The sequence below is a fragment of the Talpa europaea genome (assembly GCF_964194135.1).
Source record: "Talpa europaea genome assembly, chromosome: 9".
In the NCBI taxonomy this organism is placed as follows: domain Eukaryota; kingdom Metazoa; phylum Chordata; class Mammalia; order Eulipotyphla; family Talpidae; genus Talpa; species Talpa europaea.
In genome coordinates, this window is record NC_140076.1 from 75,662,239 (window position 1) to 75,734,327 (window position 72,089).

Here is a 72,089-nt window from a genome sequence, read left to right on the forward strand (position 1 = left end):
GGATAAAAAAGCAAGTGCAGCTTCTTCACATGTCTCTCTGCTCCATGTGCTTCCTCCCAGTGTCCTGGCTCTCCATCCTTCTTCCTTCTTTCTCCAGTCTCCTCTCCAGCTTCTTCCTTGCTGAGAGCCACCCTTCCTTGGGGGTGGAAGGGAACCTAGAATCTCCCCTTTCCCTGGGGACCACCCTGTTTCAATCCCCCCTTTTAATTTTTATTCCACCATATCTATGGTGATGAAGATCTCGGGGTATAGACATAAGAGAGTCTTTTTCAGGATTTCAGTGTGTGGAAGAGAAACAAGTCAGTCACCAGTGTGGCGAAAGTTCTCCATTCCTAGAAAATAGTCCATCAGTCCAAAGCAAAATAAAAAAAAATCTGGAGGCATTAGCCAAAACAAAACAGAAACATATCAAAATTACAGCAAGAAAAATCTTAAAACTTGTTCAACTTATCTAAAATCAAGTTCTCTCCACCTTGATACCAATTTTATCCACCAGTACAGAAAAACACTTGCAAACCAAATATATCTTCAGTCCATTTTACCTATTTTTGAATAAAGTCACAGGGCAGAATACCAAACAACAATTTTAGTTGGCTTTGTTGAAATAATCCATATAGGAAAAGAGAGAGCTTTTGACATCTGGTCCATGCAGACTTCAGGATCAAGGTCAGTCTTACCAGACTCCAACCGGGTTTCCTCTTCTTGAGGTTACCAGGTCCAGTCCTGCCAATGGAGGCAAGCTTCCCCACCTTAATTGGAGGTCTCCGGAATCCTACAAAGTAGTAGGTTCTCCTCTTTTTGGCTCAGCTCAAATTCAACTTCCTGGAAGAATTGCAATCAAAGCCACATAATGAAACATGTTTCCAATGTCTTAGTTCAAGAAGACAAGATTTCCTATTGAAATTTTGCAAAAACAGACCCATTGCCATGAGTAGCAAAAATTACCACCACTTTTTTTTTCCATATTACATTGGTATCAAGGAGAGAGAAAATGCAAACACAAATTAGCTGTTTTTTTTTATTAATATGTTTTTTTTAAGATTTATTTATTTATACAAGAACCGGGTTACAGGCCAGATGCGCGGGAGGGTGAGAGGATTCACTAGAGACAGAGGGGGGAACAGAACAGGCAGACTGATGAAATACACTGCTGAAGGGAGCAACAGGCGAGGCAGGAGAGGTCTGCCATGCCATGTGGGTTTCTCACCAGCCAGCTGGGATGGAACCAGCGCTGTAGAGGCTGCGGACAGCTTCACAGCAAGGCGCTCAACTGCCTGCACCACCAGGGGAGGCCCCACGAGTTAGCTCTGTTTACAAAAAATGCAACATTGCTGCAGATTCTGGACAGCCAAAACAAGAAAATTTTCTTTGCATCACAACAAAATGCAAAAAACGTTTCCTACATAGAATACCAATATTAACATTTTTGTACTGCCAAAATGATACATTTTTCCCAAGTGACAAGCTTCCCTTCCAGTTTCACTTTACCAGGCAAATACCAAAGAGGTCAAATTCATCTAATGCCTTTCCCATGAGGACAGGGAGAAGCTTTATGGAGTGTCTCAGGAGTTCTACTGAGGTGCCACAAAATTTCCTCTGATCAACTAAATAAGAGACTACTGAGTTTCAATTTAGATTTCTGGGAAGCTTTGCCATAAATGTCAAAAAAACAGCAGCAACAACAATATTCCATTTCTATGAAAGCTCCGGCTCATTTCATTAGTACAGTGTTGACAAACCATAACCTTCAGTTTCTCTCTCAAAACTTGAGTGTTTTTTTTTCAAAGAAAATCCTTAAATTTTCCAAACTCCCATTTTTCCCCGACATTTAAAAGACATTGTGTACTCAACATCAATAACCCAGATAAGAAAAAATATTATACCCCGTACAACCTTATAAGTACATGTTTTTAAAAAAACATTAAATTACAAGTTACTATTAACCAAAAATTATTCCAAATTATGTTTCCTAGAAGTACATATGTCAGTTTCCATTACATTTCTTATCTCAAAATGTCTACCACTCACAAACTCCAAAAGCACATCCGGTCAGGGGCATAGCCAGGGCCGGCTGCCACCGTGGCTGCGGCTGTGGGGTTGTGCTGAGCTCTGCCCTGCCCCTCTGCCCACTATCTGGCTCCATTTTCCATCCGAATAGCACACTTGCCAAGTCCACAGCCAGAGACGTCACCGCCCCAGACCTGGGCTAGGTGCTGCCCTTCCTGCTTCCATGAAAGGGTAGGGGAGGCAGAGCCAGAGGGGACATGGGACCTTCCCTCAGGGTAGCTGCCATGTCCACGACCCAACTGTCCTTACAGAGCACAGGAAAAAAATGCTAAATATACAAATGGGATTAGGATCATCTCTGAGGAATCATTACATGTACTATTATGTCCTTGTTTATAGGGTACTTTTTTAAAAAAATTGTAGTGCCTCCCTGGTGGCACAGGTGGTTGAGCGCAGTGCTGTGAAGCTGTCTGCAGTCTCTGCAGTGCCGGATTGATCCCTGCCGGCCTCGGAGCAACCCACAAGGTGTGACAGACCTCTCCTGTCTCGCCCCCTGCTCCCCTCAGCAGTGTATTTCGTCAGTCTGCCTGTTCTGTTCCCCGCTCTATCTCCGGTGAATCCTCTCACCTTCCCACGTATCTGGCTGGCTTGTACCCTGGCTCTTGTATAAATAAAATTTAAAAAAAAATTTTTTTTTTAATTGTAATATGATTTGTTATAGCATCAAAACAAAATAAAAGCTGCTGCAGAGTTCCATTTGAGACAGGATTGAAACATCTCCATCCTGTCAGGCTGGGCACCCTGAAACCCTATTCTGGGGTGAGGCCCCATGTGAGGTAGGGAGCTCTGTGCTCAGGTCACTGGAAGTCCCTGTACCCACAGCGGGGAGGGGTGCCCAGCCCTGGGCTGAGGACTAGGGGGTTAGGGTCTGGGTCTACCCAGAGATGACAGGGATGCTTCATCTGCTCCTGCTGACTCTGCTGACACACACTCCTTGGGCTCCAGTCCTCAGGCAGCAGAGAGCTGAGGCTGCACCAGCTCCTCGACCGTCACACCCCCAATTACAGAGCACGGTCACCTGGGAGAGGTGGGGGGTATTGTGACCACCTCTCATTTCACAGATGAGGACACTGGGGCTCAGAAAGGTTAGTGGTTAAGTCCAAAGTGTGGGAGCCAGAACATGGCAGAGCCAGGCCTAGGACAGGTCTCCCCCCTTTCAGACCAGCAGTGTTTCAAGATCAATCCCTCACAGACCCTGAATCTCCCACCCCAAGAGGGCCTCAGGCACTGAGAAGCCACACTGAGGAGGAGGAGGGCTGGGTCTTTCCCAGGGCAACCTCTTGCCTCCCTCACAAACCCCACACAAGAAGGCCTGTGGCTGCTTCTCTGAGCCTCTGAGAACCCAAGAGGCCCATGGCCAACCACAGCCTCCTCCCCTCACTTAGGGCCTCACACTGGGCCTGCACCCCAGCCCGGCCCTGATCTGCAAAGTCTGCTGCCTGGGAAGCCTCAGCAGGTCCCCAGCAGGGCCCGGAACCTCACTGTGTGCAGGGGAGGCTGGGACCTGCCCTCCTCCCTGGACTGTAACTCGGTTCTCCTAGGGCTCTCGAGGTCCGACTTACACAGGGTCTCTCACCTCAGACTTCTCCAGCCTCAGTCACACCACCCACTTTGTCTTCAAACTGCCCACTGGGGGGAGGCTGTTCTGCCCCTGCTCCTGCCCAGCTCCCTGCAGACTCCTGCCCAGGTCAGTGTCTATGTCTCTCACCCCAACCACAACCATTTCTGCCTGACTTCCTCTCTCACCATGTTTCCCTTGTGGTTCTTGGTATCTGTCTTCTGTTAATGAAAATACCTCCCCATTTATGGGGTTTATTCCTCATCCTTGCGGACCTAAGAAGGGCCCCCGTCATCTCCAGCCTGTGACCTGCTCCCACTCCCTGGAGTAAGACTCTCCTTCCTGTCCCCTGTCAATGTCTGCAGGCCCTTCCAGATGCCACTCAAATGGTCCACCCAAAAACCTATCTGTCTTCCCACAGGGAATCAGGCACTCTCTGCACTGGGCTCTCACAATTCTGGAGCAAGTTCTCCATCATTTGTGACACAACCAGGTGTCTCTGACTCTCCCCTCAGCTGCCCACAGCCCAAGGGACAGGAGATTCATGAACAGGAAGGCAAGAAGGCCACTCTCAGGCTGTGCAAGGGCAGGGCAGCCCCCTCAGAGTGGACTTTGGTGCTCACGCTGGCCCCTACCCTGCCTGGGGGGACCCTAGGTGTCACACAGACTCAGAATAAGCAGCTGTCAGCCAAACTACAGGTGGCAGCCATGACTGTTTCCATTCAGCAAATATTTACAGAGCTCACCTGAGCTCAGCCCTGCCTGACACCCCTCCAGTCCTGGTCTCCATCCGCTGCTGCCACTGAGCTCGGAGGTGGCAACACGGGAAGCAGGACTCACAAGGGTCCTCCTCTGAGTGACACGTGACCCAAGGCCACACCACAGTTTCTGCTGAAACAAGGAAGTGCCTCCAGGCCACACTCCCAACCCTGCCCTTAGGGGAGCTGATAATTTACCCCAAGACCCTGCACCCTCAGAGGGAACATCTCAAAGCCACAGCCCTATCCTCAGTAACCCTTTCCAAACACTAAATTCTGACATGTTCTAACATGTCAGACTTTCATTGAAGTCATATTGGTTTACAATGCTGTATATGTTTTAGGGTAATATTTTTAATATTTTGAGAAAACGCAACACTGTTTTCCATAAGGACAGGAGCTGTCTACAGACCCCACTGGTGTATGAGGCTCCTTTTTCTCCACACCCTCGGCAGCATTTATTGTTGCTGGTTTTCTTTGACACAGGCCATTCCCAGTGCAGTGAGGTGTATCTCACTGGGTTTAGGAGACGCTTGTCATGAATGCCTTGACATTCCTACCAACCAGATTGTCGGGAGCGCCCCCTGGAGGCATCACATTTTCCTGGTTTTCTTTAAATAAAACTGTCACTGGGAATAGGAGCACCTGAGCATGGATTCTCACTACTTCCTTCAGCCAACTCATTTCTACACTTCAAAACATGAGCCATGGAAATTCATCACGTGATAGAACAATATAAATGTGTATCTATAACATACATGTTCATACACACAGTGAATTTTTCATACATCAGAAAGAAGTGCCATTAATCCTAGGAAAATGGGTAAGCAACGAGAATTATATATTTATAGCCAGAGGGAAGGAAAAAATAAGTCACAATCAAGAAAAGAGATTACTTCATATCAACAGTACAAGAAAAAAAGACGCCTGAGTTAACTGAATAAATGTGTGTCTGGGGTTACAGTTTCTGGCTCCCACCACCTCCATCTGAAAGGGCATCAGAGACCAGACAGACTGATAATGAGACTGAGACCCCCTCCATCCCACAGAGAGCAAGTCCTGACCTTACCTCCATGATTATCATAGAAATACCAGCTCCATCACAATGGATATTTTCTCCCCAGCTGGCTTTCATGAAACAATGGGACCCCACAGATGATACTGGCATTTGGTACCAAACTCCTCAAAACTGATGGAGAGCAGGAATAGAAAACTAAAAAGGAGGTGCCACAAGACCAGAAACCTGGCTCACACAAGTAGGTGGGGGCAGAAGGGATTAGCATAACCATCCACACAGTCATGAAACTTGTAACTAGTATATGGGTGGACACTAGTATCCTTAGGCACAGTCTAAAGATATGGAGATTGAGCCCAACAGACTCCAAAGATAAAGATATGGAGATTGAGCCCATTGTAGAATCTCCTGTCCCTTTCAAATTCTACATAGTTATCCAAAATTAGCAACCAACTGACAGCTCACAAGGAGTGAGCCCCTCCCAAACAGAAGAGGACTTTATCAGTGCAGTCTCTGCACAGGCTCCGGGCAGCACTCCCACTGCCTGTGCCTATGCAGGTGCCTCTTTTCACCAACTCTCTCCCTCTGCAGGACAGCAGCCTTCCCTTCCTGACCGTGACCTGTCAAGGCCACCTGGCTGCAGCCATGAAAGCCTCTCTTAGGAAACCTCTCCCTTCTGGAGCAGCTCTTCCTGCCCACTTGTGTTTATGCAAGTGTCTTTTACTCTTTTGTCCCTTTCCCTAACAAATCTGCCCTTTAAAAATAACTAATGCCTCTGTCTTGTGAAGAAACTCACCTGGGAAACTCTCCACGTGTTGCTGAAATGGGAGCTCTAGTGAAACCTTTCCCAAGGACCCAGCACTCCAAACCCACAGACCCCAAAAACGACAACAAAAACCTCCTACAAGGCTGGAGGAAGAGCCTTGAAAGGATCTGCATGGTAAAGAAAAGGAGAGCCAGGCCAACTTTCTCACAGGCGGGAAACTTTATTGCACCCCTGGGCGAGATTCACGGACCCAAGGTGGGGGTCAGTGAAGTCACCCACGTTGCCAGGGGAGACAGGCCTTATAGGGTGAGGAGAAGTCAGGTGGGAAACTGGGTTCGCAAGGCAGGAAGGAAAAGGTTTGTAGGGTGTGAAAAGATTTGAAGGGCGGGAAGAGGTTTATTGTCTGATTTTTTCTAGGTGGGCTTCCGCATTCCTGTCCCCCTGGTGGGCTTCCTTTCCCTGGTGGGCTTTTGCATTCCAGCCCCGTGCATGGACCTTTCAAGCCGCTCCCTCCCAGTCAGTGTCCTGGGGGCTCAGCCCCGCTTCTGCTTAGACCTGCCTCTGAGTCTCACCAGCCTGGGTGAGAGCTGCTTCTGCCCTCCCATTGATGCATATCCTGCTGCTCTGTCCACCTTCACCCCTGGGACCTGGGGTAGGGGGTTTGGATCCCCCAGTCCTCCTTGTTTTTGGGATGTAGTCTTGGTGCCCAAATTTGCTGCTGGTCAATCTAAAATGTAAAGTCAGGCAAGGGGCCTCTCACCAGGACAAAAGTCTTGGTAGGAGGAACATACTGGGAAAACAGTATCTGCTGACAACAGCAGGCAGCAATTATGGCCAGATTAGCATAACCAGCTAGACCACCATGACAGGAAGTCAAACAGGGACTAGAGATAGGATGTTTTGATCAACAGCAACAATGGAGCCCCCAGGCAACAGGCTCTTTTCACTCCCCCCTAGCTTATGCCAGACTATTATGCATCCCTAACACACATCCCCACCACACACATTCCTTCACAAACTTGCCCACCTTCCCTGAATCTGACTCCAAATAAATGTGAGACTGGCCTAGAGGAAGGCTCTGCATCTCCAGAGAGGTGAGCCCCTCTAGGCCTCTCTCTTTCTCTCTGTCTCTCTCTCTCTCTCTCTCCCCTTGGACTTTGAGTTTTCTTTCCTCTGTCCCACGCTGCTCCCAATGCTGCCATCCCATGAAGCAACAAGGGGGAGGCAAGTCATGTCCCCTTTCTCATTCAGGAGCAGAAAGGGGAGCCCACATTCAGGATTTGGGCCACACAGCAACCCACCTCCCTGGGGGAAATGTCTGCCACCAACTTCTCTGCCTAGCTGTCACTATATTTTGGGCCTTGAAATAGTTTTGACTCATTTCCTATAACTGTCCTTATATAAGCAACAAAGTCTGCTATTCTAACATTTATTTGCAGGTGTCTGAATAGGCTGTGGGTCTTGGGTGTCTCCTCCACGCGTCTCCCCTGGCCAGGTGCTTCCCAGCCCATCTCAGACTGTTGACATTTAATGAGAGATTCATGTGCCAGGCACAGAGGCTGAGCACCAGATATGCATTAGCTCATTAAGTGGCATTTCCCCAAATATGTGAGGATTCAGAAGACTAAATTAACAGGACCTCAGTAGGGCTTTTTCTTGAAAAAAAGAAAGAAGGCATGTGGAATCTCATATCATATATCTGTGAAATGCCAGCTTAAAGATTTTGAACTGCTGTCCACTGGATTACAAACTATGAATAGCTCAGAAGGAATCTGGTCTATAGAATTTCCCAAATTTATCAAACTTTGAGCTCCTTCTCCTTTTGGGGCAGCATCTCAGAACCAATATCCCTGAGATCACACTGAGAACTTCTGATGTAAAAAATTGGGTGCCACAGTGGGTGACAGGAGCTGAGCTGTGTGCCCCCTACGCTTTCACTTATTTCTGCTTTCCCCACCTGAAAGGTCCATGCAGGAGGCCTGAATGCAAAAACCCACCAGGTAGCCCACCTGGGAACAGGAATGCGGAAGCCTGCCTAGAGGAGTGAGACAATGAACCTTCCCCCTCCCCACAAATCTTTTCTCAGACAAAGAAACTTCCCGCCCTACAAACTCCCCCCCCACCCCGCTATAGGAACCCAGTCTCCCACCTGACATCTCCTCACCCTATAAAAAAAGCCTGCCTCCCCGGCAACGTGCAAGGCTTCACTGACCCCCACCTTGGGTCCGTGAGGTCCGCCCAGGGCGCAATAAATTTTCCCTTCCTTTGAGAAATTTAGCCTGGCTCTCCACACCGAACCTTTCAGGTAGGAGGCACAGGAATAAAACTTGGGTCCTGGAGAGTCTTTCTCAAATCAGCTGTTACTAGAGCGTCCCACCCAGGCCCTATGGGGGTCGTGGCCTCCACCCTCCGCAGGCACTGCGCACATGGTGCTGGATTGTCTGTGACCTCCTTCATCTATTAATGTGTGTTTACATAAGTGGGTGCCCTAATGTTGGTGCATGAATATTTACGATTATTATGTCATCTTGATGAACTAAACCCTTTATTACAAGATAGTGAATTTTTCAGGCATCCATTCTCCTGGCCTGGGCCTGGCGCTGTTATGTTCACTGTCTCCCTCACTGGTGTGCTGCTTCCCTCCAGGGCAGACGTGCCTTTTGCCAGCGTTTGTGTGCATCCTTGGGGCTTCCTCACGAGGGAGCTCATTGGAGACTGTGTGGCCTTGATCTTCAGGAACCAGACCACTGACTTTTGAATGAACATTCAAAAAGGAATTGAGAACTACTGTAAAGAGTAGACTCCCCAACTGCTGTGGGTTTTGTTGAGAAGGAATTTAAGTGCTACGGTAGGGAAGACTAGATTGGAGCAAAAACCAGCACTATGACTAGTCTGAGGAGTCCCCTCACCTGCCACTTCAGAATCACAACAGAAGGGGCCTCCTGGGGGTGCTGCAGACACTCCTACCTCACAGAGTGGAGGACACGATCATGGAGCACTGTCACTGACCGGTTCCTGGGGCCCGGGACATAGCCGGGGGGAAAGGGTGGGGAGCAGCAGGCACAGGAGGCTGCATGTGCCTCCTCGGCCTAGGGCCGCAGCTCCAGCAGGATTATGCTAGGACAGCAGCGCCCAGGCCACATCATGGGTGGGGTGGGACAGTGATCCTCTCCCATGCGTGGCCCTGACCAAGCCCCAGCTGTGTTTGCTCTGGTGGCCTGCTCAGGGGTCCTACTGCCACTGCCTCCCTGAGAAGCAGCACCCACGTCCCTCCTAGCTATGCTGAGCTCAGCTCAGGGTGTCCTTTCTCCAGGCCTGGGGTTCTGGAAGCAGAAGCTCAGGACTCAGCTCAGGGTACATTTCACTCCTGGTGGTCTCCTCTCCCCCCACTTGCCTGGAGACTGTGTGGCCTTGATCTTCAGGAACCAGACCACAGACTTTCTGAACGAACATTCGAAGAGGAATTGAGAGCTACTGTGATAAGTGGACTCCCACCTATGGTGGGTTTTGTTGAGAAGTTTAAGTTTTGCAGTAGGAAAGACTACATTGGAGCAAAAACCAACACTATGACTGATGGGAGGCCCCAGACCCCTGAATGCGGGAGCCCCAAGAAAGTGCACAAATGCTGGCAGAAGGCACTGCTATCCTGGAGGGAAGCAGCACACCAGTGAGGGTGACAGTGTGTTAGGAATTGGCGCCTCAACTCCGTCCAGGGTTCCCAAAGACCACACAGAGCCAGAATGCAAAAGCAAAAAGTCTTTATTGCTAGCTTAAGCTAGGGTCCAACTCTGCCTGGAGTACTGACACAGCAGTCTCATCAGGTTGAGAGAGGGACCCCCTCCCAGAGCAACCAGCTGTTTTTGTACTTTGTTGACAAGATGCGGGGACTTTTCACACCTGGGGAAGGGTCCACCCTGATTGAATAGCTCTCATGGTGCCAGCTAGGTTTCGTTTACCCTTGGCTTGTGGTTTTTGCCCCGAAACGAAACTAGCCGTGCCCTTTTGAGATGACAGTTATCTCTCAAAATGGCTGCAGTCTTGCTCATCTTACAAGTGGACATATCAGCCTCCAAGAGGATGAGGACAATGGCCGGGGTCAGAGAAGCACTTTCAAGGGTTTTTTATTTGTGACATTCAGCCTCCACATAGATTCACCCACAGGCCCAGGGCCCTGATCAGCCAGAGCACCATGGAATAAAGATGAGCCAGAGGCAGGAGAAGCAAGTGCAGTCCCAGCAGGGCATTCTGGGCACTGGGCACGCAGGTTCTAGGACTCCAGGACAGATCCCTAATTGCTGACAGGTCCACCCCAACCTTGTTTTTTGTTTGTTTGTTTTTTTAAAAAAGATTTTATTTTTATTTATACAAAACTGGGGTACAGGTAAGAGGTGCAGAAGCGTGAGAGAATTCACCAGAGACAGAGCTGGGGTGCCACACCGTGAAGCTGTCTGCAGCCTCTTCAGCGCGGGTTCGATTCCCAGCAGGCCAGAGAGAAACCCACACGGCATGGCGGACCTCTCCTGCCTCTACTGCTGCTCCCGTCAGCAGTGTATTTCGGTGGTCTGCTTGTTTGTTTATTTTTAACACATTCAGTTACTTTTTTATCTCTTGGTTGGAGATTTTAATCTATTTACCTTTAATATAACTATTGATAGACAACACTGCCATTTTGTTAATTCTGTTCCTGACAGGTTTGGTTAGTTCCTTTCTTCTTTCCTAATGCCCTCTTTGTCATATTTTTCCTAATGGTGTGGTTTAATTCCTTTATTTCATGTAACTTAAAGGTGTTTTGTTTGCATGACCATTAGACTTACATAAAACCTTCATTTCAACTTCAAGAGTTCCCTTTAACATTTCACCCATGTCATATCTAGTGGTGATGAATACTCTTAAGTCTTGTTTGTCTCCCTCCTTTCTAAAGGAGAATTTTACTGGGTATTGTATTCTTGGTTGGCAGTTCTTTTCTTACAACACTTTGACTATATCATCCTGCTCCCTCTGGCCTACAAGGTTCTAGCTTTAGAGGAATAGCTGGTGTAGGGTGAGTGGTTTTCCTCTTCCTGTTTTAAGATTTGTCATCTTATCTTTGAATTCTTGCATTTGATAATAATGTTTCTCAGATTAATCATTTTGGGGTTGATCTCACTAGTACTTTGAGCTTACTGTACCTGAATGTCTATATCTCTCCCTACATTAAGGCCATTATCAACTCTTCTTCCATTTTCTTTCTAATTGAGTTTATTTTCTTGCATCATTGCTAATTTTTGTACAATATTTGATTTCTCACCACAGGTGTACTCCCTTCTCCTGAAGCAGAAAGTTGCTAAGTCTGCTGGTGTAGTCTGCTGCTTGGACTCTGCTCCTTGCTGGAGTGGAAAGTTCCTGAGGTGTGCTGCTTGCTATGGCTACCTTGACCCCCTTCCCAAACAATAAACGATGTGTATGCTATGATAGATGGGGTGACAAGTTTCCTCATACAAACTGTGTAAAACCTTTCCATTCTTGCAATTCAGGGCTCAGACTTTTGGGAGCTATCCCACTGACCTGTTGGTGTGACAATTAAGTCTCTCTCTCCCCCTTTCTGAGTGCCATCTGATTTCTCTGGGAAATAGTCCTAATACTCCCACCACAATAGCACCCAAGAGCCATTACCATGGTCCCTGTGCTCTTCCCTCCCCTCTTTAGACCCCTCTCTGTCTCCCTCACCTGCTATATGCCTCAGAACTATGTTCAGCTTCCAAGTTTTGTCTTTTTCCTAACCCTTCGCTTGGTTTCCCTAAAAGTGAAACCATCAGATATTTATCTTTTTCCTTCAAACTTATTTCGAATAACATAATCCCTTCCAGCTCCATCCATGCTGCTGCAAATGGCATGAGTTTATATTTTTTGTTTATCTTTGAGTAATATTCCATTGTGTATATATACCACATCTTCTTGATCTATGTGTCTATTTTGGGGCATTTGGGTTGCTTCCTTATCCAGGTATTGTAAATAATGCTGCAATAAACATAGTAGTGCCAGTTTCCTTCTGAATTAGTGTTTTTGTGTCCTTTGGGAAGATTCCTGGCAGTTTAATTGCTGGATCATATGGTAGCTCTATATGATGTTTTGAGAATCCTCCGCACAGCTTTCCGTAGTGGCTGGGTCAGTTCACATTCCCACCAGCAAGTGTAAGAGGGTTCCTTTTTCTCCACATCCTTGCCAGAACATGTTGTTTCCAGTTTTTATAATATTGGATCATTCTCACTTGTATGAAGTGGTATCTCATTGTGGTTTTGATTTGCATTTCCCTGACAATAAGTGATGTTGAACATTTTTCATATACCTGTTGACCATTTGCATTTCTTCTTTGAAGAAGTGTCTTTTTAGTTCTTTTACCCATTTTTTGACTGGATTGTTTGCTTTGTTTTTGTTGAGTTGTATAAGCTCTTTGTAGATATTTGAAATCAGTTGTATGGTATGCAAATAATTTCTTCCATTCAGTAAGCTGTCTCTTCATTTTAGTTCATGTCTCTCTTGGAGTACAAAAGCTTTTTAGTTTGATGTAGTTCCAGCTGTTTATCTTCTCCTTCATTTTCCTTGCTTTGGGAGATGAGTCCTCAAAGATGTTTCTGAGGTGTGTGTCATGGAATGTTTTGCCTGTTTTCTATCTTTTATGGTTTCAGGTCTTAAATTCAATTATTTTATCCATTTTGAGTTGATTTTTGGGTGAGATAGTATGATTATGGTGTGAGATATTTGTCTAGTTTCATTCTTTTACATGTGGTGTTCTAGTTTTCCTAAGACCATTAATTGAAGAGGTTATTCTTGTTCTAGTGGATAGTCTTTGCTCCTTTATTATAGTTTACTTGACCATTACATGTGTGGTTTTATTTCTGAGCTTTTAATTTGATTCCATTTGTCTGTGTGTCTGTGTTTGTGTACTGTTTTTTATTATTATAGCTTTGCAGCATAGTTTGAAGTTTAAGTGTATAATACCTCCATTAATCCCTCTTTTATTCAGAAGGGCTTTGGCTTTTCAAGGTATTTTGATTCCATATGAATTTCAACAATATTTTTTCCATTTCTTTGAAGAATGTCATTGAGATTTTTATGGGAATTGCATTGAATCTATAAATTGCTTTTGGTAGAATGGCCATTTTGATAATATTAATTTGTTCATTCCATGAGCAAGGAATATCTTACCATTTCATTGGCTTCTATTTCTTTGTGTTCTTTTTGTTAGGTTCATTCCCAGGTATTTAGCTATTTTAGTACAATTGTAAATGAGATGGGTTTTTTTATGATTTTATTTATTTATACAAGGACTGGGGTACAGGTCAGAGGCATAGGAAGGTGAGAGAATTCACCAGAGATGAGTGGGGAGCAGAACAGGCAGACCAACAAAGCGGGCAAGGCAGGAGAGGCCTGCTGTGCCATGTGGGAATCTCCCTGGCCAGCCTGGAATCGAACCCACACTGCAGAGGCTGCAGACAGCCTCACAGAACTGTGCTCAACCTGCTGCACCACCAGGAGGTCCTGGGATAGTTTTCTTAATTTCTTCCTCTTTAGGCTAATTTTTTACATATAGGAAGGCTGCTGATTTTTGTGTATCATGTAACCTGCTGCTTTACTAGACTGGTTCATTGTTTTCATTAGTTTTTCCACAGATATTTTTAGGGTTCTCTCTATACATTATCATATCTTCTGCATATAATGATATTTTTACTTCTTCTTTCCCTATTTGGATTCCTTTCATGTCTTTCTCTTACCTAATTGCTCTAGCTAGGACTTGCAGTACTATATTGAAAGGCAGTGGCAAGAGTGGACATCCTTGTCTTGTTCCAGAGCTTAGTGAGAATGTTTTCAGTTTTTCACTTAAGAATATTAGCTGTGGGCCTCCGCTGGTGGCACAGCGGGTTGCATGCAGCACTGTGAGCTCTCCGCAGCCTCTGCAGCATCAGTTCGATCCCGGCAGGCCAGTAAGGGTCCCACATGGTGTGGCAGACCTCTCCTGTCTCACCCGCTGCTCCCCTCAGCAGTGTATTTCATCAGTCTGCCTGTTCTGTTCCCCGCTCTGTCTCTGGTGAATCCTCTCACCCTCCTGTGAATCTGGCCTGTACCCTGGTTCTTGTATAAATAAATAAATAAATCTTTAAAAAAAGAAAAAATAATATTAGATGTGCTTATTTCACTGAGCATAATTCCTTCTATTTCCATCCATGTTGCTGCAAATGGCATGAGTTTATCTTTTTTGATTGCTGAGTAATAATTCCATTGTGTATTTATGCCACATCTTCTTGATCCAGTCATCTATTTTGGGGCATTTGGGTTGTTTCCAGGTTTCACCTATTGTAAATAGTGTTTCAATAAACATAGGTGTACAGGTGTTCTTTTGAATCAATGTTTTTGTGTCCTTTGGGTAGATCCCTAGGAGTGTAATTGCTGGGTCATATGGTAGCTCCATTTTTAGTAGACTGAGGAACCTCTAGAAAGCTTTCCATAGCAGGAATATAGGGGAACCAAATAAGACAGCAGTGTAAAAAAATAATAACAGTACAAAGCACAACAAAGCAAAAACAGATAATTATAAATCAGAGACATACTGCAGGGGAGGAGGAGGGAGAGGGATCAGAGGCAGGGAGGGAGGAGCACATGGGACTGAGGTGATGGTGCATGGGTGCATTGGGGAAGGCAACTCTATGCAGACTACACCTGAGGGGGTGAGGGGAAGCAAATATTGTTTAAAAATGAACAATGGTGTAAAAAAATTAATATAAAAAAACAAAAACAAACAAAAAAATATTAGCTGTGGATTTACATATGTGACTTTTATTATTTTAAGATATGTTCCTTTTTCAAGGGTCTTCATGAAAAAAGATGTTGAACTTTGAATACTTTGAATGCTTTCTCAGTATCTATTGATATGGTATATGGCTTTTATTTTCCTTTTTGGTGATATAGTGAATTATATTAACTGATTTTCAGATATTGAAACATCCTTGTATCCCTGGAAAAAAATCCCACCTTGTCACAGTGTATGATCCTCTTTTGATGCATTGTTGGATTCGGTTTGCTAAGGTTTCATTGAGGATCTCTGTGTCTGTGTTCTTTAGGGAGATTGTTCTATAGTTTTCTTTATTGTGTACTGTTTTTGTTTGGTTTTGGTACTAGCGTAATGTTAGCTCATAAAATGTATTTGTTAGTATTCCTTCCGTCTCAATTTTTTGAGTTCTTGTGGGATGGACATTTGTTTGCATGTGAAACCATCGCATCCTGGGCTTTGTTTGACTTTTCTCCCTTTTTCTGTTTGTGACCCTAGCTAGAGGTTTGTTTTATTTATTTTTTCAAAGACCCAGCTTTTGGTTTCATTGATATTTTGGATTGTCTTTTTCATTTCTATTTCATTTTTTCTGCTTTAATTTTCATTGTTTTCTTTCTTCTACTGGCTTTTAGTGTTTTTTTGTTGTTCTTTCTTTAGTTCCTCAAGATGGGAAATTAGGTTGCTTATTTAGGTTATTCCTTATTTCTTGATGTTGGCCTGTATTGCTATACCCTTCCTCTTATTATTGCTTTTGCTATGTCTCAAGCAGTTTGGGTGTGTTCTCATTGTCTTTCATGTCAAGTTATTCTTTTTTAAAGATTTATTTATTTATGCATTCAAGAGCTGAGGTACAGGCCAGAGATGCGGTGGGTGTGAAGGGAGGGAATGAGAAGATTCACCAGGAAGAGCGGGGAACAGAACAAACTGACTGACTGAAATGCACTGTTGAGGGGAGCAGCAGGCGAGACAGGAGAGGTCTGCTTTGCCATGTGGGTTGCCCCCTGGCTGGCCCGGGGTCAAACTTGTGTTGCAGAGGCTGTGGATTGCTTCATAGTGCGGTGATTAACCCCTTGCACACCACCAGGGAGGAATCTCAAGCTATTTTTTAATTTCTTCTTTGATTTTCACATTAACCCAGTGGTCTTTCAATAGTTTGCTGTTCAGACTCCATGTAATCAGAGGGGTCTACTAATGTGTTTGGTGGGTGTGGGTCTTGCTAGGGCACGTGTGCTGGTCACTGGCTGCTGGAAAAGACTTTCCTGGACCATGTTGAGAGGGGCTGCACTTGAGATGCAAGGCTGCTGCAGGTTCCACAGCCACACTGGAAATCTTTTATGGCTCTGGGTGGGTGGATCTCTTGCCAAGTCCATGCAGGGGTTGGTTTGGCTCCTGTCTATGGCCAAAGGGAATGGAGCATTCCATTCTTTCAAGATCTGTTAAGGGACAGATGTGGCATAAGCATTTGCCTTGTAGTCCCTATGGCAACAGGATTCTCCTGGACTGCAACTGGAAAGTCTAGACCTGTGTATAGAATCCTCTCAGAATCTCCAGGGGCACAGACAGGAGAGTCTACCACCAGTTTCCTGGGTCCACAGAACTGTTCAAGAATTGTGACTGGAGGACTGGAACCCAACGTAGGGCTCCTTCAAGGTCTGCAGGTCCCTGGGATGACAAGTCTGCAAAGGAACTGTGATTATGGTTGGAACCTACTCTAGCGCCCACACCTATTCATGGGGTGCTATTGGGAGGGGCTGAAACTAAATATAGGAACTTCTTAATGTCTCTGGGTTGCAGATGGAAGTGTCTCTTAAAGAATTCCAGAACCTCGGGTCTGTTGATTGCTGTGGATATGAGGAAGCTGAGCTACATATTGGGCCTTTCAAGCTCTCTGGCTGTATGGTCAGGGGTTTTTCCCATGGGACCCTGTGACAGCAGAACTACTCTCTGAATGTGTATGACAATTGCAACTCATTACAAGGTCATTTCATAAGCTACAGTCCAACTGAGTTGTCAAGCTTATTTCAAGTGCTCCTTTATGTTCCACAACTGAGAGTGGCTGAGCTGAACCAAGGGTCACTTTAGAGTCCAAATAAGGACTGAGGTCTGTGTGTCTATTACCTAAAGCACAGGTGTGACTCCTGGATCCTATGAACACAGAGCTGGTGACAGACACACAGGCAGACAGGGTTCTAGCTATGTTCCAGAGGTAGAAAACCAAGAGGTTTCTTATACCAGGGGTGTAAGTCCTGTATCCAGGACTATCCAGCAAGTGAGCAGACCCTCTTAAAACAGCTCTTATTGGTCTTTGATTACAGTAGACAATTAAAATATCCTGTCTGGATCCAAATCCCAGGAGGGCACTTTCTCTGCAGATGGATGCTAACATATTATTGGGCCCTATATATGGCTCAGCTTCCTCACATTCATAACTGCCGACATATTATTTTATAAAGGACTTCTTATTCAGATTTTGGTGACATGCTTACTCCCAGTAAGGTTTTAACATTATTTATCACCAATGTTAAGTCCTTACAACCAATACATTTTGTTGAAATATCCTTCTACAACAAAAATGCCAAATTTATATCTCCAGCCCAGTCTTTGTTTAAGCTTTACAGACCTATGAGCGCTAAGCTTTTTAACTCAGCTGGTGACTTAATAGCTCCCTGTGCATGTCTCTAAGATATCTCACACCTAATATGGTTATCATGGAGCATGTAAGCCTGGTCTTCCTCCAGAATTCCCTACTCTAGTGAATGAAGCCACCATCCAGAGTCATACTTGACACATTTTATCCCTCACCCCATAGTCAACCAAACAGCAAATTGTTTCATTATTTTCTAAAATGTCTCTTAAATACATCCATTTCTTTCCAATTCCATCACTCTCACCTAGTTCGAACACATTTCTCAGCATCTTCTCATTAGTAACAATAGTCAACTAATTTAGGTTTCCCAAATTATATATGATATATCCCATATGCTGATGTCAGTGTGATTATTTTTTAAAAGCATCATGTTATTATTCCATCACTTCTTAGTGAGTCCATGTTGCTTCCTTTACATGTACAGCAAGGTACTGCAAAAATAGGTAATGTTTCCTATTGCAACTATAGAGACCATGTTGAAGAGTCTCAAACATATGTTTTTTTTCACTACTTTGTCTTTGCACATATTGTTTCCTATCCCTACAAATTTCCTCTTGTATGTTTTACCTGATTAATTTACTCAACCTTTTAAAGCTCAGCTCCAGCATCCCTATCTCAGAGAACCCATCCTACTCATTATCTCAAAGTAAGAGCCCGATGACCAAAGCTCTCGTACAATTGAATTTTCCTCCAGAGCATTTATTTATGTTTGTAATCACTTATTCATTTGTGTTGTTTTAACATATGTGAAACAGGACTCTCAAACTCTTTTGAAATAAGAACCTCAGTGGAGTCGTGAGTTTCTTTTTGTGCTATGAATGCAGCAAAAGTACAGCGATATTATATTAGAAGATGTTCAAGTATCTATTCCTTTCAGAAAACAGAGAAACCAATTTAAATATTGTTAGAAAGCTAAAAATTATTAAATAAGAAAATTAACCAAAAGTAGAAGTTGTTTTTCAGAGATTAAGGGCTATTTTCACAGGATACTTAGTAACACTACTTAAGCCCAGCATTATAGGTCATTGTCTGGAATCCCTCATTTCCTCTCTCCAAAATTACCCTTTGTTCAGTTTCCTTTTATTCCACCTATAAGTGGAAAATGGAGAACTTTCCCATGAATACTCCAAGATTCCAAGGTCTTCAATGGCCATGTAGGTATAATCATCTGTGCTGGAGTTAGGTCTTTGGTCTGCCACCAATCATTTTGGGGACAGTGGTTACTTATCCTGTGAAATGGAGTATGTAATATTACCTTTAAATAGTTTCTGAAAGGATTAGAAAAAAAGAATACTTGAAAAGTGTCCAGATTAAATTTGGTCCATTATAGGTTCCAAAAGTCCGGTTCCTTCTTGAACTGAAGTTGCAAGGTCAGAGTAACACAGACCAGGGGCTGCTGGGGCCAGTCCAGAGTTGGGAGAGGGGATATCTGTGGGAATGAGGCTTAGAGAGGAGGTATCCAGGATGGCAGTTTCATGGTCTGACTGGGGACATGGACCTCACTGTAGTTAGTATTCAGATGACACTTTTCTCACAGACACTGTTCACCAGCACATTTATGACATAAGACAGAAGGTTCCTGGAGCAGCTGAGGGAAAGAGAGGGACCCACATAAATTGACGCTGCAACAGTCCAGACCAACAGCACTGAAAGGCCCGGAAATTGTGCTTAGTAAATAAAATTTGCTGCCCCAAAACAGGCAATAAAGCATCTGGCAAGATACAGAAGGTCAGTAGGTTTGACAAGCCCAGACCCAGGCAGGATAATTGAGATGGCCCAGGTTAGACACAGCTCCCACCTCTCTTTTTACTGGATCTCCCAAGACTCAGTTATGCACAACCAATGCCACCACCATGATCTCCAGCCTCCTGTGATTGTTTCTGTGTACCTGAGTCATGCACAAGAGGATCTTTAACCTGGACGGGGAAACCCCTATCCTCCCTCCCCCGGCTATGAGCCCTAAGGTGATGGCCACACCACCCCTTACTCCACAGACATTCCCTAAAGAACAAATTGCAGAAGAAATAGAGTGGGGGTGGGGGGGAAGGCCTCTTCCTGGAAAGAGAAGAGTCACCTGCCTCTTCCCATTTCCATCTTCTCCTTCTTCTTCCCACATGTCTTATGCAGGACCAGGATAGTACACAGGATCCAGGGCACAAATGTGATAATCCTAAGGATGGCTTGCAGGGAGACACCAGTGACTTGTCCATAAAAACCTGTTACCATCACATGGAGAGAGTATAGAGTGAAAAGGGGCCAAGAAGAACTTGAGTTTCCCATTGCCAAGGACAGGTGGGGAGACAGAAGGCGGAGAGGTTGGAGGGTCCTGACACAGAAGCTAAAGAGGGACGAGCATGGGAGTTTCATTCATTGAACCATTTCCTCAGCTCCTGCCTGGGGCCAAGGATGCCAAGATGAGCAATATGTGAGGAGCCCATCATCTGGGGAAAGTCTGAGCAAAATCCAAAATCTACCAGCAATAAGGATGAATTGTATAAATGTTATTACCCTGTACACAGGTCTTCAAAGAGCACTTCTTGGAGATGGTGATGGGAAACAGAGTCTTGAGGGGCTCAGGATATGTAGGGAATGTAGGGAACTACATATGCAGGGAGGGTACAGCATTCCGGGAAAGAAGATCACCATGTTCAGGGAATGAATGTATCAAATCACCATCCTCAAATAGCTGCCAGCACCTATTGTAGCAGGCAGGAGAGGGACAGGGCAGGGAGGAGCAGGTCATGAGGATTGAGGAGACAGGGATCTATTTTCAGAGGATTTTGTGGGCCATGATGTGTATGAAATTTATGAGACTCCTGGATAAAGTAAGGCGGTGGAGGGAAAATTGGATTTGATATGACACAGACACAGCAGGTCCCTCCAGCGGCTCATGAAGATGGGTGAGGGGGAGGCTGCACACAGGGCTCCAGGTCAGTCATTCACTCAGGAGACATGACTGTGAATTCACTGCCGGTTCTACTTGGCAAAGGGATTCAAAGGAGAACCTGAGACAACCCTGCTCTCATGGTGTTCCAGGCTACACAGGAGACAAATTCATAAAGAGAGCATTGCTCCTAGGTGTGGGGTGCCTGTGTCAGCTCCCTAAAGACTGTGGTGTCTGAGTCAGGACAGCTACAGCACCTGAGGTCCCTGTACAGGTAAGAACACAGAGTCCTTCTCAAGCTTGTTGAACATGTGGAGATACGGTGTGGAGCTCTAAGCCCCGTGCAGGCCTGTAGGAGGCCCCAGCACATTCCCGGGAGCTGACACCCCAAGGGGATGCTCCAGTAGCAGCAGGTCAGGAAATGAAGGGCCAGTGGGGAAGAATGGTGGGAGAGACATGAGTTCACAGTAATGGACACATCAGGGAGCTCCAAGCAAGCAGTGTGCTGTGCTGTGTGTGGAGACAGAAACATGGTCACAGGAGCATCTGAGCCCTGAATCCAATAGGTGACAGGATTCCCCCAAATGACAAAATCCAACATCCTTTCTAAAAGGGCAGGAGGCTGCACTGGATGTGGACAGGGTGGGGAGGGTACTGGAAAGCTACTGCTGTGGACCTAGTGCTGAGAGAAGGGCATGGTTGTGAGAGACATTTAAACCTGAATCAAGTTGATTGTGCCTGAAACCAGGTTCCCGTGTAAGAAAACCTGTTGGGAGGTGGTGCTAATAGATATGCAGGGAGAAAATCCAGAACCCATAGACCCCCAAAGCAGCCTCTACTCTGAGAGCACCCCTCCCCCAGGCAGGTCACACTCACCAGGGACACACACCTCCCCAAGGGCTTTGGTATGAGTCTTCTGGTCCACCGGATTGCTGACCACACAGGTGAGTCTGGCATTGGGCTGGCTCAGGGGCAGGCTCACAGCCAGGGTCCAGGAGCTGGGAGCTGGTCCTGGTGGGGTCCTTCTCTCTAGACCCCCGAGGAGGCCCTGGCTCTCCCAGGTCACACTCAGGCTCTCTCTGTCCCCCGTGGTCCTGCACTCCAGGGTGACGTTACACCAGCCTGGTGTGATGAATAGTGACTGGATCAGTATCTGGGTAAGGGGCACAGCTTCTGGGGAAGGAGGGGGCAAAAGAATGGAGCTCAGTGAGTAGAGAACAGTACAGTTCACATTCTCATCCATCATCTCATTCAACCCTCGGCATCCTTCCTGTGTAGAATGTGAGAGTATTTTTCAGATAAAATATAATTTACCTAAAGTTAAACATATAGCAAGTAACCATAAGTAAGGGATTAAGTAAGGCAAGCCTATGTCATTTTAGCATATGGAGAAAACATTTTTAAAAAGTATTCATAAGAAAACTTTAAGAAAATAAAGCTCCATAAGAAAATAAAGCTTAGGGCCCTACCTGGAGCCAGAAAGATATGTTCTTCTCTGGCACCCTTGATTTTCCTGTTCAGACAAAGCCTAAACAGTTCATGGTGGAAAGGATATTTGGTAGCTCTGGGTGACTTAAAGGCCCCATGAATCCCAAATAATAGATATGTCTGGGGGATGCAGTGACAGCAACAAGAAATGACAACTTTGATTGTGGTCAGAAAGCACCACTGAATATGAGGTGCACACAGGAATGGGAGTGACAGATTGATAATGTGGTCATAAAAAACAGTTGGGGATCCAAAGGTGTAAAGCTATTCTCTCTGTCGCAAGGTGTTTCTCTGTGCAGAAAGGAATGTTAAGGGAAGAAAGTGGTGACTAATACAATTATTAGAATGTATCAAAATTAATTATTCTCCAACATCTATAGAGGTTATTAGAGCTGGATTTGGGGATTTCGTAATTGCAGCTGTCCAGCTAAATAAGAGGACAGAGTCCAAAGATCATGAACTGCATGTGGATTTCCAAAATATCCTAGAGAGAACGTGACCTCCTGTGGAAATCTTAAGCTATAGGGCAAGGAAATTAAGTTAGCATTTAGAACAAGATTGCTAAATAGTACATCATAAAATAGATGGTGGCAAATAATGACATTACTAAAATAGCAACATAGGATATTTTATGTTTTGCTCAATCATAGGAGAGAAATAACTAACTACTCAGAAACAAGATACCACCAAGAGAGTCCTACAGCATAACTGTGAGGTTAAGCACCCCTGCACTCCACAGAGCAACACAGGCTGCATGAAAAGACACTGGGGAGAATCGAGGTTCTGTGTGATGAGAGTGGTGGAGAGGAATGTGTGGGGGCAGTGATCTGGCTGGGCACTAAGATGGCAGGGCTGGCAGCCCACCAAAGGCCTGGGGAGGAGATAGTAGAGATGGCCTGGGGGCACTGGCTCTTGTCCCAGGTCAAGCTCAAAGCAAAGCAGTTGAGGCGCTCCACATGGGCCAGGATCCAGGCAAGGAAGTGAACGGAGAACGGTCTCTACACTCACTGTCCTCCACCCTCAAGATCTGTAATGGTGCTGTGAAGTGTACCAACAATTAATAGAAAGCCAAGTCTCAGAATGGAACCACAAAGTAAGGAGATAATAATATTGGGGACCACACAAGCAAACTAGACCCCCCACAGAAGCATGTATCCTTCTCATATCTTCTCTCTCTGACAAGCCACAGCCCACCCACCATCCTCACTTGACTGTGGCACATTCAGCAGCCAGTAGTAAAAATCACAATGACAGTAAAACCCAAACAGCACCTGCAGGAAAAGAAAAAGAAAAGCAGCTCAGTTCTAAGTTGATGATCTTGAAACTACATTAAAGAAAATGGAAGAAATTGTTTCAAAGATAGTAGACAAACAAAACGGGCAGAGAGAAGAATATAGCACCAGGAAACTTGAGATGTAAAGGTGATATGACATCTCAAGGACAGAAACCAAACTTGAAGACTTGGAAATTATGGCCTAACAAAGAAAATTCAAACAGCTATATGAAGAAACTCAAAGAGATACTAAAAACAATATCATGAGCCCAGGATTAAAACAACAAGCAGAAGGCAGATATTGAAGCTATAAAAGAAACTAACAGACATTCAGAATGTGAAGAATTTAATAAAGAATATCAAGTGTGCTGTGGAAAGCAATGGTAATAGAATAGCCCTAACGGAGGAACAAACTTGCCCTTAAGGGAGAAGCAAATTCAGTTCAGCAAATTAGAAATTATTCAGGTGAAAGAAGACATAGAAATGAGATAATTTTTAAGTGAAGAAATTCTCTGAGAGCTGTCTGACTACATTAGGAAAGCAACATAAGACAATGGGTATCCCAGAAGGTCAAGAGAGGGAGAAGGGATCAGAGAGCTCATTCAAAAAAATGATAATGAGAAGGAACTGAATAGCCAAGGCCAAAAAGTTCACAGAACACACGATTATCTATATGTAAAGAGACCGACACCTAAACACATAGGAGTGAGACTATCAAAAGTATAAGGAAAAAAAGAATAGTAAAAGCAGCTAAGGAAAAAAAAAAAGCAGGCAACCTATGAAGGTACTTCCATCCATCCATCATCAGATTTCTCATCAAAAATGCTATATAAAAGGAGAGAGTGAAATAACATATTCAAAATACTCAAAGATAACAACCACCAGAAGAAAGCTGGATCCTGTGAAACTCCCTTTCAAATATGAAAGCAAAATAAAAGCTTTCGAGACAAGCAAGAGTTGAAGGAATTCACTCCCATGAGACCTCTCCTACAAGAAATGTTGAAAGGAGCTCTTTGCATAACATGAAAGACACAAACCACCAAAAAAAAAAAAATTAAGGTGATAAATAAGCGCAATCAAAAAAAAAATAATAAAACGGCAGAGGCACGCCATCCTATATCAATGATCACCCTTAACATAAATAGGCTGAAATCAACATCTAAAAGACACAGAGTAGTTCTATGAATTAAAAAGCAAAACTGAGTTACACACTGCCTAAAAAGCCTCACTTAATGTATAGAGATAAACACAGACTAGAAGTGAAGGTGTCAGAAATGGTATTCTAAGGCAAAGGAATATTTTTAAATTTTTAAATAAGCACTATGCTTATTTCAGATAAAATAGACTTCTAGTCAGAAATGGTAACATGAGACAAAAAATGGATATTATCTAGGGCCTCCCCGGTGGCGCAGCGGTTGAGCGCTGGGTTGCGAAGCTGCCCGCAGCCTCTGCAGCACCCGTTCGATCCCCGGCTGCTCCCCGGCCACCCTGAAGAGGGTCCCACATGGCGCGCAGACCTCTCCTGCCGCCCGCTGCTCCCCTCAGCAGTGTACTTGGTCCTTCTGCCTGCTCTGCTCCCCGCTCGGCTCTAGTGAATTCTGTCACCCTCCCGCGCTTCTGACTGTACCCAGTGCTTGTATAAATAAATAAATAAAAATAAATCTTTAAAAAAAATGGATATTATCTAATTATAAATCAATGGAGCAAGAAGATACAATATTAATTTATATATGTGATATATACATATATGTATGTGTGAATATGTATGTGTGTGTGTATATATGTACGTGTATCCAATAAAATACATAAAGCAGATATTAACAAACTTCAAGGGAGACATAGATGGTAACAAAATAATGGTAGGGAACTTTAATACCCAATTTATAGCAGTGGACAGTCATCTAGACAAGCAACTACCAAGGAAATATTGGCCATAAATGACAAATTAGATGATATGGCCTCAATCAGCATTTATAGAACATTCTACCAAACATAACAAAAATACATATCTTCTCAAGTGCATTGGCATATTCTCAAGGCTAGATAATATGTCGGGACAAATAACAAGTCTCAATGAATGTATGAAAACTGAGGTCATATCAAGCATCTTTTTTGGATCACAATGTATGACACTAGAAATCAACCAAAACAAGAAACAGGGAACAAATAAATATGCAGAGACTAAACAACATGCTAATTGAACAATTACTGGGTAAACAAGGAAATCAGAGGGAAAATAAAAAAATATCTGGAAACAAGTGAAAAATTAAGACACCACTTATCAGGACCTATAGGATTCAGAAAAAGTGGCACTAAGAAAAAGTTGATACTAACACAGACCTACCTCAGCAATCACAAAAAGTCACAAATAAAAACTACAAGGTTATGTGTAAAAAAACTAGAAAAAGAAGAAAAAATGAATCCAAAATCAATCAGAAAAGAAGGAGTAATTTGACTGGAATATAAACTGGTGCAATCATTATGAAAAGCAGAAGCCAAGAGTTCAAAACAACCAAAGTGCCCATCAACAAATGATTGGCTGAAGATGTGGTGATATATACAGAGTAGAATACTACTCAGCTGTATTAAAAGGTGAAATCTTGCCATAGCCAACAACATGGATGCACCTAGAGCGTATTATGATTAATGAAATAAGTCAGATGGAGAAAGAGAAACACCAAATTATTTTACTCATATGTGGGTCATAAACAAATAAGACAAATGAATGAACTAAACAAAACAAAGATAAATTTTAAACTGTAAGACCATATTAGTGGTTACCAGAAAAGAAGAGGAAAAGAAGGTGAGTAAATCACTTGTATGATGAAGGATAGAATTAGACTTTTAGTAGTAAACATAATGTAATACACAGATGTTGGTTTATAATGATGAACACCTCAAACCTATAACAGGTTATTATCCACATCACTTCAATAAAAACATTTTTAATATAAGTAAATACACAGATTATTCCCAGTTACCTGAAGACCAGTGTAATTTCATTGTAAGGACAAGGATCTTTAAAATTGGAGGAAAATGCCAGAACATGAAGTCAGGAGTATATAGTGTGAGGACTCCACTATTTCTGCCATTAAGATGGAGCAGAGAGGCAGGTGCCATTACAACATGGAAAAGGAAAGAAAAGGGAATCTCCCCTGGAGCCTCCAGAGAGGAAGGCAGTCCTGCCAGCACCTTCACTCTCACACTCTGAGACTCTGGTCTGACTGTGACCTCCAGAAAAGACAAAAAATACGTGGTGTTTTACAAACTAAATTCATGGTCTTTTGTTACAAAAGTAAAAGAAAACTAAAACTAAATTTCATCCTATAAAAATTAATAAATGTTACTGTAAAAATCTGTTTTCCAAAATTTCCATTTTCCTCTCCTAAAGCACTGAGATGATTTTCAGCCTGGTGTGAATCTCAGTTCTTCGCTCCATTTCTGGTGAACAAACCCTGATTCCAAAGGAGAAAACAGAGACTCAAGACTGGGGTTTAGAAAGAATCCTGCAAAGTGGGGCCCATGTGACACTCTTAGGACAGGAAGGAGGTCAGCCGTGTGTGGGGGTGGGGGTCACGCACCATAGACAGTGAGCTGGAAACCTTGGGTACTTCCTCTGCCTCCTGTTAACTGAGCTCCAGCCTGGTACCGCCCACTGTCCTCAGGGGTCAGGTTCTCGATCCTCAGGGACGTCATGTTGGCCACGTGGACCCTCTGCTCATACTTGTCCCGGAGGCTGACCCAGGTAGGAGCATCTTCTTTCCCACGACGGACTCGCAAGAAGACTCTCAAGTCTGACTCAGGACCAATGCCCCACTCCGTCTGCTCCAGCTCAGCTGCCCGGACCTTGCTCACGTGAAACAAGACAGAACCTCCTCGGATCCCCTTCAGAGGAAGGTCGGCTCCAGGGTCTTTCACTCCAAAACTCTGGGCCCCAGGACTGCAGGTGCCTAGGGCAGTGGAAACAGGAACCCTGAGGATTATTTTCATTTCAAGGATAACTGAGAACCTCACCACCCATATTTTTAGTGAAATCCATGCAATATTCTCCTTTGATTATCAGAAGGCACCTTGTGGAGTAGAACCTGCACAAGTTCCTTAAATTTCAGTTCCCTCACCTGCCTCATCATGATCGTATAAATGAGAACATGGACAAGAGCACCAACCAGAGTCAGGTACATTCCAAGTGCATAACATAGGAGGAGCTTCTAAGTGTCCACAAAGGTCTCTGTGCTCCTAACCTCTGTCACTCCTCCCTGGAGTGGAGGTGTACCTAGTGACCCCCTCTAAGGAACAGAATACAGTATAGTTAGGGGGAGCCACTTAGCAATTCTAGATTAAAAAGACTGTGAATCAGTCTTCCTCACACTCTCTCCTTTCCTCACTCTGATGAAACAGCCAGCCATGTAATCAGCTGCCCTGTGCAGATGCGCACATAAAAAAGCAACTGAGCGCAACTACAGTCCACATCCAGTGAGGAACTGGGGCCCCGAGTCAAACAGCCACAGGAGCTGCATCCTGTCGGCAAGCCCAGCAGTGCGCTTAGAAGGAGATCCTTCCCAGCACATCCTGAGGCCACTGACCTCTGGTTTAGTGGCCTAAGCCAGACAGAAGTTCCTCCTCACCTAAGCCAGACATACACTGACCCACAGACAGTGTATGCACTTGGAGCTCTTTAAGGCACTAGATTTTAGGGTGACCACTCACACGACAGAGACTAACATAACAAAGGTTGCTCTCCTTCCGACTCCTTTGGGCTATGCAGTCGTCAGGATGTCAGGATGGGTGAGGCTGGGCTGGGCTGCGTAAGACAAACAATATGATTGGTCCTTTGGGTCTCAGAAGAAGGTCAGTTCTCATCCCATACAATATGTCCATGAAAGGGAGAGGGTCCTATCACACATGGTGGGGGGTGGGGGCTCCGCACCTGTAGCTGCACCCCATGGACCCCAGTGTCCTCATGGTCTGTCAGTACCACTCAATATATGTTCTTTAGTCGCTCCTGTTCATTCTTAACATTCATACTTTCAATGTTTCTGTTTAAACTTTTGACCTTCAAGCAATTTACTGAGATGTCACACTAGGTGACCTGGTGCCTCAGGAGGTCAAAAGCTTGACTTTAGTCTGTGAGTTCAGGTCTCCATTTTCAGGCTCTGTGAGCATATTCAACCTGTGAGTTATTCAACCTGATGCCTTCAGCTGTCTCACCTGTGAAATGGAAATAATAGCACTGCTGACCTCACAGAATTAGTGTGGAGATTTAAAATAATAAAAACTTCTGCTCAGTGTTCCATAACTATTGCAGACATGGCGCCGCTCTCACTGTGATGATGGTCTGACCCAGCATTCCTGGATCAGAGCCAGAATGTCCAGGTCCAGGGGTGAGCCATTTTTCTCCACCAGCTGCCCCCTGAGGTGTCTCCTCCTGGGTACAGGGATGGGCCCCAGGAGTCAGACACCCCAATCCCGTAGGTGTCGTTAGGGAGTCACAGTCCTGCCAGGGCTTCCTGTTTACCAGGCCTGAGGCAGAAAGGACACGTGTGGCTGTGCGGGGACAGCTGGCGTCTACTGCACGGTCACCCCCGGGTCATCAGGCACAGGAGCACAGCTGTGTTGCTGGGAGAGTGGTGCAGATGGTGGGAAGGGTGGCTGACATGGAAAAAATATATATTATTGACTGTATTTGGTGTGTTCATTTTTCTCTTTCTTTAATGGGATGTTCTGTAATTATGAAACTACTATATGTTCAAAAAATATTATATAGATTAGGGGATTGATGCAAGTCTAAGGTCCACAGGCGCCTCCTCCCTAGGTAAGCACTGCTGCCGATGTGTCCCCGCCAGGCCTTCATGGTGTTCCCGCAGCACCTGAATCCTGTCAACACGGGACACGCCCTGGTCAATTCACAGCAGCGTTCCCAGTGGCCCACGGGTGCGTGTGACCCTTCCTCTGAACAGATGTCAGCATCCTACTGCTTCCCTCATCAATAAATGGGCAAAATTAAAGTAGTCTTTAAAACCTAAAGTCTCTATCAGAGTCAGTGTTATCTAATGTTGAAACATCGAGTTTTAGATGCAACCAATAACACAAATTATTTCATCCAAGAAACAGCTCTTTGGGCCACGTGCTGAGGGAGGATGTGCACGTGGACTTAACTCGCAAACAGCATTTCCATTGATTATGGAGACTTCTGAGGGACTGTCACCAGTAATTCTGCGTCTTAGCTCCACTCCCCACCCCAAGCTTTGGCAAGCACCAGGGGAACAAAGAGAAACAAGGAAAAATTCTGCTAAACAGACAGGAACTGAAGAGCTCTGGTCTTGGGGCATCTGCCCGTCACAGCGGAAGCTGCTCCCCTGGTGCTTTGCAGCCCAAGTCCCCAGCGGGGGAAGGAGAGATGTCCTCAACAGGGATCTTAGGACACTGTTCCCTGAGAGACACTCAGGAGCTGAGACAAGAAAATAGGACAGGCCGGATGCCAAAGGGGGGCTTGAAGAGGAGGCTCCTCCCTCCTAGGAAGCCTGAGGAGGTGACACAGGGATGGCCCGGGTCTGCCCTCTGAGGGTATCCCACACAGGCCCCCTAGTGTCCGTCCTGTCAGGACATGGGAACAGGACAGTCAGGAAAAAGAGACAGAGCCCAGGAGGGTCCTGTCTGGTGAAGGCACAGAAGCCCAGAATGTCACAGCTGGGGGAACCCAAAGTACCTACCCTGCCCCTCCTTTCACAGAGGAGGAGGTGCCCCAGGTTTGAGCCTGTCCTGGGTAGAGCAGGACAGGGTAGAGCAGCCTGGACCATCTTCCTCTCTCAGCCCAGTCTCTCCCCTGCAGAGGCTGCCCCTCAGCTCCCCCTCCTCTGCCCCTAGGGCTCCTCCTCCAGCACAGTGTCTGACCCCCAGGAGCTCTTCACACCCTGAGTCACCCTCCAGAGCCCCTTCCTGGGAAAGGGGAGCGGGGTTCAGTGGGGTGAGCAGAGCAGAGACTCCTGACAGCTGAGGCCAAACAGCAGCCCCGCCAGATGGCCCCTTCCTGTAACAGGGACCAGAGAGAGGGGCTCAGCCTCAGGGGCAGGGAGGACCCCTGGATGGAGAGATGGATGGATGGGGAGAACCAGATGTGAGGAAATGGAGGAGACAAGAGAGAAGGAGCAGCAGGGCTCTGTCCTCCATAAGGTGACCCCTCAAGGAGATAATGCCAGGGAGGGTTTGCAGGTAAATGAGACAGAGTAAAAGTTGATTTTGAAAGGTGGATGCAGGGGACAGGAATGCAAAAGCCCACCAAGAAGCTCACCCGGGGGCAGGAATGCCAAAACCCGCCTAGAAAATTCAGACAATGAACTTCTTCCCGCCCTGCAAATCTTTTCCTGCCATACAAACCCAGTTTCCCACCTGACCTCTCCTCACCCTATGAAAGCCTGCCTCCCCCTGGCAACGTGCAGGACTTCACCAACCCCCAACTTGGGTCCATGAATCTTGCCCCGGGGGTGCAATAAATTTTCCCTGCTTTTGAGAAACTTGGCCTGGCTCTTCTTCAACCCCCATTGCACCTGGTTCTGGGCTGAGATTGTGGCAGAGAAGGACGGCAGAGGAGGAGGTCAGCAGCACACTGGAGGAGAGAGCTGGGTGGAGTATGACATGACGAGAGATCACTAACTTATGCCTGACCAAACAAATGAGGGCTGTCCTGGAACCCCTGAGGTAGGACAGTCCAGGCCGGTTGCTGGGAGTTGTGTGTCCCAGCAATTTGGGGATGCCCGTCCAGACCAGGTGTCCCAGTCCAGGTGACAACCGAACAGTGGAGTCGTTCCTCTCGCTTGTCTGCCCCTATTCCAAAGGCCAGGACCAGGTCGTGGGATGCCGCCATTTGGGGTCTGTGCCCCCATAGGTCAGATCAGGTCATGGGATGCTGCGTTCCCGACCCTGTACCCCCATTAGTTGGGTAGAGGAGCCAACTTAGCCATGGTGTCCACAAATTCTAAGCCGAGCCCAGCCACCCTATTGGGATGCCTTCTCTCAAATCGCTTCCGTTGGGACTTGGGCCAGATATACGCTCTAAGCATCTCGTCTTTTACTGCAACACTGTTTGGCCCCAATATCAACTGGACAATGGCTCTCACTGGCCGGAACACAGCACTTTCCATTTCACGGTCCTCACAGACCTAAACAATTTTGTCACCGCAATGGAAAATGGTCAGAGATCCCTTATGTCCAGGCCTTCTTTCTCTTGCGCTCCCATCCCTCCCTTCTGTCGCTCCCTCCTTCCTGAAAACCTGCCATGGTTTCCAAGTCTCAAGACTCCTCTCACTTTTCGCCCTTTCCGGACCCCTCTTCAGCATTTTCTGATCCTCTAGATTCTCTGTCTTCACCTCCTTCGGCTCCCCAGTCCAGCCCCCGCCCCCGCCTTTTTTTTACACCTCTTAGCCACCACACCCGCTTGCGATAGTCTGATCGCTCCCAGATACAATCCCTCTGCCTACACCAAAGAATTTCGTTATCTTACCCAAGCCTATGACCTTACTCATGATTTACAGTGTTATCTTCTCTTCCACCCTGACCTCTGACAAAAGGGAACATGTTTACCGGTCAGCCCAAGACCATGCAGATCAGGTCCACTTAACTGACACAACCATGCCCCCAGGCTCTGAAGCAGTTCCCTGCCAGGAGCCGGGGTGGGACTAACAGACTGACACAGACACAGTCCCCCGGGGCAGGGTTCACTGAGACCATTTTATTACCTGTCTCCTAGCTGGTCTCCAAGCAGCAGCACATAAAGCTATACAATTTGATAAGCTCAGGGAGATTAGCCAGTCTGTCTCAGAAAACCCCGCTGCCTCCCTTAGGCACCTCACTGAGGCACTCTAGCACCATACCAGGCTTGACACTGACTCGCCTGGAGGCGCTACAGTTCTGGCTACCCATTTTATATCTCAGTCAGCCCCTGACATTAGAAAAAGTTTAAGAAGGTTGAGGACAGTCCTCAAGCCTCTATCCAGGATCTGCTGAATATGGCCTTTAAAGTATTTAATAACTGGGAAGAACAGGACAAGGCAGAGAGGGAACTCCGTAGTCGCTAGAAGGCTAAACTCCAGGCATAGGTCCTGGTGGCTGCCTTGAGACTGTCAGGCCCTGCTCCTCCAACCACTGGATCAATGGGGACATGTCCCTCCGTTTGGGAGACCAGCCCCAGGACCCTGCTTCAAATGTGCCCGAGAAGGCCATTGGTCCAGACAATGCCCCAGCCCCCGCCCTCCGCCTGGACCGTGCCCCATCTGACTGTCCCTCCATGCCTGGCTGTGGTGAGCCAGTCCTTCCAGCCCCTGCAACTCTGCCACCAGCAGTCTTGGATTTGGCAGCTGAGGACTGAAGGGGCCCAGACTCATTGACCCCAATAACCCTCAAGGAGCCCAGGGTAACGGTCAAGGGAGCAGGTAAGTCCATCTCCTTTCTGGTTGACACGGGGGCTACATTTTCTGTCCTCCCCTCCTATTCTGGTCAAACTTATCCTTCTCAGGTCTCGGTTACGGGTGTTGACAGCCTTCCTCCTCAGCCAGGACCACTGGAACCCTTCAATGTCAGCTTAATAACAAACCAATGGTCCACTCTTTCCTAGTCATGCCCAAGTGCCTCACCCCTATATTAGGACAGGATCTGCTGGCCAAACTGGGAGCTATGATCTCATGGTCTCCTGACCTGGCAGAAGATTTCATCCTCCCCTTGCTACCTGACTGCGATCCCCAAACCCAAGACACCCCTCTACCACCAGACCTAGTTAACCCGCAAGTATGGGATGTCTCTACCCCAGCTGTTGCCACCCATCATGCCCCAATCCTCATTCGCCTTAAGGATCCCTCTTTTTTTCCCTCTCACCCCCAGTTTCCAATTTCCCTCACTCACCGTCAGGGTCTCAAACCCATCGTCCAACAACTCCTGGGAAAGGGACCCCTTACTCCTATCAACTCACCCTGTAATACTCCCATCCTCCCCGTTAAAAAGCCTGATGGTTCATGTCGCCTCGTTCAAGACCTTTGCCTCATCAATGAGGCTGTGGTTGCCTATCCATCCCATAGTGCCAAACCCCTACATCCTTCTATCTCATATACCATCTTCTACCACACACTTCTCCATTCTTGACCTCAAAGATGCTTTCTTTACCATCCCTCTGGATCCTCAATGTTATTTCCTATTTGCTTTTACTTGGGAAGATCTGGACACACAACTCCCAGCAACCGGCCTGGACTGGCCTACCTCAGGGGTTCCGGGACAGCCCTCATTTGTTTGGTCAAGCATAAGTTAGTGATCTCTCGTCATGTCATACTCCACCCAGCTCTCTCCTCCAGTGTGTTGCTGGCCTCCTTCTCTGCCACAATCCCAGCAACACACTGCACAACTCACCTTCCTGTGCTCAAGAGGATACCGTGTCTCCCCATCCAAAGTCCAACTCTCAGTTCCCACAGTCGACTATCTGGGTCTTCCACTAACTCCTTCCTCCAAACAGCTGACAGTGGACCGCAAACAGGCCATCCGGGCCCTTCCCTCCGCTGAATCGACAGAACAAATCCTTTCCTTCCTAGGTTTGGTCGGATTCTTCGGTCATTGGATCCCTGATTTTGCTTTCCCAGCCAAGGCACTGTACGGCGCAGCAAAAGCCTCCCCGAAGGACGTCTCCAATCCCCCGGGGAGGTGCCAGGGCCTTCCTTTTACTCAGAAATACCCTTCTCAAGGCACCTGCCCTTGCCCTTCCCGACCCAGAAAAGCCTTTCCTCCTGCTCACAGCCGAACGTCGGGGCATTGTGGCCGGTGGCCTTTCCCAGCCTCTCGGGCCGGCCCCGCGTCCTGTCGCTTATCTCTCCACGCAGACGGGTCCCACCATCAGGGGCTGGCAACCTTGCCTTCGAGCCCTGGCAGCGGCTCACCCGGGAACCCCTCAAACTTACTCTGGGAAGACACGTCCAAGTACCGTCCCCGCACCCACCGCCTCCAGCACCTCCTGTCTCTCCCTTGCTCTCCACTCTCGCTCCTTCCCGCTCACAGGATTTCCACACGCTCTTTACCTAAAACCCTCGGGTGAGTCTCACTCAGTCTAATTCCTCAACCCGGCCACTCTTCTGCCTGTCTCCGGGCCCCCTTCTGCCGCTCATTTGTGTCCTGAAGTCCTGGACGAAATGCAATTCTCCAGACTGGGTTTGGCTGACCCCCCTTCGCCAGATGCCTACTGGACACTGTTTGTAGACGGCAGCTCTTGTGAAGGTGCGCGGTCAGCGGAGGGCTGCCTAGGCCGTTGTTTCCGTTGATCGGGTAATCGAGGCAGGAAAGCTGCCCGGAGGAATCCCCTGCCGAAAGGCAAAGCTCATAGCACTCACCAGGGCCCTCACCCTCGGCAAACATAAGAAAGTCAACAACTGTACGGATTCAAAATATGCCTTCCTCATCGCTCACAGTCAGGCTGCGATTTGGCAGGAAAGAGGGTTCCTTTCCACCAGGGGGTCCCCCATCATGAACGCTAAACTTATCCTTAAGCTTTTCGTGGCCTTGCAGCTTCCAACTGAAGTCGCCATTATCCACTGTAAAGGACACCAAACTGACGATTCTTACGTGACCACAGGTAATAACAAGGCGGATGCAGCGGCAAGGGCTCTGCAGACCCTGTCCCTATTCTCTTTCTAGCAGGTGGGCTTGCTCATTCAACAAGTCCATGATACCCTCCACACCGGGCCACACCCACTTACCCAATTCCTGAGTCCGCTCTTCCACCCCTCCTTGAGTGCAAAAGTCTGGCAGATATGTTCCTGTTGTCAAACTTGTGCTCATATGTCACCCCAAGGGGGAGTTCGCCCACCTTCTTCTTTTGCAGCTCACCAACTGCATGGACACTTACCTGGACAGGATTGACCTCTCCCTACTCAGGCAACTGCTCCAGGAACACGCAGACCATGTTCTTATCCAGGTACTTATCCAGTCCTGCCTCAGACCTCAATCTTCTCAACCAACCTTCCCCACCACTGCATCCAGGAGACCAAGTCCTGCTCAAATCGCTTCAACCAAAGTCACTGTAGCCTCGGTGGACTGGACAGCACACGGTCATTCTCACCACACCTACAGCGGTAACACTTCTGGGAGACCCCTCCTGGCACCATCTATCATGGGTCAAACGTGCCCCTGAAGACAAACAGTATGTATGTCATAACCTGGGTCCTACTAGGACGCATATTTCTTGTCAAAATCTCCCCTAGCCCAGTGTCCTGTGTATGGAAATGACTCTTTTGGGACTAATACCTCCTCTTGTTTCCTCTGCGCTTCCCTTCAGAGGCCTCTACTGGCGGCAGTTCCAATTGATCTCAACACCACTATGACCAGGAGAACAGATGCTGCTTGCCAGACTCCGCAGCTCTCTGTGTCCCGATGGGACTCCAAGCACAGCTACCCCTGCTAGCAAACTGATGCCCTTTTCAGCTTTCATTCCTGCACTTCTAATATTTCAGTTACTTCTGCGCTCCAAACAACAAGGGGAAACTTTTTCTGGTGCAATGTCTCTCTCTCTCAATATATTAATTCTTCCACTCCAGGCCCATGTTTCCAGGTTCTGGTGGCCCCACAGTTTAACTCTGTGTGGATGGTCTGAGCTAGGGTGGCTACTCTCACCACACTGGACTAAGCGGGCGGCCTTTGTTCCAATCATGGTTGGAATCAGCCTGGTATCGTCGATTGCAGCCACCGGTGTTGCAGGTGGGGCCCTGGGACACAGCCTTTTCTCTGCCCAGGATTTTTATAAATGAATAGATATCTCCTTAGAAAAAACCTCTGTGTCTTTAGCATCATTACAAAGACAGCTCACCTCACTGGCACGGGCCACTCTCCAAAACCAGCGGTCTCTAGACTGATAACAGCTGATAAGGGGGGTACCTGCCTGCTCCTCAGGGAAGAACGCTGTTACTACATTAATGAATCAGGCATTGTAGAACAAAATGTGGAAGCCTTAAACAAATTACACAAAGACTAACAAAGGGAAAGAGGGGGCTCCAACTCTCCACTAACATGGCTACAAAATCCCATAATCTCATGGCTCCTCCCACTCTTGGGGCCAATACTAATGATAACCTTATTTTTACTTTTTGCTCCTTACCTCCTAAAATTCATACAGGCTGACATTCAGGAAATGTCCCATACAACCTTCAGCCAACTCCTTCTCCACCCATACTCTCACATACCTGCAGAAGACCCTCATAACCAGGCCTGAGCGTGTCCCAGGGACTATATACCTTCTTTCCCTCATTATTCTAAAGCTCCACCAGTCTCTTTGTGATTGGTTAGTTCTTGGCTGTCTCACTTAATTTGCTACTGAGTGGGGGATCTTCACATTCCTTATCTAACAGCTTTCTCTTTCCCCATTTGTTGCATCTTTATCTTTATGGCCCAGTCCTCTGGATGGGCAACCCTGCATTGAAGTTAAACAGCTGCCCTTCTAAGTTGTCCATAAATTAAACCACTCTCCATTTCTCAATCTCTGCCTCCCTTTACCACCTGAAGGAAACCAGGACCAGTGTTAATAATGTCCTTTGGTCCTGAGATGTTTGTTTTTCCTAGTGGAATTGGTTACATTCCCTTGGTTGTCCTTATCTCTGAAGCCTCCCTAAATTCTTCAGAGGTCCCCTCCTGCACTGTCCCTGAAACTGCCTAATAACCCTAGCTTGCCCTGTGTCTCAATAGCAGAATGTAGAATTCATAAACAATTTTAAGTTAAACCTATACTTTGTGATGATCTGCTTGGAACTGATCCCCACCCAGGTGGGAGCACATGGTCACTCCTCTTTTAGTGGAGAAGCCTAAGACCCAGAATGCCAAGATCCCTCCGGATCAGACTTGGGGTTCCAGGTAGGCCCCTTATCCACATAACTGCAGAGACTCTCTGGTACTTCTTCAGCCCCCACCCCCAGGAGCAACCTTCTTTTCCTCCATCCCCTCCCGAGAGAGCTCCAGGCCCCCTGCCTCCCTGGTATCTCAGCAAAGTGGCCTCACCTCCTGAAGACTTCCCTGGACACAGTCCGGGCTGTCCCGGCATAGTATTGGGGAGGCCCCCTCCGGTGAAGCTTGGTGCACACCCCTGCCCCCACCCTTTCCACCATACCCTCTCCAGACCCTTACCTGCTTTCCGGGGCGAGCAGCACTGCCATGCTCAGGCACAGAAGTCACACTCAACAGAAAGTCTGGGCTTCACCCTCCTGGTACCTGTCCTCAGTCCTATATTATTAAATGAGTCAAATTCCCTTTTTGATTTTCCATAAACTTCAACTATCACGGACCTAATCAAGCAGCTGTTGAGCAAAGTGACAAAGCTCTTGGTGGAGATGTCAACTCCCCCCACCCCCAATGCAAATTGTAACTGACCTATTGCTTATGCTTATGGGGCTCCTCAGCAACCCTGAGGGCTGGTTCTCCTCCCGAAGCAAAAGGCAAAGCCAAACCCCTCAGAGGCTGCCTCACACCCAGCACTTCCCTTTGAGCCCCTGCCAGCCCTGCTCCTGCCCTCACAACTGGGCGGGGACAGGGGCCTGCACTGCCTTCTGCCCAGGTTCCAGCTGCCTCAGACATGCCCCTGTCAAGGACCACAGCCCAGTGGACACCCCACAACATCCCTGAGAGCTCTCAGCTCCCACACCCTGGGGAGCAGTACCTCTCTTTGACCCCGCAGGGCCTCTGTCGCTGCCCACTGGGGTCCCCCTCAGCTGCCCAGGAGAGCATCACCAGGCTGGGTCCACAGGACGGGCCCCACCACCTGCACTCAAGGGGGTCAGGGATGGCAAAGTAAACCCACTTATGGATGAGATCCCAAGCCCCAAAGGGGCTGTGAGTCTGCAAAAGATCACACAGCAAGTCACAGGCAGTGTGTGCCTCCCAACAGCAAATTGGACAATCCCATGTGCATCACACCCTCTCCTGTGGCTCAAACAAGTCACCCGAGGCCATCCTTGTCTGCCCCATAACTGCCCTGCAGTATCCCAGACAAGAGAATATCCCACACTCCCCCCAACCCCACCTGGCAGTGGGGACCTTCTCTCAGTGGGCATCCAGGAGCCCTGAGGTCAGAAGTTTTTGCACCGTCAGAACCCGGCAGCTCTGCCCCTGCTCTCTCCTGCGATGGGAGCAAGTGTCTATGTGTCCTCACACCCCTGTGAGTGCCTGTGGGACACTGTTCACCTGGAAAACCATTTGCTGAAGGGGGTGGGGAGGGGAGCTAGAGAGAGGGACACACAGTGTGGCTGCAGGTCAGGGACTCTGGGGGGGGGCAGGTGACAGACACTCACATGCTGACAGAACAGCAGGGACTTGTACAGCACAGACACCTAACCTCATTTCATCATCCCTGTCAGCGGTGCTGAGAAACAGCACACATGTAAGTACACACACACACTCACACATACACATTTGTTGTCATTTTTGGAGTCTGTGGGTTTGGAGTGCGGGGTCCTTGGGTTCGCTCTGGGAAAGATTTCACCAGAACTCCCATTTCAGGGACATGTGGTGAGTTCCCCAGGTGAGTTTCTCCACGAGACAGAGACATTAGTTATATTTAAAGGGCAGGTTTATTAGGGAAGGGATAAAACAGTAAAAGACACTTGCATAGACACAAGCGGGGAGGAAGAGCTCCCCCAGAAGGGACAGGTTTGCTGACAGGCCTGCATGGTTGCAGGTGGGCAGCCTTGACAGGTCACAGGCAGACAGGAAGCTGCTGCCCTACAGAGGGAGAGAGTTGGTGAAAAGAGGCACCTGCGTAGGCACAGGCAGGCAGTGGGAGTGCTGCCCCGAGCCTGTGCAGAGCTGCACTGATAGGATGGATGAGAGGAGAGTGCATGTTCCTGGTGCCCTCTCAGGCCTCTGGCCTGTGACAGCCCCCTGGAGGGAGCTGATCTGTTCCCTGATGTGGGAGGAAACTGTAGCCCTGGGGGAGGGGCCAGTGCTCAGGTAAAGGAGGGTAGGGAGTTGATCTGAGGGATGTCTGTCCCCTGATCCCCTGCCTGGGAGAGAGAAGCAGGATATGGGGAGATCTCAAAATGGTGCTCGCCTGCTCTCAATCCCACAGAAATTCTGCCCCCCCCCCCCCAGTAACTGGTTAAGGTTAGCAAATGGATCTCCTTTACCTGTGGCCTGAGCTCTTTCTAAGCTGCTGCTCTTAGTGTGAATGAGCGTGTCCTCAGGCCCCTAAGAGAGGAATCTCTGTTCCTTAAGCCTTAGGGTTCTCCTTGGTGCACACTATTTTTTCCAAAGTCAGACTTTTAGGGAGCATGTCTTCTAGTTCAGGCCCTAAGGGTTGGGGTAACTCATGAGGGGCACAAACCCCTTGTTTCTCAGGAAAAGGCTCTGTAAGATATCCTTCTTGATTGGGGGTCCTACTACTGAGGGTGGGATTCAGGTGAGACTGACTTTTGACTCCTCTACCCTTGTCAACATGGCCCTTCATCACTCTATGTAGAGGTGCTATTCAGCAACTTTTCAGTTACCGCAGAATAAATTTCTCCATATTTAGCGTTAAATTTGTTGTTTCTATAGGAAGAAGTGAGTTCAATACCTGTCTACATGCCATTTTGAACCAGCTTCCCACTCTCAAGGTTTTTGGAGCTTGTTTTTTGGCCTAACATATTGTTTTCTGGGGAGAATATTGCATGTACACTTGAGAAGAATGTGAAAACGGAGCGTTAGCAGCAATAGACAGAGAATGGAGCATTCAACAGGGTCTGTTAGATATTGATCCTTTTCTGCTCTATTCTCTTCCATTACCTTAATGATCTCTACATTATCTACCAATTACTACTATTGGCTTACTGAGGTCTATTCTACTTTCTATTCCATCATTTTTTTGCGCATATATCTGAAGCTCTTTTCTTATGTTCACATCTTTATAAATGCTATATCTTTCTGATGAGTAGTTCATATTGTCTTTATAAAAACAATTTTTGTCTCTTAACATTTTTTATCCTAAAGTCTATTTTGTCTAACATTAACATTGTCACTCCTGCTCTTTTTCATATTGTTTGAATAACTCATCTTTTTCCACACTGTTTTTTCCCAGTCCTGTAGAATCTAAAGTGTCTCCATATAGGTAGCATATACATCAATCATACTTCTTATTCCCCATGACTTTTATTTGGAGTACTTAATCCTTTTACATGTGACGTAATTATTGATGAGGTAATATATGTGTCTGCCATTTTCCTATTATTGTCTTTGTCTTTCATGGTTTTTATTTCTCTATCTGTCCTTGCTATCTTTTCAATATTTAACATAAATTTCTTTCAGCATTTAAATTCCATAGTCACATGTCTTACATATACTTCCATTATTTCAAACTGTCTGTCCTGGGAAATATAATTGACATATTGATTTATAAACATTTAGTTTTATTAAATAAAATTTACATAAAGATTAATATTATTATAACAATATTTATACAGAAAAATTGAACTGTAAGTAGGCTGAATTTAAAATAAACATATCAAAATGTATAGGGCAGGCCTCCCCTGGTGGCGCAGGTGGTTGAGCGCCACACTGTGAAGTGGTCCACAGCCTCTGCAGCGTCGGTTTGATTCCGGCCGGCCAGCGAAGGTCCCACATGGCGCAGCAGACCTCTCCTGTCTCGCCCGCTGCTCCCCTCAGCAGTGTATTTCATCAGTCTGCCTATTCTGTTCCCCGCTCCGTCTCTGGTGAATCCCCTCACCCTCCCGTGCATCTGGACTGTGCCCAGTTCTTGTACAAAATAAATTTAAAAATCCTATAAAAAAATATAGGGCATAATATATCATTTTCAAACAAATAGTGATGTAATTGAAAGAAAAGTTCTAATTCAAAAATAAAATGATGTCTGTAAATAAATGTAACAATTTTTTTAACATGATTCTTTTTTATTTAATTTTTTTAAGATTTATTTATTTATACAAGCACTGGGGTACAGGCCAGAGGTGCGGGAGGGTGAGGGAATTCACCAGAGACAGAGCAGGGAGCAGAACAGGCAGAAGGACCGAAGTACACTGCTGAGGGGAGCCAAGGGTGAGACAGGAGAGGTCTGCCTCACCAATGTAACAATTGTTTGCCTTCACTGAAATCTGCTTCTCCTCTACAGATCATTACCACCCCTAGAGTCTGTGAATCTCTCAAAAAAAGCATGGTCATTTCATCACATCCACACACCTTAGGATAGAGGGTAGTCACCCTCCTGCTTCTCCCTGTTGCAGGCATATCACAATTTCTCCACTTGTTCAATCCCCAGTTCTTTGATGATATATCCAGCTACCCTTCACACCACTCCTCCTCATCACAGTTCTACCAAACTCCTGATCACTTCTCATCAAAGACAAGATCAGTATTTTCTTCAATCAATGAGTACATCAGTATCCATTAGGATAAAGGTTAGGAAACTTGGTTGTACACTATAAAAAGTTGCAGTTGTGATCCAAGATTCAAGAAGTCACACTAAGCAGTAATGGCTGCAGAGTCGAATATAACCTGCTCCATGCACCTTGGCAAAAGTTAACATTTGTCTCCCAATACCCTGGATGGGGTGCTGCAGAAAATGCAGTAACTCTAACTTCCTATTGCAGAAACTACAGATTGTCTGAAAAATCTCTCATAAATCATACTATTATAAATTCACAATATGTAGTCTTAAATAATTTTAATAGTACTCAGCAATCATTCATATGTGTGACAATTATTTAAATATAAGCTATATAAATGTATAATAGTTTATATATTTATATCCAGATAAATAATACAAATGTATAACAGCTAGCACTTACTGAGCTCTTGCTAGGTTATATGCATTGTTCTAACACTCCACAGGCCTTAACTCATTTAATCTCCACCTACACTCTGTGAGACAGGGACCATTATCCCTCTTTCCATGTTGGAAAATTGAGACACAGAAAGACTAAGTCACTTGTTCAAGTCCACTGGGAAGAACCAGGACTGAAATGCAGCTAGTGTGATTCCACAGCCACTCTGTCATCATCCTGCTGACTGCTCTCACATCAAAATATCCACCAGCTACAGTAGACCCGACTGTGTGCCCCCAAAACCCATGCTGAAGTGCTAACTGCCCATGCGATGATTCTTCCAGATGGAGCCTTGGAAGGATATTAGGTTTAGATGAGGTCCATGAGGGTGTGCCTGGAGATGGGGATAGAGCCACAAAACAAACTTCCCTCCCCACCTCTCTCATATCTCCCACATGGGACACAGGGAAAGGGTATCACAAACCAGGAATTAATCTCTCACCAGACCCTGACCATGCGGACACCCTGATCTCTGACTTCCAAAACCAGGAAAATAAATTGCTGTGTATTAAGCCACCATCTATAGCATTGCTATGGGGGCCTGAGCAGACAAAACACCAACCTATATTATCACCTTTGCCAAATGACAGGGTCTCCTACTCCTCAGAGGAAAAGACAGCAGAAAGGGAAGCTTTCAAGTTCATACCATCAAGCTTTTAACTGACTTGTTTTTATTCCTGTGTCCTAACTTTCTCTCCTATCCCCAGGGAAGACACTGAACTTCTAGTGTCTAAACCTAACAACCTATTTATTCAAAGAAAAAGAAAACTACCAAATCAAAGAGATATCTGCATCTCCAGGGTCATTGCTGACTCGTTTAAAATTACTTCATTGCACTGCCAGCCCCTTCTTGGAGACCTTTCTTTCTAATGTGCTTCCTCTTTCTCTGGACTGGTCCAAGACCCCTCTTGCACACTTCTTTCCTGTAGCCCTTAAATATTCTCAGAAGTCTCTCAACTTCCCCCTTACCTCATACCCAACTGTTGTCCTTGTTCTCCTCCCACATCGCAGCCACACTCTGCTCACTTCCAGGACTGCCCTCCACCTGCCTCTCCTGCATCAGCGCACACCAGGGGACCTCCCAGCACTGGACACCCTGCCCTCTCCCTCCTCTGGAAGCAGCTCTTTCCTCAGCTTCCCTGGTAGCACACCCTCCTGCATCTCCACTCTGCCTTTGCTTCTCCTTTACTGCTCTTATTCCTCCACCCCACATCCCCTTAGATGCTGGTGGTTCAGGGGTTCTGTCCAGCCCCGTGTCATTTCATGTCACTCTCTCACTAGCACACACCTACACGGTGGCTTCAGTGCTCAGTCACGTGCTGCTCGCGCCCACACTCATTCCCGGGTCTCCATCCCACCCCAACCTCTGCCAGGCAGACCCTGCAGTCAGCCTGTTCTAGACATCCCCATGGGGACACACACCCCGGGTCCAATGCTAAATTTGTTGCCTTCGTTTCCAGGTCCCCCCTCAATCAATTGCTGACTCCAGAAACCTGGATCTTTCCCTTGGTTCCTTCTTGTCCCTCATTCCCCCTCCTTGAGGTGTTTGACCAAGTGTCTACAATATGTCATTTCCTATGCGCAGCACCCTACATGCAATGATTTGTTCTTATTTTTACTTCTTATGGAGGAAGAAAGAAACGATCAAACTGTAGTGCTTATGGACACTTAATGGCAAGGAAACTGAATCAGAATTCCTTAACTACAGCAAATGGTAACATTATAACTGCTCTCCAGATGCTCTATGGGAAGAGAGGTGTCCAACTTGAATTTTCAAATGATTCATATTTTCAACATAGTCCAAGAGGAAGGGGGATGGATCAGGAACTGGAGGGAGAACACAATGCCATGTCAATACTATGAAACCTAGAGGGGCTCCAATCCACCAGCACCCTCTGCCCATTTTATACAGACTGACTAGATTCATTCCCTTGTCCGCAGATTCCTTCAAGAAACTCAACATATTCCCACAACCTGAAATCCAAGCTTTTCACCTGGTGTCATGATTTCTTTAGTAGATGGGTGCACAGGGCAGAGCAGCCTGGACCAGCTTCCTCTCTCAGCCCAGCCTCTCCCCTGCAGGGGCTGCCCCTCAGCTCCCCCTCCCCTGCCCCAGGGCTCCTCCTCCAGCACAGTGTCTGACCCCCAGGAGCTCAGCACACCCTGAGTCACCCTCCAGGGCCCCCTCCTGGGAAAGGGGAGCAGGGCTCAGTGGGGTGAGCAGAGCAGAGACTCCTAACAGCTGAGGCCAAACAGCAGCCCCACCAGACGGCCCCTTCCCGTAACAGGGACCAGGAAGTGGGGCTCAGCCTCAGGTGCAGGGAGGATCCCCGGAACTGGATGGGGAGAAGCAGCTGTGAGGAAATGGAGGAGACAGAGAGAGAAGGAGCAGCAGGGCTCTGTCCTCCGGAAGGGGACTCCTCAGGAGATGCCAGGGGATGGAGCCTTACTGTTGCTCACACTCACTCCTCCCTCATAATCTTCTAGGCAACCCAGGGCCTGTGGAGAAAATTGTATTCAATTCAATATATTTTCTTTGTTAAATAAAAGTGAAGAGGAGGAGAAAGTCTGTGTTTTAGTCTATTCAACATCATTAGTTAGAAGGGGTTCGATGCTTTGCAAAGCTCATTGTTAACTGAAAATGTCTTGTTCACAACTGCCTCTAACCCATTACATTTTATTATATAATTCCCTACAAATTGATATAGTGGTTGAGGTATTAAAACAAAACATTTAATAATCAAAGATGTCAGGTCATTCACCATACAGTTATAATTCATTAGATCTTATTTTTTCCTTTATTTTTATTTAATTTCATTATATACACAAATATCATCTCCAGTAAAATCATAAATGTGACATCTGACCATCACCAGGAATTCTCCAGCTCCTTTTCTGCTAAACCCACCACTTCACTCCTCCCATCCCCCCTCATCATCCTTTCCTCCTTCCCAAGTTTACCTCACCCCGTGCCCCTGGTAACAATCTCCTGTCTTCCCACGTTTTCTCCAGGCTGTTGTAATATGTGGCTATAGGAACACACTAAAATTCTGAACACTGCTGCTGCTTTTCAAACTTAGGAATTCACGGTTCAGCCCCTGCTCTTGCACACCCCATTATGTGAACTCCAGGAACTGAAATCCCACGCGGGTAACCGGGGCCTGCTTCTAGTCTCCATGTTATCACATAACACGATGCTCCACGATCAGTTCAGTCACCACAAACTGATGGGAACCCCCTGCTGCCAGGGTTTCCTGCAACAGTGTATTCAACTTGACGTCTCCAGGACCTGAAGAGCATTTGGGGATGGCAAGAGAGTCAGTCTTCTAGGTGATAAAGGACCCCTAGAAGATTCACTGACCAGAAAGCAAACACTTCTTAAATGTTTATAAATTCAAACACTGTAGTGGAATATGGAATTCAAAAGCAATTTTAAGTTAAACCTGAGACTTCAAGGAGCCTCTCCTTTGTGATCATCGGCTTGGTTTTGATCCCAAACCCCAGTGGAGCTGGTGGGTGATCACTCTCCTTTTAGATCAGCCCAAGACCCCAGACCATTGTTGGTTCCTCTGGCTCAGATTAGAGATTCTAGGTTGGCCCTTTCTCTATAAGACAGCCACAGAGGCTCCCAGGTGTCTCTGAGTTCCAGGCAGGGGTGTCCTTTTCCAGCCCCCCTCCCCCAGGAACATTCTTCGTTGCCTCATCCCCTCCCCCAGCAGCTCCAGGCCCCCTGCCTCCCTGGTATCTCAGCAAAGCAGCCTCACCTCCTGATGGCTGTTCCCTGGACACAGTCCAGGCTGTTCTGGCGCAGGGCCTGGCCCACCCACAACCAAAATGCCACCTTGTCCTTTCCAGTCACCCTGGGATCTAACCAGATATACGGCATTAGAGTTGTTTTATTCTTTTGTTCACCAAAAACATCAAGCGGGGAAAGACACTGGACCTCCCTGCTCTACCCATCCTCCCTCCCTCCATGGGCCCATGCCACTCACTGAAGAGGAGGCTGGTGAGTCCCAGGGCCCAGGACACCCAGCAGATGTGGGGGTCTTCTGGGCAGGGTCCCATCCCAGACTGCCTGTCCATCTGTTCAGCTGCAGAGAAAACATCTAGAAAGCAAAGGGGGAAAAAGCAAAGCAGGGCCTCCCCAGTGGTGCAGCGGGTACAGCAACGCACTGTGAAGCTGTCCTCAGCCTCTGAAGTGCGGGTTTGATCCTGGCCGGCCAGGGAGATTCCCAAAATGGCACAGACCTCTCCTGTCTCGCCCGCTGCTCCCCTCAGCATTGTCTTCCGTCCGCCTGTTCTGCTCCCTGTTCTGTCTCTGGTGGATCTTCTCACCCTCCCGCGCCTCTGACCTGTACCCCAGTTCTTATAAATAAATAAATAAATAAATAAATAAATAAATAAATAAATAAATAAATATAAATAAATAAATAAATAAATAAATAAATAAATAAGTAATAAATAAAGCAAAGCAGAAGTAAACTCAGATGGCCCCGGTAGCGCAACCACCCATAGCGGGTAGGTTCACAACCGGTTCTAGCAGCCCTGTTGGTGTCTTCATGCTCTCCCTGTTCATCTTCGCCGTTCTCGGTCGCACTCCGACGCGCTCTGCCACTCTCCGCCGCACTCCTCCATCCACTCCACTGCGCTCCTCCATCCACACTGCACTCCTCCATCCACACTGCACTGCGCCGTGCCATGCCTCGCACGCCACGCCACGCCACACCATGCCACGCCGCGCCAAGCTGTTTGGCCGCGTGCGCATGCACAGTGGGAGGGTGGAAAAGCCTGAAGCTTTTCCCCTCTACTTACCCTACAAGCCTCCTTATTCTGTTTTCCCCAAAGGCTGGCCTAAAATTTTAGTTCTGGGATGGTAGCTCACTCTTCTAGAATCAGTCCTTATTGTTACCCAGCACCTACAACAGCATCTCATTAAATGATTGCAGGATAAATGCAAGCCATCTCCGTGTATGGCATGCCTGGGCTGTGTTGAGAGGCACCCTCCAATGTGGTGCACCGTCTCCAATCCCTTACCTATCTCCAGGATTAGCAGCCCTGCCCACCCACACCAGCCTAGGCTCAGGCTCAGAAAGTCTGGGTGTCGCCCTCCTGGTGCCTGTCCTCAGTCCCATATTATTAAATGAGTCAATTTTCCTTTTTGATTTTCCATAAACTTCAACTGTCAGTTGCTGCACCTCCCCCTGCAGTGACCTGTGCTGGTCCACGGCAGTCAGTGACCTAATCAAGCAGCTGTTGAACAAAGTAACAAAGTTGTTGGTGGAGGTGTCAACTCCCGGCACCCCCAATGCAAATGTCACTGACGTATTGCTTGCACCTATGTGGCTCCTCAGCAGCCATGAGGGCTGGCTCTTTCCCGACACACAAAGACAAAGCCAAATCCCCACAGAGGCTACATCACACCCAGTGTGGCCTCTCTACCACTTAGGGCCTCTGCACCTCTGTGTGTATGGCCTCTCTATGCACCTGTGTGTGTGTGTGAAAGAACTGGACAAGGCCCACATCATGAGGCAGCTGGGGATGCCCAGGTAGCACTGACTGATAGTGTGGTCAGGGTCCAAGACGGTCTAGAAGTAGATCAGAAATTACACCAAGCACCTGCACGGGAAGTCTTCCCTGTATACGTGGCCAACATGTCCCCTCCAGTTCCCCATAAAGTTGATTACCCCTGGGCCTTTTCCTCCTACCATTCATTGTCACATAATCAATCATGCTTGTTTATTACTGCTACTAAATAGCAAGAGGGCTGCTCACTTGGCAGCAGGTCTTCCCTTGCAAACCTGCTCCACGACTCATCCCCCAGTGTGTCCCCTGGGACACGCTGGCTCATTCTTCACCACCAGAACCCTGCACTTCCCTTTGAGCCTCTGCCAGCCCTGCTCCTGCCCTCACAGTCGGGCAGGGATAGGGTCCTGCACAGCCCTCCTGCCCAGGGCCAAGCTGCCTCAGACGCCCCTGCCAAGGGCCAGGGCCTGGCTGTCCCCAGGGGACACCCCATAACATTTGAGAGCCCTCAGCTTACAACACCCTCTTCCTAACCCCAGCAGGTTCCCATGTTGGTGCGGGGTGGGGAGCTCCAGGTTCAGGTCACTGAAAAGCCCTACACCCACAGTAAGGAGAGGGGAGCGCAGCCCCAGGCTAAGGTCTAGAGGATTAGGGACAGGGGTCTGCTCCATCTGCTCCTGCTGACCCTGCAAACACACTCCCTGGGCTCCAGCCCTCAGGCAGCAGAGAGCTGAGGCCGCACCAGCTCCTCTGCCCATCACACCCCTAGTTACAGAGCATGGCCACCTGGAAAAGGGATGTCATGACCACCTCCCATTTCCCAAATGAGGACACTGGGGCTCAGAGAGGGTAGTGAATGAGCCCAAAGTGTGGGATCTAGAAAGTGGCAAAGCCAGGCCTAGGACAGGTCTCCTCCCCTTTCAGACCAGTGGACTTTCCAGATCAGCCCCTCTTAGACTCTGAATCTCCCAGACCATGATGGCCTCAGACCCCGAGAAGACAAACAAGGGGAGGAGGGCTGGGCCTCTCGCCTCCCTCATAAACCCCACACAAGAAGGCCTGTGGTTGCATCTCTGAGCCTCTGAGAACCCAGGCAGCCCCTGGCCAACCACAGCTGCCTCCCCTCGCTCAGGCCCTCACACTGGACCTGCACCCCAGCCTGGCCCTGATCTGCAAAGGCTGCTGCCTGGGAAGCCTCAGCGGGTCCCCAGCAGGGCTTGGACCCTCAGTGTGTGCAGAGGAGGCTGGGACCCGCCCTCCACCCTGGACTGTGAACTCGGTCCTCCTAGGCCTCTCTAGGTCTGACTTGCACAGGGTCTCTCATCTCAGACTTAACCAGCCTCAATTACATCAACCCTCCTGTCTTCAAACCTGGGAAGCCCACTGGGAGAGGTTGTTCTGCCTCTGCTCATGCCCAGCTCCCTGCAGGCTCCTGCCCAGGTCAATGTCCGTGTTTATCACCCCAACCACAACCATTTCTGCCTGACTTCCTCTCTCACCATGTTTCCATTGTGGTTCTGGCTGGATAGGTTTTGGCATCTCTCTTCTCTGCATCCAGCAGGAGGACAGAGGTGACACCCAGAACACCATCTTCCCAACCCAAGGGCTCAGGCCATACCACCCCTGAAACAGAGAACATGCGGGCTCTGCAGATGGTGCCCACAGACCTGTCAGACCCTCTTACCATGGTACCCTGAGTAGAGAAACCCTAGCAGGAGCAGTTAATGAAAATACTTCTCCATTTATGGGGTTTATTCCTCATCCTTGTGGACCTAAGAAGGGCCCCTATCACCTTTGGCCTGTGACCTGCTCCCTCTCCTTCCCCTTCCTATCCCCTGTCAATGTCTGCAGACCCTTCCAGATGCCACTCAAATGGTCCCCCTAGAAGCCTGCCTGTCCTCCCACAGGGAATCAGGTGCTCTCTGCACTGGGTTCTCAGAGCTCTGGAGCAAGTTCTCATCATATATGACACAACCAAGGGTCCCTTCTCTTCCCCCAACCCCTTCTGATGCAGCCCAAGCCTGTGAACAGGGAGGCAAGGAGGCCACTCTCAGGCTGTGTAAGGACAGGGCAGGCCCCTCAGAGTAGGCCTTGGTGCTCACCCTGGGCCTTAGCCCCCCTGGGGGGACCTTGGGTATCACACAGATTCAGAATAAGCAGCTCTCAGCCAAACTGCAGGTGGCAGCCACGACAGTTCCCATTCAAAAAGTAAGCAGAGCACACCTGAGCTAAGCTGAGCACACCTGAGCTTAGCCCTGCCTGACTTCCCTTCCCATCTGCTGCTGTCACTGAACCCCGGAGTGGCAACACAGGAAGCAGAACTCACACACTTCCTCCTCTGAGTGACACATGACCCAAGGCCACACTACAGCTTCTGCTGAAATGAAGGAAGCGCCTCCAGGGCCACCCTCCCAACCCTGCCCTCAGGGGAGCTGATAATATACCCCAAGACCCTGCACCCTCAGAGGGAGTATCTCAAAGCCACAGCCCTACCCTCAGGAACCCCTTCCAAACACTGAATTCTGACATGTTCTAACCTGTCAGACTCTCAGGGACACACTCGTGCTGACAATATGCAGTCAAGGATAACGTAGCAAGTCAAAGGCCAAGCCAGAGTTGGTGATGAAAGACCCCTCTGAGGACAGTGTGGACCCAGGGACCCAGCACCCCCTCCCATCACAGGGGCCCCTCCAACAACAGGGGCTTGCTGGGCTCAGGTCAGGCCACGGTCGGTTGGAGGAAGGGCATTTCTCCACATTAGAATCTTCCTGACCAAACAAGAAACCCCCCACTGGGGGGAGATTGTTGGGACCCCACCAATCCCCCAGGGACACACACTGACCAGCAAAGCCTATGTGCGGCCAACGTCCTCTAGTTCTACCCTCCCTGTGGGGCCAGCGCCATTATCAGCCATGGGACCATGCAGTTAGGCCTCAATCTCATTTTTTTCACTCACTGCCTGAATTTATTTGCTGAGCTTATCTGAGCCTGTGAGCTGGCACAAGGGTGGGCAAGTGTTTGTACTTCAAGAGTCTGGGACTTAGTCAGTGGGGCCTGTGCATGTGCCCAGAGCTCACAGATGCTCAGCAATATGTGGTTTTATCCAGAGTCCTCGTCTAGGAGACGCTTCCTTTTTTGTAGTTTTTTTTTTTTTTTCATTGAAAACACATTGGTTTACAATGCTGTATATGTTTTAGGGTAATATATATTTTTAATATTTTGAGGAAACTCAACCCTGTTTTCCATAAAGACTGGTCTATAGACCCCTTCCAAACACTAAATTCCCACATGTTCTAACCTTTCAGACTCTCAGGGACACACTTGTGCTGACAATATGCAGTCAAGGATGACGTAGCAAATATCAGTGTATGAGGCTCCTTTTTCTCCCTGGAACCCTGGGCAGCATTTGTTGTTGCTGGTTTTCTTTGACACGGGCCATTCCCACTGCAGTGAGGTGTATCTCACTGGGTTTAGGAGACGCTTGTCATGAATGCCTTGACATTCCTACCAACCAGAGTGTCGGGAGCGCCCCCTGGAGGCATCACATTTTCCTGGTTTTCTTTAAATAAAACTGTCACTGGGAATAGGAGCACCTGAGCATGGATTCTCACTACTTCCTTCAGCCAACTCATTTCTACACTCCAAAATATGAGCCATGGAAATTCGTCATGTGATAGAATGATGTAAATGTGTGTCTATAACATACATGTTCATACACACAGTGAATTTTTCACACATCAGATAGAAGTACCATTAATCTTAGGAAAATGGATAAGCAGAGAAAATTATATATTTATGGTCAGAGGGGAGAAAAAATAAGTCACAATCTAGAAATGAGATTGTTTCATGTCAACAGTATAAGAAGAAAAGACTCCTGAGTTAACAGAATAAATGTGTGTGTCTGGGGTTACAGTTTCTGGCTCCCACTGCCTCCATCTGAAAAAGCATCAGGGACCAGACAGACTAATAATGAGACAGAGACCCCTTTGTGCTCAGACCCACAAAGAGCAAGTGCTGGTCTTACCTCCATGATCATCATAGAAATGCCAGCTCCATAAAAAATGGGTGCTTTCTCCCTGAATTTCATAGAACCCCAACATGATGTTGGAATCTGGTGACAAACTCCTCAAAACCTCTCACAAGGCTGGAGGAAGTGCCTCTCCCTCCCAATTGGCTCTCCTGGGACGTGCCCCCCCCCCCCATCTGCTTAGACCTGCCTCTGAGGCTCACCAGCCTGGGTGAGAGCGGCCTCTGCCCTCCCATTGATGCACATCCCGCTGCTCTGTCAACCTTTACCCTTGCCTCTTCCCAGAGATCCAGGGTATGGGAGGCAAGCCATGTCCCCTTTCTCTGTAGGGGGCAGGTAGGGGACCCTGATCAGTGTCTGGGCCACACAGCAACCCCACCTCCCTGGGGAAAATGTCCACCACCAACTTCTGTGCCTGGATGTCACTATATTGGGGATTTGAAATAGTTTTGATTCATTTCCTGTAACTGTCCATTCTAAACAACAAAGTCTGCTGTTCTAACTCCATTTATTTGAAAGTATTTGAGTAGGTCTGTGGCCACGGGCATCTGCTCTATGAGTCTCCCCTGACCAGGTGCTTCCCGGTGCATCTCAGACAGTTGATATTTAGTGAGAGATTTATGTGCCAGGCACCAAGGCTGGAGACTGGATGTGCGTTACCCCACTAACCCCCAGTCCCTTCATGAGGAAGGGATGATGATCAAACCCACTTAAAAAATGAGGTAATAGATTAGAGGAAAACAAGAACTCCATGGAGAGACCTACCAATAGCCCAAGGCCAGCGGGTTGCTTTCAAGATGTACTTGGGAATTACACCAACTGTGACCTGTAACAATTCCAGCAGAAATGAATTTTCCCTGATCCTGGATAAGAACCTTCTGATAGTGTGGAAGAGCTACCTGCTGGGCCATCTTCTCTGTGCTACTGCAGTTTACTCTGTGGGATTATCGGGGTAATTCTTGTGGAAGAATAACTGCAAAGTTTGTGAAAACAGAAGTTTAGGGAGACTGGAATCCTTACATGACAGAGAGTAGAATGAAAGGTTCTACAAGATTTTCCTAGAGCAAATAATTAGGGACAACACAGTAGGTACCATCTGGACTCAGCAAATACTAAGCTTGATTTATTTTGAGAACCATCGTAATAGAACTGAAAGTATAAATGTAAATATTAGAGCCCCCTTCTTTGTTTTTTTTTAATTTAAATAATAAATTTTATTTTTATATTCCCCCATACAATTGCAAACCCCCCATTCTGACCCCAATCCCTCCCCTCCCGCCCCCCACCCCCCAAAAAGTGTCTCTGGTTCATAGTTTTTTGTTGATTTTGATTTTCACTTTCTTATAGTTATTCATTTTCCTGGTCCCTTATTTAAGTTTTCTAGATTCCTGCTATGAGTGAGACCATCCGGTATTTTTCTTTTTGGCTTATTTCGCTGAGCATGATCCCTTCCAACGCCATCCATGTTGCTGCAAATTGCATGTGTTTATCTTTTTTGAATGCTGAGTAATATTCCATGGTATATATGTACCACATCTTCTTGATCCAGTCATCTATTTTTGGGCATTTGGGCTGTTTCCAAAGCTTAGCTATTGTAAATAGTGCTGCTATAAACATAGGGGTGCAGGTGTTCTTTGGAATTGATGTTTCTGTGTCCTTTGGGTAAATACCTAGGAGTGGAATTGCTGGATCATATGGAAGCTCTATGTTTAGTAGGTCCAGAAATCTCCACACAGCTCTCCATAGTGGTTGGACCACTTTGCACTCCCACCAACAGTGCAGGAGAGTTCCTTTTTCTCCACACCCTCGCCAACATTTGTTGTTGCTAGTTTTTTTAATATGCGCCATTCTCACTGGTGTAAGATGGTATCTCATGGTAGTTTTGATTTGCATTTCCCTGATTACAAGTGATGTTGAACATTTTTTCATATGCCTGTTGGCCATTTGCATTTCCTCTTCAGAGAAGTTTCTTTTTAGCTCTTCTGCCCATTTTTTTTTTTAAGATACATTTTTTTTTTATAAATTTTATTGTTATATTCCCCATACAATTGCAGCCCCCCATTCTGACCCCAATCCCTCCCCTCCCGCCCCCGCCCCCCTAAAAGTGTCTCTGGTTCATAGTTTTTTGTTGATTTTGATTTTCACTTTCTTATAGTTATTCATTTTCCTGGTCCCTTATTTAAGTTTTCTAGATTCCTGCTATGAGTGAGACCATCCGGTATTTTTCTTTTTCTTTTTGGCTTATTTCGCTGAGCATGATCCCTTCCAGCGCCATCCATGTTGCAGCAAATTGCATGTGTTTATCTTTTTTGAATGCTGAGTAATATTCCATGGTATATATGTACCACATCTTCTTGATCCAGTCATCTATTTTTGGGCATTTGGGCTGTTTCCAAAGCTTAGCTATTGTAAACAGTGCTGCTATAAACATAGGGGTGCAGGTGTTCTTTGGAATTGATGTTTCTGTGTCCTTTGGGTAAATACCTAGGAGTGGAATTGCTGGATCATATGGAAGCTCTATGTTTAGTAGGTCCAGAAATCTCCACACAGCTTTCCACAGTGGTTGGACCAGTTTGCACTCCCACCAACAGTGCAGAAGAGTTCCTTTTTCTCCACACCCTCGCCAACATTTGTTGTTGCTAGTTTTTTTTAATATGCGCCATTCTCACTGGTGTAAGATGGTATCTCATGGTAGTTTTGATTTGCATTTCCCTGATGACAAGTGATGTTGAACATTTTTTCATATGCCTGTTGGCCATTTGCATTTCCTCTTCAGAGAAGTTTCTTTTAAGCTCTTCTGCCCATTTTTTGACTGGATTATTTTCTTTGTTGTTGTTGAGTCTCATCAGCTCTTTGCAGATTTTTGTGATCAGTCCTTTATCATTAGTGTTGGGTGCAAAAATGTTCTCCCAGTTGGTGGGGTTTCTCTTTGTTTTTGTTATTGTCTCTTTTGCTGTGCAGAAGTAGAGCCCCCTTCTTTGAATACCCTTTACAGAAGAATGACTTTCCCAACAGACCCTCCCCTAGGCTCCTTTGTACCCACCTGCCTTATTACTTAGTGCCTAAAGATCTCAAGAACAAAAAAAAAGCTAAAATTATTTACATTTACAGAAACCCCAAAGATGTTTTGATCTCATATTATCATTTTTCAATTTGGGTGACTGTATTTGAACCCTCTAAAAACATAGAATGCTTCATGGAAAGATTACTTAATGGAAAAGTATTAGGAAGTCTTTGGTTTGATCACATCAGAGGCTGGTATGAACACAGACATGATTTCAATATTCTCTTCATGATATATGAGGAGATGAAGAAGGATCTCATAAGTTCTGTGCAAAAAATCAGCAGATTCATTGAGAAAGAGCTGAGTGAAGAAGACATAGACACTATTGTGAAACAGGCTACATTTGAAAACATGAAGACTGATCCACTAGTAAATCATAAAAATATATTAAAATACGAAATTGGAACCAGAACCGAGGGAAATTTCCAGCGCAAAGGTGATGCTCAGTGGTTTATAGGAGCAGAAGTGTTGAATGTTCACTTGCTCCCTTGGCCACCACAATACACAAGGAGTGTGTCCACCTTCTGATACACCTCTCCAAGTACTGCCAGTTGGGCCCTAGAGACAAAGATCCTAACTGTACGTGGTCCTGAAAAGTATCACCGGAAACTGAAACAGGACTTTAGTATACAGCCTAAAACTGGAATCTGACAAATAAATACTAGTTTCCCAACTTACAACTCACATGATCCTACACTTTGAAATCTGTCAACAGGAACTACCTACAGACAATGGATATATATGACCAGGAGGATGTCAAAATTCCCTAGACTAATGCAAAAATTTAATTCATATGTATTTAGTGTAGGGGAGGCCATTTGGCCTATTATTTCCTCAAGTGTCAAATTTCCTCAAAGTGAAGAGTGGACTGATATCTCATAACCCATTCTTTTATGAATTTTATTATTCAACAGTATGCAATTATTTCCATTGTGCTCTTGTAATTTATGAGCGGTTAAGAATATACGTTGCTGGGCCTCCCTGGTGGCACAAGGGGTTAAGCACAGCACTGTGAAGAAATCCACAGCCTCTGCAGCATGAGTTCGATCCCCAGCCAGCCAGGAAGCAACCCACATGGTGCAGCAGACCTCTCCCGTCTCGCCCGCTGCTCCCCTCAGCAGTGTATTTCAGTAGATCTGCCTGTTCTGCTCCCCACTCTGTCTCTGGTGAGTCCTCTCACCCCCACCCCCACCCCCACCCCCGCCGGCACCTCTGGCCTATACCTCAGTTCTTGTATGCATGAAGAAATAAATCTTTTTTAAAAAAGAATTAACTTTACAACTTCTCATCACCTCAAAAAGAAACTGCACCTCACCTGTCACTTATGAGCCTTCCTCCCCCACCCCATCCCTAAGGGAGCCCATCTACTCTGCATCTCTCCAGGGCTCCCTGTGCTGGGCGCTCAGATCATGGGATCATAGGGTGTCTGGCTTAGGGATGGGCTTCTTTCCCACAGAACAAGCTCAAATTTCACCCTGTTTTACTTGTGTCAGTACTTCATTGCTTTTTATGATTCCGTAATATTCCACTGAAAAAATTAAACTTCCATTGTGTACAAGCCTCTATCACTGGAGGTGTTTCTGTTAACTGCAGCCAAACTAATTTTTGACAGACACAGTCACACTTTCTGCTATTTCACTTGAGACCTTGGCTAAGAACACAACAAAGATATTTAAAGCTGAAGATGTCTTGTGACACTTCCTTGGTTGAGGGCTCTAGTCTGTTTTTTGTTTTAATGAAGTACCAGTGGTTTATGTCCTTGTTAATATTTTGACAGTCGAGGTTGTCTCCCCTCAGGTGTGGTCCGGTAGCTCTCCCACCACCAGCGCACCTGTCGTCCTGCACCACAGTCCACTGTGCACCCACCCCTCATCCTTTTGATTTATTCCCTTACCCACTCTTCACTTGGGGGTGTGGTGGTTAATTTCCACATATTTGTGGGTTTCTCAAATTTCTTCCTGTTACTGATTTCAAATTTCATTCCACTGTGGTCAGAGACCATTCTTTGCATTTAGTCCTTTGAAATTTATGACAGTTGGCGCAGAGTAACCTCCCCCAAACAGGCCGAGGCACCGCGACTGTGGGAAGAGAGGAGAGGTTCGGTCTTTAAAAACTCAGCATAAAAATCTCTTCAAAAAGGGCTCTGGCCGTCCCTGCTAACGGCCAGCGGAGATGGAGACTGTCGGGCAGATGTCGTGGGGCAAGGCTGGGGAGGTCACCGCGCGGGTCCGGCTGGAAACGGCTGTGGCCGAGACGCTGTCACTTGCCTGCTGCCCAGGGGACTTCGCCAGCAGCCCGGGGGGGCGGGAGCCTGCCGGGAGGGAATCTGGCTGTTCTGAGGACGAATCCTGCAGGCGCGAGGAAAGCTGGAGGGCTCTGGCCGCCATCCCCGCAGGCGCCGCGCCTCTGTTGGCTCGTGCAATGGGTTTTGGAAGCAAAGCGGCAACACACCCGCCTCTAGAGACAGTTGGGTCCGTCCCCCCAATGCAACCCTGGTGAATGGAGTCAGGGCAGCTGCGCAGAAAACGGCGAGAAGGACGGCCTGACGCTCTCCCGCCCAGGCCGGACCGGCTGGCTCTGCCGCGGTGGGCGCTGAGCACAGGGCATGGCTGGTCGGGGAGGGCTCCACTCCTTCTGGAAGATGAGCGCAGAACGAACATCCGGTCAGAGTTAGACACGGCCGTTGTGACCTCCTCGCCGTGTTCCTGGCCGACGTTCACGGCCAACCAGCACGGCCCTGCCTGCCCGCACGCGCCCACCTCCCTGAGCCTGGTCAAGATGAACAGGACAGTCAGGGGTAAAAATTACTAAAGTTGATTTCATGACTAAATGTATAATCATTTCTTCAAAATGTTCATGCGCAATTGAGAATCTAGTGTGACAATCCCTGCCTTTTGATTGGGTTACTTAGTTCATTCATATTCAATGTTATTATTGGTAGATTTTGTTTTACAGCTGCCATTTCACTGTGTGTGATGCATGGCTCATGTCTTTTTGTTTCTCTCCCCCCCTCTACTGCTTTTTTTGCATTCAATGAATATTATCTACTTTATTAGATTCAATAATGATGTTTTCACTATATTTTTATTTTTACTGATTTCTCTAGTTTATCATAAATACCTTATTAGCATCGACTTTAGATTTTTGCTAGCTTAGGGCCAGTAATATACAGAAATGTTGCTCTTATACAGCTCTAGTCTCTTTCCCCATGTTTATGGTATTATTTTTATACATATTCCACCTATCAATGTTAGAAACCAGTAACACATTATTAACATCCTGACTTCATCATCTGTGGCCGTGTCCTGAGCCATCCAGCTTTGCCTGAGCTACAGCCTCCTTCGCAGGAGGTGGGATTTGGCAGGAATAACCAAAAACCCCCATCTCTTGACCACACTCACCTGGGACTAAGCCTCAGCAACAGGTACACGGGGGCAGGATGAGAAATGTAGAGTCCCCCTCCTGTCTGGAAGGGAGAGTCTGGCTGGGGGTGGGGAGAGTGTCCTGGGCTTCAGCTGCAGGAGTCTCAGTGGGGCCCCTGCTTTGCTGAGCTGAGAGGCAGAAGGGAGGAGCGCGCTGGTCAAATGCCATGGAATCACCTTTCTCACTGGTTTTCATAGATTTTCTTGAATAGGTATTTCCTCCTTTGCTGCTTGTCCTTAGGGTCACTGGAGGTTTTATTAGTAATTGTATTGCTAATTTATTAGTAATTTTATTAGTAATTTTACCAGTTTCACTGGGCAGCAACTCAAAGGAGCCCCTCACACTGACCTGCCAGAAGTGGGTCCTCCCACCCAATATAGCCTTCATTGCTTCATTAAGGGGTTTACAAACCACATGAGCTGTGGCTATTACTGAGCTACCCCAGCAATGATCAAAGGACTCTTACTCTGCTTGTCTTCACTAATTATCAATTTGTTTATATTGGGGGCCAAATGACATTTCCTTTAGTGGCTTTTATTTGAACCACTTTTACTTCTAAGACATTCGGGAAAAATTTCTGACTACTTTGTGGTTTAAAATCTCACCATGTCCAAAAAAGAATGCCAATAATAAGAACTTTAAACTGTGCGGGATCTGTTTATGGGTGCGAAATCTCATTCTCAAAAAACTGTTGAGATTTTATACCTGACATTCAAAAAACTGTTGCCACCCAATATAAGCAAGCACATCTAGTCCCCAGATCTTTCTTTACAATTGGATCCCTGACAAAATCAACTAGAGAGCCTTGGAGAAATACCTGTCTCAAAATTGGGCCAGGAAATATACAACATGAGTCTGGAGCATCTTCACTGCCAGAAAATGCTCAACAAACAAAACAAACTATTGATAAAGAGATAAGCAGATATCAAAGGACATAAGGTTCCCCACCACTAGCTGGGCAGACAAAATGAGGTGGACAGGGTAGGAGGTGCTGGAATAGAATGTGGCTCCTGCACAGTCTTCCTCCAGCCCAGCTCTTACTAGAGCAGACCCCACCCAGGTGACAGTCCCACCCTCTGTGCAGACAGCACAGCCCAGCAAGAAGCTGGACTTTGGGTGGCTGCTCTGCAGCACTCCCCAGGGGGCGCTGGTGCCTGCAGCTAATCCCTCATCCCTGGAAGCCCTCCTTTCCTGGTTCTGGAGAGCAGCCCCCTACCCCTCTTCACACCCTGACTCTGGGGAACACAGTAGTTTCCTTCCACAGTTACTTGCCCCTTTGCTTCAATTTCTGTCTTTCTTTCAGTTTTGTGGTAGAAAAGCCCAGACCCCAAAAGAGCCTGAGAAGGTGTTACGGCAATTTCCCAGAGAAATCAGGTGACACTCAGAGAAGTGGAGTGAGAGAAAAATGAGTCACACCAGCAGGCTCAGTGGGATAGCCCCCAAAAGTCTGAGCCCCAAATTGCAGGAATGGTAAGGTTTTATACAGTGTATATGCATAAGCTTGCCATCCCATCTATCACAGACTTCATTGTTGGGAAGGGGGTCAAGGTGGCCGTGGCTACTACTGCGGGCAAGCAGCACACTGCAGGAACTTTCCACTCCAGCAAGCAGCAGACTCCAAGCAGCAGACTCAGCAACTTCCTGTTTCATTTCCCCACTTTGATACCCCTACAGAGTGCATAGGAGGTGTTATTAGGAAAGGAGTTGAAGGGCTCATATTGGCCAACCCATATTTGAAGTTCAAAGCCTTCAAACAGGACTGGATAAACCAGGTGGTCAAATTAAGAAAACAAGGTCCGAGGGCAAGCAGCCAAAGAATGGAGACCAGTGGACCCAGGAGGGAGTGAGGATAGGAACCCTCCCAGTTCTGGAGAACAATAGCTGCTGAAGAGTCCATTTGATCCTGGAGGTCATTTAAAGATGGGGCCACAGTACTTAGGTCTTAGTCCACTTGTTGGGAGAGGACCATGAACTTGCTTTGTGCCACCTCGAGGCCTGCTGCCCTCATGCCTATCCCTGAAGTAACACCAAGGGCCTCAAGAGTTGGGGTGGCCAGGGAGGTGCATTTTGAACTATGGCCAGGGCTGGTATACAAGAGTTGGGTGGTTTGCTCACCTGACAGAAGTTTGAAGTGAGGGATAAGTAAGGTGAGGGCACAAAGATGCACATCAGGCGGAATTAGACATCTATGGATACCAGTAGAACAAACAAAAAAGTTTCCACTGGGAGCACACAGAGAAGAACCAGAGACCTTGGAAACGTGTGTGCAAGACACAGAGACGTTAGGGTGGAGAAAGAGGCCTAATTGGGTTTGGGGCCAGGTGGAGAAGGCAGGACAGCATCCAGCTTCTCCTGGCTTTTTGACGGGCAGAAGTGGAGTATTCCAGGGCGACTGGCACTTCATTAAATTGTCCCTGGATCCCGGGCCTAGCCTCCCGAGAGATTGGGTCCTGTTGTAGTCAAGTGGACACTGAGCGGGGCTTAAGGTTGATGTGAAACAGAGCATAGCTAAGGGCCAGACTGAGCAGGGATTTTTCAGCCCAGACACTGGGGAACAGCAGTTTAAGCCAATCCAGGTTGAGAATTGTCCAGTCTTGGGCTTTGAACTTTCATTTTATCTCTCTAGTGAGGTGAGGTGACCAACAGGATGAGGCTGCCCGAGTCTAGAAGCAGAAGCAAAAGGCAGAGCTGACCCATTAGGGCTGAACTGATTGGAGCCCCGAGTTTGGTTAGGACAACTTGCTTCAAAAGGGAACTGGGCAGTCCAGCAGGTATGGGAACTCATGAACAATCCGATGGCCCCTGATGGCCCCCAAGTCGTGTTTACTCTGAGTCTCCCATTGTGTTAGATGCCGTGACAAAAGGGGAGGAGAACAATCACATTCTTGTCTGGCCGTGTCCCTCGTCTTGGCTTGCGGAGAGCCCATATAAATTCTGGGCTGCAGCCTTGGAAACACAAGGTTGCCAACATGCCTTATGATGTCACCACGGAGCTACAGAACAGACCAGTCAGATCCTGCAACCAAGGTCGTGAGGAAACAGGGCGGAGAAGGCCCCAGGGTCTCTGAGACCAGAGTCACCAAAAAGCCCCAAAAGGCCAAAAACCAAAACCAAGAGCTCTCGCCTCACAAAGGACAGGCCGGGTGAGAGGCCAGGCCCCTGTCTGCGGGCCCCGCCCGCGCGCACACCTGCAAGAGACCTGAGCCTCCAGGGACCATGGCCAGGGGGTTTATGCACAAATAGGGGACAACAAGCTCACACGCCGCGGCTGCTCACCAGGTCCCAGCCCCAGGCCGCTCTCAGGGGCCCAGGCCGCGGCCTTCGGCTCCTTTCAGGCACCGCGGGAGACAGGCCCGCGGCCCAGGCCGGGCCGAGTCCGGGGAGGGCGGCTGCTGGGTGCCGCCTTCCTCTCTCCTCGGAGGCGGGAAGCGGCGTCTTTCCCTCACGGCGGGCGTCGTCGCTCCTTCTCCCTCGGGGCCTGGGCCTCTTCTTTCAGGCCGGGGTCGCCGCCCCCTTCCCTCAGGGCCGCTCCCGCCCTCCTCTCGCTTAGGGGCTCCCTCAGCGCCCGCCAGCCCGGGCTTATATCCTCTCTCACCCGCACGTCTGATTGGACCACTTAGCACCAATCAGCTCACGGCTCGCACCTGATTGGTCCATTCCAACCGGCGGTGACTGGGCTCTGAGGAGCCGCCGCCACGGCTGACTGAGGGTGGGGCAGCAGGTCCCCAGGACAGCGCTGTCCTGCCGGCGCCCGCCAATGAGACGCCTGGGTTCTGGTAACAGTGGGCCCATCACGCGCGCGCACGCACGCGCGCGCGCGCGCACACACACACACACTTGACTTGCTGCGCTATCCCACTTTGCTGCTTTCCTGCCAGAAGCTGAGTGTTCCCTGTTCTTCTGCCCTTTGTATTTCTTCTATCAGATGCAGGAATGACAGGCTTTGGCTCAAGTTTACCAGGTAAAGGCCTGTGTTCACGTATTCAGAGATCTCAAAGACAAAAGCACTATTAATAATTTTCAAAATGCTGCTCCATAAATGGTTTTTAAAAACTGTTCAAAACTTTAAAATTACATCAGTCAATAACAAGTATATTTGGACTGGTCTCTAAGTAAGAACATCATTGCCCAAGGGACATTTACACAGTGCCCATTTCTCACGTGCCCACTTTCACACCATACAACGTGTGTTATATTTGCTGCTCATCATTTTCAAGAAGACTCACAATTCAAGTTCTTTCCCTAGGTAGGGATGCACCAAGTCAGCAACTTCTAAATGAAGAGCCAAGAGCCAGACTCAGATCTATCTGAGTAAAGTTGAGTGCTTTCCAGGCAGATTAACATATCATTTTTTTAAGGAAAGAATAAAAATCTGCATTGACATCTAACACAGAGCTATTCAGTACAACCTGCAGCAGGGACAGGGATACTCTGTACCTGAGCTGCCAAACATGAGCCTCTGGCTACATGCCTCACCACGTGACTAGTATGGAAGGGGAATGAAATTTTATCTAATTGTAGTTAATTTAAACAAAACAGACACCACTTCATCCATGATGAAGGGATTAGAGGTGACATCCAAGACCTTTCAGGACCACGGGGGTTCCAGAGTCAGGCTCGGGGTGAGCAGAAATGGATCTGGTGAATGTGACTCTGGCCATGTCCCTGTGTTAACTAAGGACCTTCTCAGATTCCAGAGGCCACCATAGCCTTCCCATGACCCCTAATTCCATCTACAGAGCCAGCAATGACACACTAAGTCTTCATGTCTCTCTGACTTACTTTCCTGCCTCCTCTTCCATTTCTGTGAGACAATGCAGGATAAGCTACCATCTAAAATTCCTTCACTTCTGTCACATCTGCAAATCCCTTTTATCATGTATCATGTAATTGCAGGTCCTGGAGATTGGTGCATGGCCATAGCATCAGACAGAGAATGAGTCCAGATGGTGAAGGGAGGAGGGGTCTGAACCCTGAGAGATTCCAAAGCCAGAAGTCAGGGAGATGAGAAAGAAACCAGTAAAGGGAACTAGGGAGCCCCACTGGGTAGAAGGGAAGAATAGTTAGTGGTGCTGCAGGTGAAAACAGGCTTCAGGCAAGATACGGCCACTGCTGTGAAATATCAAGGAGGATGAGGGCTGAGAACATTTATGGGATTCAACATCATGGAGACCTAGTGACCTGGATGATGGAGTGGTTGCAGCAATGCATGATGGGAGAGAATCATGGAAAACTATGTCTCCAAAGAGGGTAACAAGATAGACATTATGCTTATGAAAAGGTCTTCAACAGCTTTAATATCTTGGGAAATGCAATTCAATGGCACAATGACATACATTTCACATGAGCTAGGATGGCTACAATAAAAAATAACAAGGGATATATAAGGAAATCTTCATGCATTACTGGTAGAAATTTAAAAATGTTGGGGCTGCAGGTGAACTATAAAGGAGGGTGGGATGCAAAAGTATGATGCGGGTAAGCCCAGTGGAAGATGGTAACTGTTTGGGAATCTGGAATGAGGGAGAAGAAGGAGTCAAATTAGTGAAATTGTCATCATCTGTGGATCCAAATCATGCTTCCATCACTTGCACTTGAGAAAACTTGGGGGTGGGTACTGGAGTCCAGCTCCGGTGAACAGGGTTGAGAGAGGAATCCAGTTGCGCCAAGGAAATTATCAAGAAGTGACAGACAGAAAACAGAGTTTAAGAGAAGCAGGACCCAGGGGATGTAAGGGCTCACATTCGTGCTCAAGCATCCCGAGTGCCCGATGCAACTCGTTTTTATTGACACAAGCAGCCCCCTCCCTCAAGTTAGTTACTAGACAATGAAGCATTCTCTTAGCATTTGGCCTTGTCTGGGCATGCATTCACCACCAAGGTTCTGCACCATCAGGTTATTCTGTTTCTTTTTCTGATCTAGTTTGTCCCCCAGTCATAGTTTCACAGACACAAGAAAGAATACCCCAATCTGTACAGCCATGACCTTGATGTCTTCCTTGCCTCAGTGCTGCATGCCTTAGGGGGCTCCAATAGGTGGGGGGTGTATCTAACAATTCTGGATATTATTTACCTAGGCATGCAATAGGGATTTGTGCCTCACAGTATTGTTGATAGTCTAAATGGAAAACTGATGTAAGCTTATTGAATTGACTTGAATTATACAGAAGGGGAAGTCAGTTTGAGGATGCAGACACTAAAACCCTTACATGGATGGGAAGGAAGCGTCTTCTCCCTGAATGTCTATCTGAACAAAACACAGGTTCTTCATTCCACAGCTCCCCATCCACCACGGTGACATTGTCCCTTTAGGGGAATCCTCTTTTAACCATTACTACTTCTTCACCCATGAGCCAGCCCAAGGTGGGCACCTGAATTGGAGACAGGCTCATTGGGAGAGGAACTAATGGAGGCTGTTCCGTGAACACTCCAGAATTCCAAGGTCTTTGGCGGCCATGTAGAGAATCCCCCTGTGCCAGATTTAAGGCTTCGTTCTGCCACCTATCATTTTGGGGACAATAGTTTCTTGCCCTATAAGATGGTGAACATAATACTTTTGAGGGAGCCTTCTAGGAAGTAGAAAAAGAATATTTTCTATTATAGATTCCAGGAGCCCAGTTCCGTTCTTTTCTGAGCTGAGGTCACAGGTCAGAGGAACACAGACCAGAGGCAGCAGGAGCTGGTCAGAGTTGGAAGAGGTGGGCATCTGTGGGAATGGGGATCAGAGTAGAGTGAAGGTGCCCTCCCCTTCAGGGGGGGAGGAGGGCCAGGTACCACTGCTGGCAGTGGGGAAAAGCAGGCAGGTTCCAGTATCTCATCTTCATGGTCTGGCCAGGGATCTGGGGCGTGGCCCTCACTGTGGACAGTATTTAGATGCCATTTTTCTTCCATGTGTTATTCACTAGTAGCCTGGGGATGCAACAAAGAGGGTTCCTAGAACAACTGATGGGGAGACCCAGATGGAGCCACATGAAGCACTGCTGTGATTGCCCTTATCCCACGGGAGACATCACTATGCTGGGCTCAAAAATTTTCTTAATACCATTGAGAGTCTAGACAGACTTAAAGAGGCAGTAGGGCCAGAAACAGCACAAGACTGGGTTTGACAAGCCCACACCCAGACACGGGGAATTGAGATCCTCAAGCTGATGGATCCCCCCTCCCTCCTGGCTCATCCCAGCACCTCCTGGCTCAGCTCTGCACAGTGGATGCCACCTCGTGGTCCCCGCTGGTTCCTGTGACTGCACCAGAGCCAGGTCAGAGAGGAGCTTGATCTGGGCCTTGGGATCCCACCCCCTCCCCCCTGTCATGGGCCCTGAGGTCATGGCCATCAATGAGCCTCTCTTGAGGGACATTCCCTGAGCAGAAAAGTGCAGGAGAAAGGGACCCCAATGTCAGGGACAAGAGGCATCTAAGCTGAGAGGAGGAGACCCGCCTGCCTCTTACCGGCTCCATCTTCTCCGTGTTCCAGTGTGTCTTCCAGAAGCACAGGCCAGAGCCCAGGAGGAGGAGCACAACCAAGACTGCCCAGATGATGCATCGCAGGGAAGCATTTGACCCTTGTGAACCTGCTTCCCTCACACAGAGAGTAAAGGAAGGACAGAGAGATCCCAAGATTCCCACTGCCAAAAGCACATGGGGAGAGCAGGTAGAGAGGGTGAGGGACCTGGTTCAGAAGTGACCAGGAAGGGGCATAGCAGCTTCCTTTATTGACCATTTCCCCAGCCCTGCCTGGTGCCAGGGATGCTAAATTAACATGTGGCCATGCCCTGTGGAGCTCATCACCACGGGGAAGTCTGAGAAAGGCCAAAGTCACCAGCCAGAGGGACACAGTGCAGAGGCTGATACCTTGTACACAGATCTTCAGGGAGGGCCTCTCAGAGGAGGGGATGGGTCAACAGTCTTGAGGGAGAAATAGGAGTTTCCAAAAAACTCAGGGAGGGCCAATAGGGCATCTAGAAGGAGGAGCACCGTGTTCAGGAAAAGACCGTGGCCCTCCACTGTAGAAGCAAGAGAGACAGAACAGAGAGCAGCAAGCCATCAGGATCAGAGGGGGCAGGAGTCCCTTTTCATAGGATCTTGAGGGTCCTGCTGACAGTGAACTCCATCCCCCATTCCTGGGTGGCATGGGGCGGGCAGCAGAGCCCTCTCAGGAAATGGGGGCGGAGGGACTAGGGTGGAGGAGGCGTCGGGTCCACAGCTCACAGCAGAGACACATCCACTCGTTCTGAACACAGAGCAGCAAAACACAGGAAACACAAAACTAAACCAAATGAACCCTGGAAATCTGACTGTAGAACTGGGGCTGCCGGTGGGCGAGGGCGGGGAACAGAGCAATACCGGGCAGGGGCACAAGCGGGGCCTGCACTGAAGCAGAGGATGGGGGTCCCGGTGCTAGGTGTGGTGTGGGAACACACGTCTGAAGAGGGGTTCGCCTGCACATCTGAATCATAAGCAGCGCTGTGAGCCAATGTCACCTCCACAAAAAATAGTATAATTTGTAAAAGATATGCATCTGGGACTCAAAACAAGCAGCTCGCGGGGACGGGTGCAGGTGAGACCGGAGCCCTGGGCAGAGGGCGCCCTGTGAATCCTGACCTTCCAGGGCACCGAGAGGTCAGACTCCCACAGACAGCACAGGCCAACGAACAACCCAACGTCCTCTCCAAAAGGCTTCTTTATGGGTAAGAACACGAGAGAAAGGGACCGGGGTGTTACTGCCCGAGACCAAGGGGTGAGGAGAAGGGTGTGGGTGTGAGATATTTAAAGGATGTACCAAGGTGCCTGTGCCCCACCCAGGCTCCTGTATGGGGTGGCCAGGGGGAGGTGCTGCTAATAGACAGGACTGGAGAAAAGCCCAGAACCCACACACCCCACCCCACCCCCATGTTCCCTGAGCCCTGAGAGCACCCTCCGCCGGGCAGGTCACACTCACCAGGGGCACACACCTCCCCAAGGGCTTTGGTGACAATCTTCTGGTCCACCGGGTTGCTGACCACACAGATAAGGCTGGCATGGGGCTGGCTCAGGGGCAGGCTCACAGCCAGGGTCCAGGAGCTGGGGGCTGGTCCTGGTGGGGTCCTTCTTTCTAGACCTCCAAGGAGACCCTGGCTCTCCCAGGTCACACTCAGGCTCTCTCTGTCCCCCGTGGTCCTGCACTCCAGGGTGACGTTACACCAGTCTGGTGTGAGGGACAGTGACTCGGTCATGATCTGGGGAAGGGGCACAGGCTCTGGGGAAGGAGGGGATAAAGGAATGGAGCCTCAGTGAGGGGGGAACATTATAGTTGCCACATTATCGTCCATTATCTTATTTAACCCTTGGCATCCTCTCTCTGTAGAATGTGAGAGCATCATTCGGACAGATAGATACAATTTACCCGAAGTTAAATATGTACCAAGTGACAAAAGGAAGTGTGAAGTAAGCCCTATGCTATTTCACCAGAGAGAGAAAACATAAGAAAATAAAGTCTGGATCCTACTGGACCAAATTCATTATTTATAAGCAATTAGGTATTTCCTAGAAAGGAAAATAAAAGACACAAGTACACATTCTATCTGGGGTTCTTGCTTCTCCAGCCCAGATGAAGCCGTGCTGCACATTCCATGATGGAGAAGAACACTGGCAGAAATAGCTGACCACAGAGAAACATAAGATCTCCAAAACAGTCACATTTTGGGAGTGTATTGGTGGTGAGTAAGAATGACACTTCTGAGTGTGGTTAGAACATGCCACTGAAATTGTGGGGTTCCCCCAGGATGGAAAAGAGAGATTGACAGGTGAGTCATAAAAATCACTTCAGGCACTAAAGTTGCAGATGCCATTCTCTCCTTATCCGGGCATTTCTCTGCAGAGAAGGCTACTGGGAAAGAAAGTGTTCGCTAAGTAAGTTTCTTTGGAAGTGTTGCAGTCAGCCTTTCTCCTGACAGAGCGAGGCGTCCCAGCAGGTGCAGAGTAAGAGGAAAGGGCACAGAGAACAACTGCACGTGGACTCTCCCATTCTGGGATGCAGAGCATGGTCCCTGCGAACCTGTGAAAATCTTTGGCTATAATTCAAGGAAATTAGCATTAAGATAGCACCTTAAGATGAAGGTACTAAGAGTTGACCTTATAATAGAGAGAGGCAACGAGCAATGTCACCAAGATGGAGACACAGGACACTTCTTATTTTGTTCAACCTCACAGGAGAACTGGTTATATACATAGGAAATGCCAAAGACATAGTAAAAAAACAATTACAAATCTCAAATGAAAATAGCATAGTGGTAAACTACTAAGTTAATATACAAAATCTGTTTTTGGTTCTATATGAAAATAACAAACTAGGAGAATGGGAAATCAGGCAAATAAACTCATTTAATTGCATCAAAAAGAATTAAACACCTGGGAGTCAATTTAACAAAGAGAGTGAAAGACCTGTAACCTAAAACTGTAAGACATCGTTGAAAGACACAGAAGACACAAAAAAATGCAAAGACATTCTTTGCCTATGGATTGGAAGAATTCATATCATTCAAATGGCCACATGAGTAAAGCAACATATAGGAATAACATAATCCAATCAAAATCCCATGGTATTCTTCCCATAAATAGAACAAAAATCCTTAAATTTATGGAATTACAGATCAACACAAACAGAAAAAAGAACAAAAATGAAAGTAACACTATCCCTGACCTCAAACTAGACTATGAGAGATAATAATCAAAATTGCATGGTATTGAAATAAAAACAAACATACAGGTCAATGGGCCAGAACTAAGAGTCCAGAGATAAACCCACACATATGGGACAACTAACTGATGACAAAAGAGCCAACACCATACAAAGAAGAAAGGAAAGTTGATTCAGTAAATGAAGTGGGAGACTGGCCAGCTACATACAAATGAAAGAAACTAGAGCTCTACCGAACACCACACACAGCAAAGAATTCAAAATGAGTTAAAGTCTTAGATTTAAGATGTAAAACAGCAAATACATAAAAGCTCTCATAGGTGATATGCTCCTCGATATCAGCATTAGAGATTCTGGTCCAACAACAGGGGAAAGAAAAGCAAAAATTAAACAATAGGACTGCATAAAACTAAAAACTTCCTCTACAGTGAAAGAAACTATCTTCAAAACTAAAATGAAACCTACTGAATCAGAGGAGATATTTGCAAATCATATTTTGACAAGAAATTAATATCCAAAAATATATATAAAGAACTCACAAAACTCAGTGAAAATAAAAAGAACCCATTTTAAAAATGTACACAGAATCCGAAGATACTTCTCCAAAAGGCACATCATCTCTATTTTTTAGGGAAATGCAACAAGAATGAGGTCAAACCCCACACCTGTGAAAATTGATATTATTCAAAAAAGAAGAGGAGTCTTTTCATGAAGGTGGCACCAAAAGTAAAGAAGGAAGGCCCACCCCTCCAAAAGCTGAAGGCAGAGCAAAAGAAAGCAGGGCTGAAAGGTGTCCACAGGCACAGGAAAAAGAAGATCTGCACATTGCCACCTTCCAGAAGCCCAAGGCACGTGGCTCTGAAGGCAACTCAAATATCCTCAGGAGAGAGACCCCAGGAGAGGAGTGTGAGCACTCTGCCATCATCAGGTCCCCCTGACCTGAGTCAGCCATGAAGAAGACATGAGATGAAACGTGTCAAGGCAACAAGTAGTATATGGAACAGGCTATGAAGACACTTTATGACACAGATGATGCCAAGGTCAACACCCTGATCAGACCTGATGGACAAAAGAAGGCATTTGTTCTACTGGCTGATGACTATGATGCTTGAATGTCACAAACAAAATTGGTGAGTCTAACTGGCTAACTCTAAATGTAATTTTTTACCTTAAAAAAAAGATGCAATACATGTTGGAAAAGATATGGAAAAACAGGAACCCCTGTAACTACTGGTTGGTGCAGCCATTATGGAAGGCAGTGTGTAGTGTGATAAAAAAAAAATAATTAAAATTTGAAATTTCAAGAAGGCTCCCCACAGAGCCAGGGGTGAGCTGGGAAGCACCCCCATGCCAGGCACCTTCTGGCCAGCAGTCCGAGCCCAGAGCGGGACCGGGCATCCAACCCCGGGGCAGACCACACGTGCAGGAAAGTGCATCTCTGACTCGCCATTTTAGAATAGGGACCTTCCTTCAATAAAGACTGCTTGAAACAGGGAGAAGGCTCCCTGCACAGCCAAGGGTGAGCTGAAGGCCCCCACAAGCCTGGTCCCACCTGGCAGGAAGTTGGAGTCCAGAGGGAGATCCAGCAATTTGGAGCCCAGAGTGCAATCCAGCCACCCCACCTCCAGGGAAGTCTGTGGGACTTCAAGACACACTTTTGGAATTAAACACTGAAGGAGGAGGTATTCTGTGACAGCGACCATTAACATACTCAAAGTACAACTGCCTCACTGGACTTCTGGCTTAACAGTATTTGACTCATTTGGACCACCAGTTTCCAAAATCCCAGAAAGAGCATGCCAAAAAGATGCTGGCCAGTACCAGTGATACAGTGTCCCAATGCATAGAGCAAATTAGAAAACAAGCAGCAGGGAAAAGAAAAATTACATGCAACCTAACAATTCCTCAGAAAAAAGACACACCACAAAAAGAAAACCACACACCAGAATGCAATGACAGAGACTTGGAAGAACTTCTGAGCCTTCCAGAAAGAGAGTTTATAGCAGCACTGTTTATAATAGCTAAGCTCTGGAAACAACCTAAATACCCAAAAATAGTTGACTGGATCAAGAAGATGTGGTACATATACACCATGGAATATTACTCAGCATTCAAAAAAGATAAACACATGCAATTTGCAGCAACATGGATGGCGCTGGAAGGGATAATGCTCAGCAAAAAAAGCCAGAAAGAAAAAGAAAAATACCAGATGGTCTCACTCATAGGAATCTAGAAAATTTAAATAAGGGACCAGGAAAATGAATAACTATAAGAAAGTGAAAATCAAAATCAACAAAAAACTATGAACCAGAGACACTCTTTGGGGGTGGGGGGAGGGGAGGGGAGGGATTGGGGTCAAAATAAGGGGCTTACAATTGTATGGGAAATATAAAAATAAAATTTATTTAAAAAAATTAAAAATTTAAAAAATTTAAAAAAAAATGCCATGATGAAAAAACTGACAGAACTCACTAAGGAAAACAATGCTCAGAAGAATGAAATTGAGATCCTAAAGAGGGAAGTGAAGGAAATGCAGGAGATCAAAGGATTAACAGAAGAGCTAAAAATGCTGGGAAAAGCAGTGATAACAGAATAGAAGAAATGGAAGAACAAATAAGCACTCTCGAAGACACAGAAATAAAAAGAATCAAAACAGAAAAAGAAAGAGAAGTACGAATGAAAAAAACCAAAGAAAGACTTCGGGAATTATCTCACTCCAAGAGGAAAGGAAATATAAGAGTTATAGAAATCCCAGAAGGAGAGGAGAGAGACCTAAGAACAGAGAAAATATTCAAGGAAATAATTGAAGAGAACTTCCCAAACGTGAAGAAGGAGCTAAAAATAGACATACAAGAAGCAAGAAGAACACCAAACATCCATGATGAAAGGACAAATACAGCAAGACACATAATAATAAAGCTCCCAAGAACTCAAGACAAGGAAAAAATAATGAAGCTACAATCACCCAAAGCTAGATAAGGAAGAAATAGAACACCAAAACAGACCAATTACAAGCAACAAAATTGAAATGGTAATCAAAAACCTCCCCATAATCAAAAGCCCGGGACCTGATGGATTTACAAATGAATTCTACCAAACATTCAGATATGAATTAGTGCCTATTCTTCACAAACTCTTCCAAAAAATTGAGAAGGGGGCCTCCCCGGTGGCACAGCGGTCGAGCGCTGGGTTGTGAAGCTGCCCGCAGCCTATGCAGCGCCTGTTCGATCCCCGGCTGCTCCCCGGCCACTGGAGGAGGGTCCCACATGGCCCGTAGATCTCTCCTGCCGCCCGCTGCTCCACT

At 47.0% G+C, this 72,089-nt stretch overlaps 1 protein-coding gene across 1 annotated transcript; it reads left to right on the top strand.

Moving 5' to 3' along the window:
• Nucleotides 1–27,407: 27,407 nt before the first annotated feature.
• LOC311176752 (amine sulfotransferase-like) lies at nt 27,408–56,502 on the top strand (the record flags this gene model as incomplete). Its single annotated transcript, XM_084242397.1, has 4 exons — nt 27,408–27,434; nt 28,663–28,727; nt 54,589–55,127; nt 56,489–56,502. The coding sequence occupies 4 exons, from the start codon at nt 27,408–27,410 to the stop codon at nt 56,500–56,502; spliced, it is 645 nt and encodes a 214-aa protein (XP_084098523.1).
• Between the last annotated feature and the right edge of the window lie 15,587 nt (nt 56,503–72,089).